Genomic DNA, 59,611 nt, shown 5'->3' on the forward strand with positions numbered 1-59,611 from the left:
GTTGAATTGTTCAAATCAGAAAAAAGATGAAAAGTACACGGCCCTTACTGTTAAGCATAGAGATAAATCTCTGATGTTTTTGGGGGGGTCAAGCTATGTTGGCACAGGGGACATAGTGAAAATTTATGATATATTGGGGGATAACTTGCATTCATCATTCCGAAAGCTCCACATGGAACACTTAGATCTTACAACATCGATCCAAAACACAAGGCCATTTTAAACTTTCAGTGGCTACAGGGAAAAATGTGAATGTTATATCAATACACCATTGTGGGGAGATATTAGATGGGCAATTTATGAAAGACAACCCAAGAATTTACAGTAACCGGAGGCTTTGCAATTCCTTAAAGGGGCAATACACAGTATTATGGGTATGCAAACGTCTGAACCCTATATTTGAATTTGGGGATCCCATTAAAATAATGTAATAATGTAATAAAATGTAAATTAAAAAGTAAAAAAGTTTTGCCTGATCATTCATATTTCCTTTAAAGAATAGTACTCATTCTACAAATTACAGTACTGGTTATGCTTTTATGGGGTAATGGTCCTTGGTATGTGAGATGCTTTCATTAGATCATTGGAGCACAGCTGGCAAACTAGTTGATGCTTCTACAATGTGCATTTCAGACACAGGCTGAGAATCATTTTTTATTCAAATGAATTAATACTAGGATGGGCAGTATGGTGATGCTGTGTGATCTGTCCGCATGAGCACTGCCAAGAATTAGGAAGTTTCACTCTACCTGATGTATCCTCCTAAGAAGAAAATATTAAGAAACCTTCCCTAGAATGGTTACATGACCTTGGAACTCATGACTTAGCCTCTCTTGCTGAAATACAAGCTACTTAAATGCTGCAAGTAATTTGTAAAAATATCTGAAACATTTTAGAAATATTTTTTGACTTGAGCATGATTAGAAACAAAGTGATTAATTATTATCATATTCTTTTTGTTATAAATAGCTGCATTTTATATTACTGGTATCTATATTACTGGTTTCTGCCAGTCCTTGGTCATGTGGCCTGTGGTCGTAACAATGGAAATGTGGAGGCTTCTACGGTTGTATGGGTATTTGTTGTTGAGTTTTTGTACAATAAATTTGAAGATGAAATTTATAGAATAGGATTTAACTGTGCACTTGTTTCCCCTTTGCACTTCAGGGGTCATTTTGCTTAATTGAAGAAGGAGATATATTTAATTTTATTTCTCACTCTTGCAGTCTTTCCTCGTGCTGTTGGTAGAACCCCTCAAACTGCTTCTCTACATTTCATGACCAGACACAGATGTTTAATTTATTTCTTTATGTGTGTTGTACATGAAGCCATTGAGGGACTGTCCTACAAACCAGGACCTGGAAGATTGCTAGATGCTGGAGGAGTGAAGACTAATGTAATTATATAACCATATTCATTATCTCCTAGCTAAAACAAGAAATTACCCCTTGCTTTGCATAGAGGGACTCACTGTAAGGGTGAACTTGTTTAAATTCACCTTCAAGAATTTTTCAGGCACCAGGGAATTATCAAAATGCCATATTGTTCCGCTTAGAATAGAACATTCTAATGATCGTTTCTAGTACATTCCCTGATTTTTTCATATGGAAGTTAAACATATTAGGTTTTTGCCTTACCACTTGGGTTGGCACTTGTACATTTCATTGCTTTATAAGCTGGGGGGTTTCTTTATTTTATTCAATTCTTTATTATCTATTTTTATTTCCATATTTATATATGTTGACATTCACAATTTGCATGAACAACATCAGAAAGTATTTTTATTTAGATGTTTACCTGGCATGGCACAGTATAAAGCTGCAGTGTTACATATTTTGTATAGCTCAATGATTACAGTAAGGGAAAATGCTACTACAGTCACGCAAGACTACTTAATGTAAAATTTGCACTATTTGATAGTTGTACAGCACATTATTTAGTTAGGAAAAAAAGTAATGCCAAAAGTAATGCCAGTAAAGTAATGTTGGTAAATTTTTAGTCCTTAAAATAATCATGCCATGAAAGGATCATGGCTGCCATTGCTGACCTCTTTTAAAACTGCCAGCTTACTGGGATTTGTATTAACTCCTTTGTTGGTGTTTTAGGTAACAGGATATTTTCTATTACTATTATACTATTATACTAATATACTATTTACTTACTGTTTAAGATGTGGCATTGTATTTTTTGCTCTGCCTTTGGCATCCTCCACATACCCACGAGTAAGGCAATTTAAAAAAACAAATCTGATTTTCACTTGCCCATCACTAGATGGTCAGTAGAGTTTTATCTCATACACAAGATTACAGAAGGAAACCAATACTATTTCCTGTACAGGCCAGGAGAAAAAGTAGTGTCCTAAAATGAAAAGGTTTACTCTAAAACATTATTCCTCTAGAAAAATTATAGACAAATGCAATGGCAGCCATCTAAGGGATTGCAGAACATTTGCATACCGTCCTGGCCTGGCTAGCTTTAGCCTGGCTATCTTCCTTCAAGATACCATGTTACCTGTTCATTATTGTTTCCGGCAGAATAGGGTTTAGGGTTACACAGGTATCAAGTCCTGTCCAATTCCCAGGTGAATGTTAGATTGCTGATTGACATCAGTGCTTTTTGTTTTATCATCACCCATCATGATAATGTACAGATGTACCTCAGTTAGAAGTGCGCTGTACATGAAGAAGTCCAATAAAAAATAATTCCACGGGACTGAGGACAACCAACGCTAGAATCATCTGATTCATATTTCCACTGGCATGCTGTTTTGTTGTATACATCTTAAGATTATATGCAGTCAAAGCATATTTCTGAAAATGAGAATCCGAAAAAAAACAAACTGCCTATAGATTCATTATTCCCATTATGCTGACAAAATGTTCAATAAATTAGGTAGTATTTTCTTGTTTTTTAGTGAGATAAGCCTTTAATGTAAAGTTTGCATGTATTCAGCGGTGGACATAACCAACAGCCAGCTCCTGGCACAACTGACTTGGAGCCCTACCCCTGATGAACTGACTTGGGACTCCTCTGGGGGGCCCTGTTGACTGAAGAGGGTTCGGGCCCTTGAGCAGTGGCACACTTTGCACTTATGTCCACCCCCATGTATTTCAGATGTTTGGGTCAAAAAGAGATTCAACAGTGTGATCATTTCAGAATGAACTCAAGGTGGGTCTGCTTATCAAGCTCTCCTGGTCTAAACATGAGTTTCCAGTGATGGCCTCCATAGCCGCTTCACTACATCCTTGGCCTGATGTCACCATGGCTGATTGACAATACCTGTGAAACCTTGTGTAATCTGCCATGACAGTACTGGGGTTGTGTGTAAAGATGTGCCTGCACTTCTCCAGTGACAGCAATGAGTAGAAAAGTATAAATGTTCAGCACAATCAATATTATTTAAGTTGGAGCGCACAATACTGAAAGAGTTGGAGAGTAAAGAAACCTGCAATACCCCTTACTGATTAGTGGGTTAAAATGCAGAATCAAAGGAAGAATCAGTAAGTGCAAATTGCAAACTTTGTATTCAAAAATTTAGCTTCAAATTGTAAAGTGTAAATAAAGCACTCCATTGAAGAACAGATGTTGGGTGAATCCAGTATGATGACATTTTTATATGGGGAATCTTGATTTAAACAATTCTTGTTTGAAAATGGTCAAAAACCAAAGAAAAAAGTAAAGGAAATGTGTAAAATAAAATATTAGTTGGAAAATGGACAAACGTCAGTCAAATTTTAAAGTTTAATGTTATTCTTGATAAATATAAACTAAATAAAAACTTTTCAGAACACATTTGTAGCACACAGCTTCAAGTGTCTGCATGGGAACGCAGCGTGGTTCATGAAAGCAACACATCACCGTTGGCCATGTGGTTGCTTTTCAACCCATTGCAGCCACATGTAAATGTGGTTTCTATCAGTGTAGTTTTGGATCTTGGTAACACAGCAGCAGTGTTCTGTGCACCCAGGAGTTGACCGCTATCTAGTTTTCTACCACAGTAGAAAGGGCCCTGACAGAAATATTATTTTAGCTGTGCTGTTTTCAGAATTTTGTAAGTTATGTGAAGTAGTTTAAGTTCTGCGAAGTATTTATTATGATTACTTTAGGGTAAGCCATGATTTGGGTAAGTAAAGAACAAAGAGCAAAATGACTCTTTCGCATTGGTTATCGCCAATTTTATTCAATTAAATTTACATTTGCTTTAAAAGCACCATGATATCCAAAAAATATTTTGACTGTTGTAATAAAATCTAAAAATAATTTACATATCCCAAGTTAGTATTTTATATCAGATAATGAACTCGTCTGAAGGAACCAATTCTGGAGTTTGCAGCTCCCCAGTCAGAATATCTTCTGTATTCTCCAGGTCTCAAATAGTATTGACGTCCTCTATAGTTGGACTCCTCATAAAACATCCAATGGCCATCAAGGACCTGGCATGAATTGATATCATGATACCGGAATCTCTCATAAACTTGAGGACAGTCTTCATTGAATTCCATCATATGGCCTTGGAAGTCTCCTCTTTCATAGATTTTAACTTTAAATGGACCACGGTGCTATAAAAAGATCATTGAAAATATTAAGAACATGAAAAGTGCTTTTCAACCCACCTGACGGTGATCCTGAGTGTGGCTCAGGGTGAATTTTATATACCAAAAGAGGTAACCCCCGAGCCACACTCGGGGTAGCATAAAACATCCTACCTGCTCCCCTCGATCCAGCGGTGTCCTCTAGCGAATCCCGCCCAGCTTCTGCATCACATCCTCGGCTTGATCGATGTGATGCGTGAAGCGTTGCTACGCTGGGGAGGTGTGGCTTGGTGGGAAATTACATTGCAATCTGCTTTTAAAACATTGATCACAGTGATAAAGTTATGAAAAATAAATCAAAATAATAAGTCCAAAAGTTTATCTATTATTGTACCCTTGTTTGGACAAATTAAAAAAAATATATTATATATTTATATTTATTTATTATATTTTAATTTAGGATTTGTGTTTCAAACTTATCATACCCAGGAGTTATTCCTAAGAATTACAGGCCTAAAATTTTAAACAACAAATTTCCACACAAAACAATGTACCGCTTTTGACATAAAAATCCGGACATAATCAGACCGCCAGGGAGGTTAATCAGACTTCAGAGATCCAGCAAAAATATTTATACTGATGTTTAGTGTATTAAACTACAAAGTGTGTTACCCCCACAAGTTGTGGCACCCCTGTAGCCTCAAACTACAAATCGCTGGAGGAAAGCAGTAAGGGTTTTAAAAAATACACACAAAGAATGCTTACTTTCTTCTCTGGCTTTTTTATTAAATTCCCTAGAGTAACATTTTGGATCATGATCTTTCCCAAGGTTCCTCCTTAAAACCTGGTGATGCCAGCCACGGGAAGCTGCCACATAAGTAGCCCCCAATGTTTTATGATAAAGCAATAGTTATTTAGTAATTCAACTTTTTGTTTGTTACTTATCTATACGATAGTGATACTAATCCCCTTTCAAAGGTGGAGAATGCAAATAAATATATCTATATAAATACCTAATAAATGTAGCCTTTTCCAGTTTATTAGTAACAGAATCTATCTATCTATCTATCTATCTATCTATCTATCTATCTATCTATCCATCCATCCATCTTTCTTTCTCTCTCATACTTACAAGGGGAGCCAATCTGCAAGATTTAATGGAATCATTAAATCCCAACCATTTCTGGAAATCAGGATATTCTCCTTTCCAAAGGTAATACTGGTATCCTCTGTAATTAGGATGTTCATAGAGAATCCAGTTTCCACTGTCCACACGGATAGAGTTGCAGCGGTTAAAATATGTGGTCATATCAGAACAGTCTGTGCTGCATTCATAGCAGCGACCCTGGAAGTTCCTGTCCTCGTAGAAGATGATCTGCAAAGATATAATAAAACATTATGTTACGGCTAGTGGTAAAGCTTTGCTTCCGATAGCAATCAAACAGAATGTTCTTATAAAAGTTAAATTAACTTAAACGTAGCTGAGTGAGTTTTAAATTCTAACACAATGGGCTGATTTTTTAAAGTTCCCCAAGACTGGAGAAGATGAACTATAATGGGAGAACACGTGTGATCTAGCAAACCTGGAATGATTCCTTAAAAATAATTTGCAATTTTTTTTCAATCCTGGACCAGACCCATTCCATATTAGGTTCCCAGGTTCTCTATTGATAGTCTATCATCTCCATTCTTGGAGAGTTTAAATAAATCAGACCCAATGTTTCAAAAGAAAAAGTTGCATTTGGCCTGCTGTGCCTAAAGATCTAATGGATTTCAACAGAACTGCTATGAGTTTGCAGCATAACTCATAGTAAGTCAGTTAGCCTCTTAATTGTGGTTTAGGTTCAGTTTGCTGATCTGAGTTTGATGTGTGTTTCCAATGCGCTTGTAATGCAGGAAAAATACATTCTTGCATATGAGCTCTAATTTTTAAAATCGATGCATGGTTATGATCCTTATGAATTTCATAAATTCATTCATAAAGTAATATATACTATTGTATATATATTATGGTTATAAAAGCATTCTTACCTTTCCCATTGTAAAGTGTAAGAGGGAAATGCAAATGATAACTGCAGTGAAGAACAACATCTAGGTATATATATAGTTCTGCATATTATAGGCCCAGGACTTTTTCTGTCCAGTAGGGAAAATGTATAGCTCTTTTTATTTGTTTTGTTTGTGTATGTGATTTTTTTGAATGTAACAATTGTCAGTCTTTGCTTACATGCAGGTTCATACTAAAGCCTTAGCTAGAGAATAAAGAACAATTGTTTCAATTCTGAATAAACCTATTCTTTTAGAATGTGAATGTGATGTATGCTTGTATAGAAGAAACATGCAGAATAGTACATTAAACATTTCAGCATAATCAGCTAACTACATCCCTTACCAAATATTGTACTTTATTAAAAAACCTTTTTTAAAAAAAAAATATAAGCCTATTGTAAAGCATTCTGTTTCCAGAGCAAACATGCCTGCTTTTGACAGTGTAAAATTATTTGGGTCTAATTTCCAATGACCAATTCTGTCTTCTTTTTCAACACAAATATAAACTCCAGGCCAAAAATGACAAAAACTATTAATATGTAAATAGATTGTTAATATGAATAAAGTCATTACATTCCAAATGGATTTTAGTTGTGGTCACATTATCTTTCTATCCTCAGTAATTCTATCAACAGGTATGTTTACAACCAATGTTATGAACAAAGTAGAAAGGAGTTTTTTTTTTCATTAAACAGAAATGCTTTCTTCTTGTCATAGTTAGAATTACATTTTTGACTGTGCATTTAATTTAAATTCCCTGCATTTTCTAGGTAACCAACCAACAGAAAAGTAAAGAAATAGTGTTCGGGAGCCTTAAGTGAATTGAAATAGCTCAATCTCTAGTGCAGTTTTTCTCAACCCTGGTTTCTCCAGAAGTTACTAGGGATTCTTTGAGCAATGAGTAATTTGTGACTCTCAGGTCAGTTTACTTGACACCAATGATCTTTTTGGCTATCTAAAAGTGAAATTCTTCCCAATAGCAAGCAATGTACTAGTGTACTGTAAACTGTGGGTATAGTTATTATAGTAGGGGTTCCCTGAAAACCTGAAAGTTATTTCAAGGGTTCCCCCATGTTAAAAAATTCATTATTCATTCATTATTCATTATTCATTCATTATTCATGATTTCCTAAAACACAAGGAATAGCGCACATTTTTTTTCAAATATAATTTTTTTATATACTATTTATTTTCCTGTCCATGTGTACCTCGGAAAACAGTTCAGCCCAGCCATGACAAGGACCAAAGTTTAACAATTTAAACCACATGCCTAGTCACATGCCAACATCTAATTGCTAGTTTTGTGTACATTTCTGAGATTTAGCTAGAGAATAAATTTAACTGATGAATCACAATTACCATTTCTAATAAACTTTATAAAGCTCCAATGTAATATGCAGAATTGTACATTATTAGGGGTTTAATATGAAAGAAAAATACAAACAATGGCACGAGACAAAGAGAGAACCCTGCCCATAAGAGCTTACAATTTAAGAGGTAGTGGATAGTAGTACACAAATGAAGAGGAACAGGGGATAATGGTTGACTAGTAAAGGGTTAAAAGACAGATGGAGATAGGTGGGCAAGTATGAAATAGGCAGGTTATAAAGGCTGTGTGGAATCTAGTAGTATGCTTTAATGATTGAGGGTTTTCAGAGAGTGGGAGACCCTCCAGAGAAGTATTGCAGCCAGGCATGGTAGAAGGTTAATATTAGGGAAGCCATTAGGAATGAGCGAGCGAGTTTCTAAAACTTGATCTCGCAGTGAATTCGGCCATTCTCGCTTACCGAAATTGTAAGGAGAATGGCCGGTGTAAATTCGCCGATTGCCACGGCTGCATTCATTGATCAGCTCAGTGTGAAGTCCCCGGCACTGGATGTTAGTTGGGGACAAGTCTCCCCATTCAAAACCTCCAGTGCTCTCTGATTGGCTGAAAAAAGGAAAATTCTGATGACCCTCAAGCATCATGAATGAATGAATGCAGCCCTGGAAATCCACTGCAATCGCACACAGGAGGATTCCCAGGGCTGCATGAATTAATGCAGCCCTGAAAATCCTCCTGTACTGATTTCCTGGAACTTCCGATGAGTCCGCAAAATCGGTTCGATAAAATTTTGCGGACCCATCGGAAGGTCGAGGAAATTTTTGCGAGAATGCCAGAGGTATTCTCGCTCATCCCAAGGAGCCATCGGTAGGTTAATAGAGGAGTGGAGACAGTGTCTAATGATGTATTTGTGTATCAGGTCGGAAATGTAGGTGGGACAAAAACTGTGCAGGGATTTAAAAGCAAAGCATAGTAACTTGAATTTGATTGTGGGATGAAATATAAGGCAGTGTATAGATGAGCAAAGAGGCAGCATATTTCGATTAGGGAAGGATAGAAGATGTGTGTGCAATCATACCTGCTTCCAAATTATATCATTGCAAAACATAGACTGTGCTTCCATGCTCACAACCCTAATTTTGCATAATTAATTTAAGGCTTTATTTTAATGCAGTCTGTCTCTGATTGTACAATCTCTGTCTGCAACATGGTGTACAAACCTTTCCAATACACACTTCCCTGACCAATGTCTTACACAACTGCTTCTCTAACTCCCCAAATAGTCTCTCATTCCTTTTACCATGCTATTTGTTTGCTGTACTCTTTTGAATTATTACCAGTGTAATTTATTTACACAAAGTGTAATATGTTCTATATTTTCTCTGCTTGCCCTAAACCCAGTGTTTCCAGTTTGATAACTTCTTATCTGTGTCCTCCTACACTAACCTTTGTTTTTGTCTATACTGCTAGATCTTCTCCCTCTTCTGCATCTGAACCCAACCCAACCCAAGTCCTCTTCATAACCTCTCTCTTCCAGCTCTGTTACCAAGATTCACATTGGTTCTAAACCCATTAACCCAATTTACTTCATTTCTTATGTGGTCTATGAAATGTTAAATCTGTGTGCAACAAGCAAACTACTGTCCACAACTTTCTTTAAATTCACATTATCACATGAAGAAGGCATACAATTTATTTATATATTTACATTGTATAAATTATAAATTTTATAGACAATATACCTAAATATAAAGGGAGAAAGAGCATACTAATGTTGTTAACAGATTTTGCGTGTATAAAGTTCACTGCATAGGTTTTTTAATATACCATAAATACAACTATAATAAAACACACATTCACTGTAGGCCTTTCATGTGACTGACATTTGTTTAAACTAGGCAGTCTAGGTAAAACATTCACAATGTGAAAAGAGAAAAGCTATTCATTCTGATTACTATGCAAAAAATCAGCATGTGACTGTGTGCTGTATGCAGTACAGAATGTATAAAAAGGACATTTTACTCTTGCTATTTACCACTGTAAACTATTACAGAGACATACGGAAAGGAAATGGGCAAGGTAAGAATGTACAAACCTATTAGAAAGCTAATGGCTGATTACTTTATTGCAATTTACTTAACACAACAGTTATTCTTCAACTAGAGAAATTCTCACAAGCTGTACATTTAACATTTAACAGAATTAGCTTTCCCCACTTTCATATCCATTGAATCACTGGTAATTTTGACAGTGATGGTGTTTTTTTTACAATTATCCAATTATCAGTACACCATTAGAGAAATACCATTGTGATAAATCAGGTCTAAAGTACAAATGGCTGAATCCCTACTCCCCAAATCCTAACACCGGTCTGTAAGCATTATGCAGATTTTCTAGAAGTGGACCATGTAGTTTTGTGGAGTTTATATCATTATATCAACGGTTTAGCCTAGTTTTGACAGGCACGTTAACATTTCTGCCCAGCAGTTGGAGTAGTAAAGTGCTAGAGGGAATAAAACCAGTTAATCTCTTTCCCATAGCAATAGATAAATTATTATCAGATTTAATGAAATTAAGCAAATTCCAATATAATCTATTAAAAAAAATTACAATATTAGGGTCTACCACCCTTAACCTTACCACATGAAGTGTCTTGAACGAAAAAGTCTATAAAGATCCCAATTAAAAAGATACACTGATCCTCAGTCCTGTTAAATTCTTAAATGACAGTGCTTAAAAAAAAGAACACTATTTAAAGGAAAAGCACATTTTGTTGTAAAGATCATCTTCTATGAGGACAGGAACTTTCAGGGTTGCTCCTATGACTGTAACTCTGAATGCCCAGACCTGTCTTCATTCTTCAGGCGCTGCAACTCCATCCAGTCCTCCAACAAGAACTAGGGGTTCAAGGCCCTATATACTGTAAATATATATATATATATATATATAAATATATATATATATATTATTAACTGAATTCCCACAAGATGCAAAATCAGTGAGTTGAAATCTCAATCATTTACCCCCAAAAATCAATTTCACATCAACCATTTAACTTCCTTCTTTGAAAGCACAAAACCTGGTTTTACTGCACAAATGCATAAAATAACATACAATGTTCAAATAAATATCTCAGAAAGTGTAAATTGTAATGCTTATTTGATCTTACAGATCATCTTCTACGAGGACAGGAACTTCCAGGGTCGCTCCTATGAGTGTAACTCTGAATGCCCAGACCTGTCTTCATACTTCAGACGCTGCAATTCCATCCGTGTGGAAAGTGGGAACTGGATCCTGTATGAACATCCCAATTACAGAGGACACCAGTACTTCCTTCACAGGGGAGAATATCCTGACTTCCAGCAATGGATGGGCTACAATGATTCTATTAGATCTTGTCGTCTGAGCCCCCAGGTAAACACATGCATGACGTTTTTAGAACTAATCTCATGTTAAAATATGTGAACTGTTTAGGTGTATTAGGATTGCCATAGCACAAGTCTCTGTATGCATGTAGACATGCTTATATGCTGAAAAAAAATTAAACTATAAAGAGAAATACAAAAACAAATACATTTTTGCTGATATGTGTGTGCGGGAAGACCTCTTATGTCTTGCAGCTAATCCTGGACTCCTACTAACTTTCAAATATCTGATAATAAATGGGCCCATTATGCCCAAAATTAAAACTGCTAGTCTATCATTTAAATCTTGAAAGTAATAGCACCTTTATTTTTTACCTATCGAAAATTCAAGAGAAAATAGACAAAAATGTAAATTAAAGCACAAAACCCATTTAGGGAGTCTTTGAACACTTTTGATTAATTTATCTACTTCCTGCATCCTATTTTTACCTTAACAGCATGAAGGTTCATTCAGAATCAGGATCTATGAGAGAGAAGATTTCAAAGGACAGATGATGGAATTCAGTGAAGATTGTCCCCATGTCTATGAAAAATTCCGTTATCATGACATCCATTCTGCCCATGTCCAAGATGGATACTGGATGTTTTATGAGGAACCCAACTACAGAGGACGTCAGTACTATCTGAGACCTGGAGAGTACAGGAGATTCACTGACTGGGGAGCTAATAATCCCAGAATTGGATCTTTCAGACGTGTACACTACTTTCATTAAAAAAATAGATTCTAGCCTTTTGAATACCAAATAAATTATATTGTATTAAAATAACATAGACCTATCTTGTGTTGATTCATTTTATTAAATATGAGGAAGTGTCGCTTATCTGGAAGAAAATATATTTTTTTTGCAAGATGTATTTGAAATTTTCATATGTCCACTCATATGTCTATTCTACTTTCATACCGTTTTACACCATCAAATACTAATGGGGGAAAAATAAATTCGGAAACTATACATACATGTAAGTCATACATGACATACTAGACATATTACTACTATAATAAGCCATCTCTTCAGCCCTATTTCCACTCCCCCTTCTCTGGACAGCTGCATCTGCTAACACAATAGCTGATCCCTGTGCTTCAATCTATTTTACTGACGGAGCAAGGCCATTGTGTTTGAGTCTACAACACTTAGGGCATTCGTTTTCAATTCTTTGTAGGGAATCCAAAACATTAAAAAGTCTTGTCTTGCCTTTGAAGTTCTTTACACTCTACCTAGTATGAATTTCAGGTTTTCTTTTCTTAGGAAATGCTCCTGTACTTGCAGGAGAGCTATCATCATCCTCCAAATTTGGGCAGATATCTCTAGTTGGGGGAGCTTGATGAAAACAAGAAAAGGCATCCTACTTTTATTAGAAAACATAAGTTTGTATCATATGGTGAAACCAAACCAAACAAGCTATCTGATGTTGCTCAAGGTCCCAAGCTTAGTTATCCCAAGCCCACCAGTTGCTTTTTATCAGTGTCAAGTTTTTGTTGAAGTGATAGATTAGACGGGCATAAGTGCAAATCATGAAATGTTAAAAGATTCAACTTTTTCCAACGTTCAATAGCAAAATCAAGCATAAGGTGCAAATATGTAACAATAAGTATCTGTAATTCAGTGGAAACAATATCTGTCTATGTCTTAAAGACCACTTCAGATCAAACAGAAAAAGCTGCCTTTATTGTGGAGATATCTGGTGAAGCTATCGAGGGATCTAATAATTTAGCCACAAACAAAGTCGCCAGATTCTTCCGTCTACAAAAAAAATTGCTCTATAGTATACCATATTTTGTCAGTAGAATCAGTAAAAAATATTGCAGCGCTGTCAGCACAGATGCCTTATAGTAATCATAGAAATCTGGAAGGCCAGGACTTCCAGTATTCTTGTGTGTTATCATAGCCGCAAACCCAACTCTGGCTTTACCATTGGCCCAAACATATTGCCGGAATATTCCTTGTAGGTACCTCAAACAAGTTTTAGGTATCATCACCAGCGGAGTTCTAAAAAATACAGGATTTTTGGCAAAAGTAACAGTAACGCCACTCTGCCTACCCATTATACTTCTTGTTTGGACATATTAATTAAATCCTCTTTCAACTTTGAACTAAGTTCAAAAATCAAGTCGGTAGGATTTGTCAGTGTTATTCCCAAATAAGGGATCTCATTTGTTGCCCATTGAAAATGAAACCACATCATCTCCATATAAACCTATTTTGTGTTGTACTGAATCTAAAGGAATGGCCCTTATCACCGAATGGCACCCAATGAGCTCTGCCAGTGGCTCCATCGCTAAACAAAAATGATAGGAGACAAAGGGCAACCCTGCCTAATACCAATAGTCACACAAGGAGTGTGACAATATGCCTGACGTCAGGACCCTCGCAGTTTGGTTTGAATATAAGGCTGCAATAGCCCGAAAAGTCTGGCCTTTGAAATCAATATTTGGATAATTCTGTAAACAGATAACCCCAATGTATCCTGTCGAACGCCTTTTCAGCATATAATGCAATGATTCCAAAAAGAATTTTGTGCAATTGGACAAATCTCATGATATTTAACATACGACAAGTGCCATCCAGTGCCTGACACCCCCAAACAAAACCCACTGGTTCAGGTTTAACTAAATTGGATCTCAAGTAGTACTGATGTTCTCTGTAGTTGGGTTTCTCATAGAACATCCAGTATCCATCTTGGACATGGGCAGAATGGATGTCATGATAGCAGAATTTTTCATAGACATGGGGACAATCTTCAGTAAATTCCATCATCTGTCCTTTGAAATCTTCTCTCTCATAGGTCCTAATTCTGAATGAACCTTCATGCTGTTAAGTTAAAAATAGGATGCAGGAAGTAGATAAATTAATCAAAAGTGTTCAAAGACTCCCTAAATGGGTTTTGTGCTTTAATTTACATTTCTGTCTAACTTTTTAAAAGCTAGTCCCTTCTGTTTCTTTTCCACATTAGCTGTAAAAATGTGCGGGAACAACTTATGGGTACATTTAGGACGTTTAGAAGCCAAAAAAATGAGCTTCTTGAGCGCACAAAACATCACATCCATGATGTTTTTCCGTAGGCCATAAAGCAGAGCGCTTATGAGGGCTATTAGGCCCCTTAGTATGTTAATATTTTGACCATATTATGTTAATATTTTAACCATAAAACATCGATGATAAAAGCTAGCAAATCCTGGTATCTATCCAATGGTCTCTGGACAAAAAAAAAAAGGTAATTATGCATACATACAACAATAGCACAAAAAAAGAACAAGAAATTGAAAATATACCTTAAGAAAACAAGAAAAAACTAAAAAATTACCCCGATATGGGGATAGCACTACATGATCAGGGATCATGAGTACTCATGTGGGGAGAAAACAAACGTGCATCCGAAAACAGCTTTATACACAAGATGTAAATGTTATCGCACAATATAAGTAAAGATTATAGTAAAGTGAAAAATTTCAAATATGACCCAGCAATGGATTAAGGAGAGAGGACATAATACACTTATAAAAAAAAAGATAAGTCATTTTAGTGAACGTGTAGAGGTACGATGAGCTTCCTGCCAATCCTGCTGTACCCTCTGTGAGCGTTGTGCAAGAGGCGGAGAATCTGGCGCCTCAAGACCCTATTCACACAGAAGCCAAAAACCTTGCTCTAGAGTGGAAATCACATGACGGGATCCAAATTTAAACTTCAAGAGTCTCACCGGTAAACCCCCAACCATAAGGAATAATGTGTAGATTAAACATCTTGGTCACCGGTCCAAATTTGCTTGAGATAAATCTGCATACACAGTGATGTGGGAGTACGGCTCTGGTAGCGCTTCCATATTTCTGATGGTTTGCAAATATTTCTCCTTAACATGAAAAAAATAGGTTCTAGCAATGACATTTCTAGGAGTTGTTGCAGACAAATGAGCAGGTTCTGGAAGCCTGTGAGCTTTGTCAATCACCAATTCTCTTTGAGGGACGTCAGGTAATACAGTAGAGATCAGTTGCTGTAGATAGTTAGGAAGCTGTGACGGAGAAACAGATTCTAATGATCCACAAAATTTTTCTTCCTAGCCCTGTCCTTCATGTCAGTGGTTTTTCATTTCAATTTATCCACCTCTTCTTTAAGACTGTGGTGAGAGTCAACCAACTCATTATGCGCCATTGTAATTTCACCCATTTTCACTTTAATACGATCCACTACCAAGTATAGAAAGCATAGAGAAGAAATCACTTTGCAACGATTTTCTGAGGGATAGTAACATATCTTTTATATAATAAACCGTATCCACAACAGGAACATCAGTTGCCGGATCAACATCAAAAGGTTGAGCTAGCACTAACTCACATGGGGAACCCTGAAGTAAAGTAGGGTCTCCCGCCTGAGTGGGGTTCTCAGCCAATGACGTATCATCAGCATTAACATCAAGATGTGTCAGCTCACCCAAATCTCGCAGTGGAGTTTCCTCAGAGAGCAGCAAAGATTGCACAACAGGAGACAGAGCTGCCTTCTTAGAGATAGAGTGAGATGCCTCCACGGACCGGACTTCTTTTTTTTCCTTCTAGTCATCTTCACAGGGTGGTCAGGAAGAATTTGAGCTGGGTCAAGTGCTGAAACGATCGTGTAGTGAGTAGCTGTATTGTGTTAGAGCCACATCACGGAGAGAGCACACGCAGAAAGCAGCCATTCCTCCCGGCAGGCACCCCCCCAGTTTTTTATTTTATCTAGTTAACCCCCCTAGTGGTATTCCCGAGTTTGACTAAAAAAAAAAAAACACCTACTTTGTTCCCTTGCTTTCCCCTGGCGTCCAGCTGCTCCCCGCAGGTCCTGGGGACAAGTCCTTCCTCCTCCCTCCCCAGCCAGCGAATGCAACGATGATCTCCGGGGTTTCATGGTGACGTAGGCGCAAGCGTCGGTGCAGGCGGAACGGCAGGAAATTCAAATAATTTTGTATTGGATTTATTAAAAAATTGCTGTATTGGGTCCAATACAAAGAAATATTCATATATCATATATATATAATTATATTATATAAAGTTTATTATTACATTTGGTAAATTTATTAAATATCGGTGAGTTATGCTTAAGAGTTATAGCCTACAATGAAAAATAAATTTCCATGCAAAAAATTTTACCACTTTTTCCATGGGAATTTGGACTGAGTTAGACTGCTAGGGAGGTTAAAGGAGTGTGTAAAATGCCAGTTGAGAGAAATGATGGTGACTGCAAATCTTTGATCTTGTGGGATTGTTCAAAAATCAGCTGAATTGTTACCATAACCTTTGATATATCACCTATCATAGCTCACCAGATTCAAGGGAGAGCAATACTGTATACTAGTCATGAGGGGAAACCAGTTTTATCTTGATTGCACTTTGGAATGACCTTGTGAATTCTACTAGAGCCATTGGACAACACAAGGGGCATCCAATTGCATTCATACAAGATCCAAGATAATGGCAAGGTCCAAGGTGAAAAGGTAACAAGCTTGCTACAGAACAACGAGAATCAGAACCATGGGAAAAATGTATGTGTCCCAATAGGTACATGCCTTGTGCTTTTAAAATTTGAAACATAAAAGAAGACTTAGGGCTCTGAATGACTTCCTTGGTAGCCCTTTAATAATTGTTGTATTCTTTCTAATATAAAAGAAATATCCCCTGTATATATGAGATATTCAAAAATATCCATATTCACCTGAGTGTTGAGGAAAAGTGTTAGGATATTTTATCAGCAGTTGATTTTTGTTTATTTTTCAGTAAAATACGCAATCAGTAGGAATAATATCTCTAAAAATCACTGGAGTGGAGAAACAGGCACATTATTAGGCACATTTTGTTTGTTCCAGGAAAAAGCAACTTGAAAAGATTCACCTCTCAGGGACTGAGAATCCACCAGAACATGTAAACTGTACAATACGAACAAACACTTACCATATCTTTTCGCTGTGAACGATTTCAAGTAACCACCCTCAAATCTTTCCCCAATGTTTTCAGTCCCACATATACTCAAATATAAACCAGATTAAAAAAAAACAAAAAGCATCCAGGATTGTATCTTAGAGTAAGGCTGGCATAAAAAAAGGAGTTTAAAAGGTCTACCTGCTATTCCATATCTTATTCTAGCAACTTGATACATTGCCCAGCGGTGGCAGTGGAGCATAAAAGTGCTTCTGACCCTTCCCTCTTGTACAGATAACACCTAAAGGCCAAATACTTATCTCTAGTAAGTCCTTCTATAAGTCATTTCAGGACCTGCCACAATTTGCATCTGACAGTGAAGCACTTGTGCTACTTTGATCCTTTACCATTCTACAGGAAAAAAACAGAACTTTTACAGGGAAATTGTTTAGGAAGTTAAAGTCACTTGACATGATCAGAATTACCCCTGTGTAGTTTTGAAATTACCAGTAATCAAAATAATGTTTATATTAGGGATTATCATTTTTGGTGCTTTTGTTTTATTTGTTTGCCCTTTTGTTTGGTAAGAATGGTATTTTACAGTTATTCCATCAATTTATAGATAATAAAAGAAGAAAGAATTTTATTTTAATATTTTTCCAAACTAATATTATAAGATTTAAAGAATGCTTAAGAAACACATCAAGGCATGCCTCATTATTCAGAAGTGTATCTGTTATGATCTGTAGTACTTTACATAACTCAATTGTTTGTTAAGCATTTGTTATGCATATAATAGTTACGTTTATATCTGCCACATAACTCCCTGCTGATTGGCCTCTTCATTTGGTAGGTAATCATGTACGTAAGGTCTCCTGAGCTCTAAAAAATCTCTCTGGTAAATCCAATGTGCATATAAAAATAAGAATCTGTTACTAATATTTTTAAAATCCTTAGCTTTATATGAAATGAGGCAAATGCAATTCAGAGTATCTGTATACAAATGGTAAATTACAAAAAAGAGTTTATGTATTTTTTCACAATTTTTTTTTCTTTTAAACATTTGATTCTGGTAATCATGTATCAGGTTAGGTGATAAAGAAAAAAATTACGGTAGCTAATGAGGTAATAAAGTAGATTAAATTGGATTAAATTATGATAAAAAACAGAAATGGAAAATCAAGAAGAAAATCAAGTATTCATATATTGAATGATGATCATGGTTGAAAAAAACAATAAAGCAACTCAGCTGGAGACTTTACAATTTGTGGCTATTTGAGAAAAGAACAACAGGTAGAAGGGTTCCAGGGATTTTTAATTTATTTTAGACTATGGAATATATCTGTAAAATTGTGACTGTAGCAGATAGGTGTGTATAGATAAAAAATAAATGTATATATAATGTCATGCAGATAACATAAACCCATATGTCTTTGTAATAATAATAAAACAACTTTTGTTACATTAAACAAAACCTATATATTTAAATATATCTAAACGAAGCACAGCCAATTTACAAAAAATGTACAGAAAGCACAAAAAATACAAAGGCAGCAAGCAAAAAAGAGGATTAGTTACCTAAAGGGAACAATAGAAAAGAGCTATTTATTTACATTTCTATAGCCAACGCAAAAAGCATCAGCACGACATTCTGCATGCAGCATCAGCAAAACCACTTGTTTATAAAGACTGTTCCACTCTGACCACACAACAGCTCCAGCTACTGCACTAAACCTACTGCCAAAATGGTTAAGGTAAATTTCACTTAAATTAATAGCATAAATAAACAGGTTTATGTTCATTTTTGCCAGCTATGATATTGAATGTTTATTGCTTTTCTATCATACAATCTTGTGCATTCAAATTTTATTTGTCAACAGATCATCTTTTACGAGGACAAGAACTTTCAGGGTCGCTCCTATGAGTGCAACTCTGATTCCTCTGACTTGTCTTCATACTTCAGTCGTTGCAACTCCATCCGAGTGGAGAATGGTAATTGGATCTTGTATGAAAATCCTAGCTACAGAGGACACCAGTACTTCTTGAGGAAAGGAGAATATCCTGACTTCCAGCAATGGCTTGGATACAATGACTCCATCAGATCCTGCCGTCTGACCCCACAGGTAGAGTTAACAACCATCATGTATGAGACAGTGCTGTTGTTTTCAGATAAGAGTGTAAGTAGTGTATGCATAGTATGTCCATAAGTTTTTGATTTTTAATTAAAACAGCATCGTGGACCCTTCAGACTCAGTGTGTATGAAAAAGAGGACTTTAAAGGACAGATGATGGAATTTACTGAAGATTGTCCCCATGTTTATGAGCAGTTCCGCTACAATGACATCAATTCTTGCCATGTCCATGATGGATACTGGATGTTCTATGAGGAGCCCAACTACAGAGGACGTCAATACTACCTGAGACCTGGAGAGTACAGGAGATACAGCGACTGGGGAGCTTCTAGCCCCAGAATCGGTTCCTTTAGAAGAGTGCAGTATCTGTATTAAAATCATTTTTTTCCAAAATAAATAAATCTAATATTTTAAATCTCTATTCTTTTGTTGTTATTTTAGTTACACAAATTACAAATGATGTGATATAGAAAAAATAACTAAAGCAGAGTATCATAGGTCAAGATAAAGATAAAATGCTGAAAAAATTTTCAATCAACACGGTATACCACCTAGTCACGTAAACTTCTGAGATATCAATCTGTCTATTTAGCAAGCATACATGATTGTGAATGAGGTTTAACTGCTTTGGTTGAAATAAAAGCAATAGCAGGCAGAAGGGGCAACAGCAAGCAAACCACAAAGATGGAATGGTTTTACCCGAATGTCTTTTACTATTTCTCTCTTTAAATACTTCCTGATTTGTCATTTGTCTTGCATTTTGTTGGTGCACTTTCAAGTCACTACTAGTAATGCACAGTGGCATGAAGCAGTACCAGCAGCCCCCTCAGTTTGCACAGGTAGATCTAGGTCTAGGTCCTCCAGGATGGCACATCCATATGTACTGTCACAAGAAGGTTTGCCATGTCTCCTAACACACTCTAAAGAGTATATAGAATATCCAGAGGAAATGAGCCTTTACACAAGGAAAAATGGGCAAGTCCGATGAAGGGCAACAAACGCTCTACAAGAGGACTTCCAGTGGGCTTCTACTGTGCATATTTCTGGCAACTGTCAGACTTCTTGAGGGTGGCATGTGGGCTGGAGCTAATGGTACTACAAATGCAGGTAATTACTGGGATGAAATGCTCAGACCTACTGTCAGATCGCAGTGAATTTCTCCTGGTGCAGGACAATACTTGGCCTCTTGTTACCAGAGTGTGTAGGCTGTTCCTGGATAATGAAGTCATGGATACCATTGACTGTCCCATTTTCCTCAGGCCTGATCCCAAAAAAAACCCAATTGGTCAATATGTATCAAAGCAGATCACTGCAATCTATTATCTGTGTTCTCTCATTATTTTTACCAGTTCAAACACAGCTAAAGGGGATATTAGAGTAGATTAGTTCCTGGCTTCAAACCTCCCCTGCCATTGGCTGCTAGGACTTTATAGTCATTCTGCTTATAGTCATTAGCTGCATGTTGTAGTGTTTAGATTGGCTGACCTTCTTCTGGTGTGTTTATCTCTTGAATGAAGTAGCAAATCTCTTGTCACTGAACAGTTTACCTCCTTACACAGGGTATTCGACAAACTAAACTTTATCGTGGAGCTAACTCTTAACTTCATCATACCTACACACAGGTGACCACCATGCCTTGGCGGAAGTCAATTTGGCAGCAATCAAAACACGAGACCAAAACTGCAATTGCCCAGCTTTGCTCTTCAAGACCTCCAAGCAGGAGGGCTTCCCAAAGTTCAACTGTGAGGAAGTGTTGGAAACCCAGTAAGTTATTGATATATATGTAAATCACTGCCCCAAAGTGTTGGACCTTCGGGATGTCAGCCATATATGCATCAATGTGCTTGCAGTATTGAAGACTCTGAAGTATAGCGGGAATGGAAAGGAAATAACAATGGGGATTCTTCCCTCTCATTTATCCACCATATTCAGAACATTTCCAGGTCTTGTCATATCAAAAATCCACCCCTACCTGTCCCCAGGGAGACCACCAAACTTATTTAATGTACAATGCTGCGTAATAATAATAATAATAATAATAAAAAAAACCATGTTAGATCACACATCAGCCCATTGCTCATCTGTGGTTGTCCAACCTAAATTCAGGTCCCATGCTTGAGCATAAGCTGGTCTAGTCCCATGTAGGAGAGTAAAGAAGAATATTTAGAGGAAATAAGACTCTTTGTATGCAGCTATTCCTGGCAAGCTCTGTCAAAATTAGTATGTTTCAATATCTTCGGTTTATTACAAATTAACAAATCCACATATTGTCTTAGCTGCAAGTAAGGAAACAAATCTGCAATAGAAGCCTGTTAAAAATCAGTGTTAAAAGGTGATCAGCCCCGTCAACATCAGGAGTGAGTGAACTATAGAGTCCACCAATGAAACTTCCTTGAATCCTGAATGCCAAGGGGGGAGATGACAACCAATAGTTATTGCCAGCAGCACATACTGAGACATTAGATGAAAGAAATAGTTAACCAAGTCCCAAATTTTCAATGAACGCTGCAAAGACAATGAAAGCTCCCGCAGTCGTAGTGTAGAGAGTAGCCAAAGAAGAGAGGATACTGCAATGAGATGACAGTCTAAATACACCCAGAGGGGCATTTCAGACATTGCAGGTAATTTTGCCAAGGTGGGCTTGATAGTACTTGATAATATGTGAGACCGACAACCCTTTATGAGGCTTCTGCTAAAACATAGTAGTGCGCTAAACTATTGTTTTCTTCCATCCTCAAAACAATGGCCTTTTTCATGCCTACTATACTAATGCCATTAATTTTTATGCTGTACATTATTCTGATAACAGAAAGAACAGAAAATGAATATTTAATTATTTTTTAAGAAAACTGCATCTAGAATAGTACCCTTCAGCAGTGAATCTGTTCCATGAAAAATTCCCCTTACAATCTTTTCAGCATGAACTGTTAAGTACAGATTGACAGCACTGAAAGTATATTAAAGGTTAGAGTCTTGTTATATTTAATTTTACAGTATTATCTCTTAGTAAAACCATTGTATTGCCTTAAGAATATTTTTTCCTGTTAAAGTTTTAACAATGAAGAAAGGAACAGCGACTGTTCACAGAGGGTCAGAGGTTCCTACAGTGACTGCTCTCCTAGTGTCATTGTAGTCGACAATGATCATGAAGCTATAGGAAGATTAAATTTGCCCTATATCCTTTTAGTAGTATTTTTACAAGTACTACCAGAAATTAAAACCTAAAAATACTGGCGTGACTGGTGCCATGCCTAATCTTCTATCACTGCAAACAATTGCCAAGCCTTGAGAATGGACGGATCCAAGAGCATTAGTATTGAAGATGTCAACCTGCTACAATATCCCTAGGAAGAGTAGTGCTGCACTGTTAAAAATCATCCTAAATTAACACTGTTATTGGCTTATTCATTTACATATAGGAGGTCCTGTGCTCTGAGAAGCAGATCTAGTAATTGTTAAACTGGGTGCACTAACCATGTAGAGTTCTTTGTCTGCAGCCCACCTTTGCCATTCTATCATTGAAGCAGCCAGATAGTTTGAGTTTTACACAAGAATAAATTTGTTATTCCCCATATGATAATAAATGGACTAAGTAATTTGTCCCACAGACTCAATTCTAGGTGTTAGGGAGGGTGTGACTTGTTTTTTCATACCAATTAATAATGTTTTTTTTTTTAACCAAAGCATGGATGGTAGCACAATTAATGATTACTTAGGTTAAAACACAATTAAAAAACAACAAATATTTCTACATATCAAACACAGTTGTAAGGCTTAGTCTTTACAGACTGTTTCCCAAGTGTTTAACCTGAGGCTTTTAAAGCCCTTGTTTGAAATCCCTATACATTACAATGAGTTCATCTACACCAGGGCGTTTCCTTGAGGTATGTTTATGACATTTATTAAAAAGCTTTGTTAATGCTGGAAAACACCCAAAAATGCCGGAAAACACGGGTTGATTTCAATGGGACGTTTTCCTGTGGTTTCCTACGTTATTGAGCACTTAATATGCAAATTAGTTTAAAACACTCTAAACGGTATAAAAATGCAAGAAAAGGGAAAAACCGTGGGAAAACGCGGCATAGGCGTTTCCAGCATTTAAAAGGCAAGCTTTAAAATCACTAAAAAAAATGCATAAAATGCATATAAACGCAACAGAAACGTTTACACGTGTTTTTAAAAAATGTCCATGGAGACCTAGCCTAAAGTAAGTAATTCAGAATATATGTGTGGGAAAGTGTTCTAATAAAAATATGGGTGCTGCCTTTTTTGCTCCCCAACTGAAATATCTTTCTCAGCTCTCTACTTACTGGTTTACTGACCTAAAACAAGCATGAGACAAATAAAAGTAAAACTTCTCAGTATTATGCTTGTTCTTGGTGGGTGATTTAGTAACTCAGCTGCATAATATTACGGGCTTTCAGTATGATAGCCAAGCAACTAGCATTTTCTGAACTAGAGATACGCAAGCGCAGCCTCTCTTTTTCTCAATACAAAGTTTGTCCTGTACGGAAGTGCATACTAAAGCTGACATACCTATCAACATAATGTGATGGTGGATAGCATACACATCTACATGTGCATATATATTTCAACCTACCACATTTAAATATCCTACAAAAGAGCAGTGGAATACACAAAGGATCTATAGATTTTCCATAGCTATCTATACATTTACTATAGCTTAGAAAAAGCTGCCAGCACAGCTGACTTACTGCAGATGTCAGCAAGGCCAGATATATAAAAGGGCTTCCACACCGGCACTGTTGCAGGTCACAGCTTTGGAAACAAACCACCCAACAAGATGGTTAAGGTATGTCATACATTTTGCAAAATCACACTAATAATATAGAGGATAGCTATATCAGACTGGAAATATATGCGTTTTACAATATATATTTATTAATGCAATAAAATATTCTATTTACAGATCATCTTTTATGAGGACAAGAACTTCCAGGGTCGCTCTTATGAGTGCAATTCTGATTCCCCTGACTTGTCTTCATACTTCAGTCGTTGCAACTCTATCCGAGTGGAGAATGGAAATTGGATCCTGTATGAGTTTCCTAACTACAAAGGACACCAGTACTTCCTGAGAAGAGGGGAATACCCTGACTTCCAGCAATGGATGGGCTACAATGACTGTATTAAGTCCTGTCAATTGACTCCTCAGGTAAGCCAATTATCATCTAAATCAATAATATTTTTTATATTTAAATTTTACAACATTAAACATGCAGATTACAAATTATGAGCAGAATTTTTTGGCCCTTTTATGTGGTTTCTTTTGTTTTTGTATAGCGTATAGTAGAAAATAAAAAAGCTATAGGCCGTAACATTAACTATAACATAACTATTTCTTGACACATAGTTAAGCTTTAACAAATAAACCCTTTCAGTTTTGTTGTGTGATTTTTTTGTAAAGTCTAGAAACTTTACAGGTCTTTTAAACTTCTTTATAACCATTTAGCACAAAAAGGTTAACCAAAAACTAACACTCACTAATGCTTTTTAAAACATGGCATTCATTTGTTGTTTTTGCATTTTGGGACACAGCACCGTGGACCATTCAGGCTTAGAGTGTATGAAAGGGAAGATTTTAAAGGACAGATGATGGAGTTCACTGAAGACTGCCAAAACGTCTTTGAGCAGTTCCGCTATAAAGACATCCATTCCTGCCATGTCCAAGATGGATACTGGATGTTCTATGAGGAGCCCAACTACAGAGGACGTCAATACTACCTGAGACCTGGAGAGTACAGGAGATACAGCGACTGGGGGGCAAACAGCCCTAGAACTGGATCCTTCAGACGAGTCCAATACCTGTATTAAAAAAATCATAAGCCTTGTAATAAAATAAACTTGTCTAAACAATACTTTTATATTGTTCTTATTATGATTTTAAACGCAAGAAATAACTTTTAGTATTATCTCTGAAAAGAACAAGAGTATTTATGGGTACATATAAACTTCAGTCTCCCTGGAAAAGAATACCTAAACACCTACATTACTCTAACATTAAACAACTAAACTTTACAGAACATGTCCATTTAAATGTGGTAAACTAAAAAACTGTAGTCTTTAGTTATTTCATGGATACAAAAAAAATACTACACAGACATATCAAAATTAGGCTACTTTCAGACACATTGAAATTAGTTTTTCAAATGCTAAAGAGCTGCAGGCACATTTTTTAGTTGTTTTTCCAGTTACACTGTTGCTCACATATAAAGTTTTATACTGCCAAAGTAAGCTGTGATAGAAGTTACATGCTTATGTTACGCTTACAAAGGCTTAGTGAGCAAAACAATAAACTCAAAAGGATGCACTGACAATGGCACAGTAATTTGGTAGAAGTAAAGCTAAGCTAATCTTTTTTAGCGTTATTATCTCAAATTTATTAAATGACTGATTTCGTACAAATCCTGCCAGCATACTCACTGCCTGTTAAAAAAAAAAACACACAGATTTCATTGTGGCACACATTCACTCTAGTGTTATTTTGATAAGCTTATGCAATGATACATTTTGCAATGATACATTTTACATTTTTACGTGCAGTACTGTATACCTTTTTCCCAAGTATCTTTTATTGGTAATGGGAGATACCACTGTGTAAAGTCTTTTCTACCATATATCTTCATCCCTTAAACTCTGTAGTGGCCATTCAAGGTGTGAAATGCTGTGCATCCTCCACCCTCTTATCCCGCCTGTAACCTTTTACCGCCTGCTGTACCACAAAATCCTTGGTACAATCTGCAAACTCTGCAGTCTAAACCAAAAAGCCAACTCTGCCATCTTCCTATTCAATGACACACAAGACACGCCTTTTTTAAAATTACAAGCCACCCATGTCCCAGCACTCATCGACCATCGAATCTTACCTTTGAGCCAACCTTAACATCACCTACCCCCAAAATACATTTCCAAAGCCCCGAGTCCCCACAGCATTAGTTTTCATCACCATCAGATTCACACTATCCAACAGCCCTTACAACCACAGTGTCAGCCCATTAAAGAAACCCTAAAATATTTTTCATCAACCCAATGAAATGGGGTGGCATCGACACTCCAGAAGTGGCAGCCACCAACCTTCTTATCTGCATCACTCTACATGCAAAAGTAAGTTTTCCTAGCAACGATTGCAACTCCCCCAACCCAATCTTCTTCCTCCTACACAAATCGTTGACCACAACCCGCATGGCCTGCAGCTTGTCCTGCAGCAGCTGGCTCTCCATTTCCACCAAAACTAGCATGACTTGTCCCCCACTAAAGGCACCCCCAAACAATGTTTCACATACTGCAGGGTAGCCAACAGGACCATAGCCAACACTGAATTATCTGGCAGCCCAATGAACAGGAAGAAATCCAAATATTGAATGTCCAAACCCACCCGAGCAACTGATCTAATCACCCACTCCAAAAAGGTGCTACATTTTTTCAACAGCACGCAGGAGATGGAGCACCCCATAGCGAGGCAGCGATCCACAAAATAGGACCCCTCCCACATGCACCCCAAAAAAATGATGGCTCTCTGCATGTATGGGCTGCTCATAAAACGCAGCCCTAATGTACGCCTTTGCCTCCCTATATCACCATACCCCACTAATGGCCACGATGAAAGATGTGTAGACCACTGCACACAAGGTTGGATCAATACCACTGTTCACTGAACCTGCTGGGGGAAATGATTAATGATGGATCAGCTGAAACTTACCTGCCTCCTTCTTAGACACTGGGCCCAAATGAGACACAACCAATCCGTCCAATGGCAGGTAGTAAAACAGGCCACTCATCCTTCCCAGCCATACCTCCTTATGCATCTTCTCACTGACCACCCCCAGATTGCAAAAGTTTCTCAAGCGGTATCCCCACTTATGCCCGCAACTTGCCAAAACATTGCACAAACCCATGTCCCTGCCGCAACCCAAACACTCGTGTTTGATTCTACACCTGCTGCCAAATTTGCATATTCCCTCATCAAAGAGCCAGCATACCCCTTTTTTCTTTCCAACCGGCGATCCTCCTGCCTGTTGACCATAGGCCCTCCCTCCCCTCAAAAAAAAAACTCTGCTATTGATGGATTTACATCAATTACATGGAGTACTACAAATCCTAAGATCAGGTATTGTTGCCATATTTATTTGACAAAGCAATGTCTATGGGATCGTTCCTTAGTGAAATGCTGAAAGCTGTTATAGTAACAATCCTGAAACCTGCTTTGTTAAAAGACGTTAGGTTGGCTAAATTTACCTCTAATTACTCTGCACTGTGCTGGAGAAAATGTGTAAGCTTAGGTACATATATCTATGGATCCTGCAGCCACCAACTGGGACTCCTGCGCCACCTCCAGAGCCTGGGCCACCTCTTCTTCTTCTTTTGAAGCAGAAAGCTCCCCTCGGAACCAGCGAGCTTCCCAGCACATGGCCGCCATCGCTTCTGTGCAATGCTGACCAATGTAACTTCTTTCCTTTCATCCTAGAGGAAGCCGCCATCTTGCCAGGCCTCCTGAGCCCAGAAGGGAAGGGTTTCAAAATATAAACACATATGTTCTTTAAAAAAAAGTAGTTTACACTGATGTGGACATGAAAGGTTCACTTTGAAAAGTGTTTGTTACTGGTCTTCTGAATTGTAGCTTATGCTGTATGCTTTTATCAATTGGAATTACAACACAAAATATTATTGACTATATGTAAAGGTGAAAAAAATATTGCTTATTATTACATTTTTTGAATTTTGGCATTTTAATATATTATATGTTGGTTTATCTCTTGTTCATTAAGCACCTTGTTCAATCACACAACTTTCCTCGCTCTCTTTCTGCAAAAAAAAAATAATAAAATAGAATTTTCTGACCTCTAGATTGTGAAAAAAAATAGAAATTAGATTGGCAACCCTGCCCTGTACAAACCTATTCAAATTCCCTGGATTACTTCGAGAAACTAGGTAAAGCTAGAGTTAGACGCCTACAAAATGTTACCTTTCTATTAGATGCCTACAAAATGTTACCTTTCTATTAGACGCCTACAAAATGTTACCTTTTTAGTGCACACTAAGCTAAACTTTAATGAGAAGTGTGAATATCGTTTAACTAATAGGAACTAAACATTTGATCCAACAAATATTGTCCTAAATATGATATACAAATGAACCTATAGAAACAAAAGAACTAGCTAAAGATCTATACATTTACTAAAAAGTTGTCAGCACAACTGACTTACTGCAGACATCAGCAAGACCAGATATATAAAAGAGCTTTCCACACAGTCACTGCTGCAGGTCACAGCTTTAGAAATAAACCTCCCAACAAGATGGTTAAGGTATCTCAAATCTTTTACAGTTTTATATACCAGTAGAAAGTTTTCTGTTTTGCATATTATTTTTCTAAGTGAAATGTAAAAATCTTCTATTTACAGATTGTCTTCTACGAGGAAAAGAACTTCCAGGGTCGCTCCTACGAGTGCAACTCTGATTCCTCTGACTTGTCTTCATACTTCAACTGTTGCAACTCCATCCGTGTGTAGAATGGTAACTGGATCTTGTATGAACATCCCAACTACAGAGGAAACCAGTACTTCCTTAGAAGAGGAGAATATCCGGACTTCCAGCAATGGATGGGCTACAATGACTCTATTAGATCCTGCCGCCTGACCCCTCAGGTAAGGAAAATATCTAATTCAATAATAATCACCTGTGTATTTTATAATGCCAATTTTAAAATAATAAATCTGTATACATGGATATTAGACATGAGCTGATTATCTAGTTTATCTAATTGATGATCTAATTGATTTTGTAGGTAAATTACTCCAAAATTTGCTATGGATCATTATCTATTTGTTTTCCCTTTGTTTATTGGGTGAGGGCCTTTTTGTGTATATTTAGGGTAGCCAGTTATTTTGTGTTTTTTTTGCTTGTGTTTTTTTTCAATGTCTTGACCACTTGATCAATCTTTGTGTGCTGTTGTTTTGTGCACTGTTGCCAAAAACAGTTTGGCAAGAAAAGTTTTGCCCTAAAACTTATGAACATTAACAGATAACAGTAAAACATTCATTTTTTGTTTTTTGGGACACAGCATCGTGGACCATTCAGGCTTAGACTGTATGAAAGGGAAGACTTTAAAGGACAGATGATGGAATTCACTGAAGATTGCCCACATGTCTTTGAGCAGTTCCGCTATAAAGACATCTAATCCTGTCATGTCCAAGATGGATACTGGATATTCTACGAGGAACCCAACTACAGAGGACGCCAGTACTATCTGAGACCTGGAGAGTACAGGAGATACAGCGATTGGGGGGCATCCAGCCCAAGAATTGGTTCCTTCAGACCTGTTCAATACCTGCATTAAAAGTATTATTAAAAATGTATCTTTTATCATGAAAATGTAACAAAACCTTTATAAACAAATCTTTTCTGTTGTTTTTATTATTATTTTTTACACAGTAAATTTACCCTTGGATATTACATCTTAAGCTACATACACACGTGCAATAAATCATCAAAGATCCTTTCCAATGACTAAGGCCTGCACGATGCATGAACGAGTGCTGTACATACAGCACTGTTCTTCTCTATGGAGAGGGGAAGGGGAGAACAACAGAGAAGCACTCTGCTGCGCGCTCTCCCCTTCTCTTCCATTAGGTCCGTCCGTCGTCCATCGTCCGTGGATCCACCAGGACAGTCGTTCAGACAATGGACGATGGGCGCTGTACACACGCCAGATTTTCGTCCAATATCGTCCCTGAGCTGATTATCAGACGAGAACCATTGGACGTGTTTATGCAGCCTAAAGTAATAAGGGTATTTATGAGTGTCATGAGTATCTATGAAGTGTACTCTTCAGTATTTTTGGAAACATTCCTAGGTCGTAGGTTATAGAATCAGTCAAAAAATACCCTAAACGTTAAACTCAATCTGATAGCAGAACAAACCTACCCATTATGATACATACAATGTCCTTTTGGCAATAGATTTTAAAGCAACTATGTCTATTGTATAAACTGTATATATACGACAAAAAAAATATCCAACTGCAATTAGGATGATTCAGAAAAATAATACAACCAGTTGAATATGACTTGCTACAATCCAGTTTGTGGCCTGGATACATAAACATTTAACTATGTCAGCATGATCATGTAAATTACTAAATTTTGCATGCCTTATAAAACAAAAATGCTATAAAAATTATTATATTTTCCTGAAACACTAATACCAGAAACCAGCAATTTAGATATTAGAGGTTTACCTAGAAATATTACATCGACACAATCAGCCTGTCCCACATTCTCTTCAATAGTGATTCTTTTCCCCAAGAAATCCAGCCCTGTTTAGCAGCATGGATTGTTAACTGTAAATTTCCATAATTAAAAAGTATGTTAAACTAGTATTTGTAAAAGTAAACTAGTAAAAGTATTTTAAAACTAGTATTTGCCAAAACCACTGTTTGAAAATAGCTTCCTGCAATGGTAAGGAACTGCTCTCTCCTAATAAGTGGATGTCAATTTTAAGACACCTAAAAAACCCTACCAGGTTTAGCACTATTCCAAAAAACCTTCTTAGAATGTTAGTGCACAGGATTTTCACCGTATGAGAAAGCTGGGTTGATGACATATGTGGATCGCCTGCAGAAGGTTGCAAAGCTGGCTTACTGATTTATCTACACAAAAGATTTCCTGGACTGGTGCTTTCCCTTGTAAACGACCAAGGGAGACAGATTGTAAACTTGGAGCTTGAATCGCCCAATAAGATATTAGCTCTAAATAAAAATTTTGCTCCAAACATACTCTCTGACATTTTTTCAGGAACTGCCCAGATGGCTAGCAATAGACCAGGTAATCTATAAGGTAGTGGGTGGAGATTTTATTTGTGTATGATTGGGATGATAGATCTCCATGCCACAGCTCTTTGCAATGTATCCTGGCACTACCACTAGCTCACCCCCACAGCCACTATTTTAAGTGATTTCATCTTGTTAGCATATTTACATGATGTTTGGTGCCAGAGATATTTTCTACTATTTCTTCCCATGTTCATGCCTCGGAGACACGTTTAGGTTACCTTTTTTGCTCCGATTTACTGTTACCTTTTACCGATTACTCTAAAATTTGCACCATAGTCCTCTCAGACCATATCCCTACTATTAATATACTTATATAGGAAATCATCTTAAGATGTGGCTCCATGTCGTGAAGATTTCCCACCTATCCATCTAATGAACTAGAATTTCACTTAACTAATAAATCTTCTTGGAGAGATAATACGACTACTAACTACAGAACATAAGATAACCATACTCTGCCCTGGGAAGCAGAGATAGCTTATCCAGGAGGCCACATAATCCCCTTTTTATTAGTTTTGTAGAAAGCAGACTCGTGACAAGTATTTTCAAGCTTTGAGCTCTGCACAACTATGATTAACTGATAACTCAACCCTTCAAATAAAACTTTCTGGTCTGAAGCTAAATAACAAGTGGATTAATGGTTGGAGAGGTATTAACAGTGCAGATTTAGGTATAGGTAGGGTAAGATGTCAGCAAATCTTGGAACATCTAAATCTGGACCTACTTGCTCTTCTCTACTCATCTCCAGTGGTGATCCTACCTCATACCCAGCACAAATTAATAAATATTTTGTAGAATTTTTACAGCATTTATACGCAAAGGAAAGGACTGACATGCCAGCTGCAATACAATACTTAGGGAGTATACAGTTAGAGATGCAGAATCACAGAATATTACCTGAGATCTTGAAAGCAGATTATTACCTGAGATCTTGAACACTATTACTACCCAAACTAATGGTAAAGCTGCAGGGCCAAATCGCTGAATATAATTACTGCTTTGTCTAGCCTATCCACTACCTTGTGGGAAACAGGTCAATTCTTCCCTATTAGGTGTAAATCAATATTTTACCAAAAAAATAAAAAATAAGGATCTGAGATTACCTGCATTTTACTGCTCGATATCTAATGTAAATGCTAATATTCTTTAAAAAATGATGGCAAATAGACTAGCCATTTCTGTCTGTGTTTCATCTTCCCAGTACAAGTTGGATTTGTTAAAGGCAGATCTGCTGAGGGCAACATTTGTGGAGTGTTAGCTGTGCTAGAGTACACAAATCTACATCCTTATAAAGTTTTGGTTATAATTGGAATTGAGGCTAAAAAGGAATCTGAAAACGGTAATATACAGTGACTACAGACTGACTACTTTGGATTAGGCTTCAAGGTCCATATGCCAGATATAAACAATCTTTATTATGGATTTTTTTTTCTAACCTTTTTCTGTACAAAAAAGGGACCAGACAGGAGTGCCCATTGTCACCTCTTGTTTTTAATTTAGTGTTGGACCCCTAGGTAGAATCATTAAAGCCTCTTTAAACCTTCATGGTAACTATCTTGACAAAAAAAATGTGATTAGCATTCTTTGCTGATAACATCTTAATATTCACTTCCGACCCATCCAGTCAGAGAAACACTCAGCGGCTGACTGCCGGCACCTCACCTGCTTTATTCCACGATGACCACTGATCCAATCATCATATATACCTTTCCTCCCCTCTACTGGAATAAGTTGGCGTGGAAGTCCTGCAGATGCTTCTATCACACTTTATCACTGTGATTACATAAGTTTTTCAAGTTAGACTCAGAATCTAAGTTCTCCGCTCAAGAACCAATGGGCCCAACGCGTCCGGACCTTGAAACTCTATGTTGATACTATACTTGAAATGTAAAACTGTATATATGTAATCACAAAATCATGGACCATATTTTTGGAAGATGATGCCCTTACTGGTTTAAAGGATGTTACATTAACTTCATGCAGGATACTCGGTTGAAACCATGATACCATATTGGGAGTCCAGAGGCTCTTTGATGCTGTAGGCAAATCGCATATGCCGTAGATAAATCTTGGGTAGAAACCTGTGAATTCTACCCTGCACAAATCTATACAAATTTCACCCAGAATTTTGACATTAGAAATAGTGATGCCTTCAAAATGCAACCTTTTCAAACACCATATGATAAACTTTATTTGAAAATGTTGAGTATCGATTTTCTTAATATAGTATAGCTATAATATATATAAATGTAGCAAAAAAAAAAAAAAAAAGACTAGAGGGATACACAAAGGATCTATAGATTTCCCCTAGCTAAAAGATCTATACATTTACTGTAGCTTAGAGTGAGCTGTCAGCACTGCTGACTTACTGCAGACATCAGCAAGACTAGATATATAAAAGAGCTTTCACATGCTCACTGCTGCAGGTCACAGCTTTAGAAATAAATTTCCTGACAAAATGGTAAAGGTATGTAATAGATATTTTATATTGACACTACAAAATATACATACAAAATTATGTCTTTACATATAATTTTTCCTTGTAAAAAATATTTTTTTAAAAATGCATTTTCAGATTATCTTTTACGAGGACAAGAACTTTCAGGGTCGCTCCTATGAGTGCAACTCTGAATCCTCTGACTTGTCTACTTACTTCAATCGTTGTAACTCTATCCGAGTGGAGAATGGAAACTGGATCCTGTATGAACATCCCAACTACAGAGGACACCAGTACTTCCTGAGAAGAGGAGAATATCCTGACTTCCAGCAATGGATGGGATACAATGACTCCATCAGATCCTGCCGCTTGACCCCTCAGGTAAGGGAAATATTGTCTTTGTATATTTCATAATAGCTATTTTAGAATAATACATATGCATAAATGTACAAGTTATAATCTAGTTGAAATTTATTTTGCAGCTCATTTATGACAAAATTTGCTTAGACAGATATCTAATATTGTCCTTTCTTTAGAGGGTGTAGGATTTTTTTTCTGTATATTAAAGGTGTAATTTAGTGTTCTTTTCAGTTTTTTTTATCTGTTTTCCATGTTTGGTCGTTATTTATGTACTATTGTTTTTCATTTTTTTATTGTGAAAAAAACACTACAATGATTTTGTGAATAAAAGAACAATGAGCCATTTTATGGCGTCAGAACAAGTTTTGAATAGTTTAATGTACCTTTTGCATTATCAGGAGCCATTTAATGCCCATGGCAACCTTAAAATCCTAAAAGACAGAATAACTCACCAATCTCTAAATGACACATGATTTTTCAATAAAACATAGCTTTAGCATTAATTAACAATTGTAACACATTCATTTGTTGTTTTTGGGACACAGCACCGTGGACCATTCAGGGTTAGGGTGTATGAAAGGGAAGACTTTAAAGGACAGATGATGGAGTTTACTGAAGACTGCCCACATGTCTTTGAGCAGTTCCGTTATAAAGACATCCAATCCTGTCATGTCCAAGATGGATACTGGATGTTCTATGAGGAGCCCAACTACAGGGGACGTCAGTACTACCTGAGACCTGCAGAATACAGAAGATACAGCGACTGGGGGGCATCCAGCCCAAGAATTGGTTCTTTTAGAAGAGTTCAATACCTGTATTAAAAAAAAAACACTTTAGGTAGACATCTGTGATTTAAATGTAATAAACCAAGTTAAACAAAATTTTTGCATTGTTTTTATTATGCTTTACACAGAAAAACAGCACCTAATATTATCCCTGAAAGTAACCAAAGTACATATGAGTGTGTGTAAGCTTTAGTGTCTCCAGAAAAAAAGTATCCGAGGCCCTGAACTGGAAACACCAAATGTGGTCACCATGTGTTGGATGTTGGATCATTTGAATCCCATTTGAAAGTAGGAGAGACTAAACAGTTGGAATTAGGTTTAAAGGCAAAAGAGGACAGCCTGGTGGGTGCCAGTATGCACTGAGAAAGGGCTAAAAATGCCATTTACCATTACAGGTATTCCCCGGGTTAAGAACATACAACATACGGACGCCTCCTAGATATGAATGGGGCTTCCCTGCTCACTGTGTGCAGGACAGAGGCTTGAAGGGAGGAGGGGGCAGTTTGCATGACTTGCAGAAGAAATCTTTTGCTAAACACAGCTGAGGTTGTGGGTGATCTTAAGGACTGAGCTATTTCTGTAACCTCTTGTAACTCTTTAATGACCAAGACAAACTCTGCAGTTTTTTCTTTTTGCATATCAAAGCACAACTTGCTTTAGAAGTTATTGAATGTCTAGGCTCCATAAAGTTTTTTTTTTTTGCTTTGTGAATAACTCTCAAAGAGGATTTTATACAGTAACTTACACCGTGGTGCCCAATAATATGTTAAGACAAACCTCTGTCCTAATTGCATTTAATAAATAATGTACCTGTTCCGACTTACATACAAATCCAACTTAAGAACAAACCTACAGTCCCTATCTCGTATGTAACCTGGGGACTACCTGTACAGTGGTTTTGAATTTGGAATAAAGGGCACCTGTCTAATAAATAGGCTTATTAGGTAGTAAGTCTATATGTTTGTAGGTGGAATGGAGTCCAAGTCCACCTGGTCAAAGATCTTCTAAGCATGAGTAAGGAAAAAAAAGGCAGGATGTCCTAAAATTGACCAACATGACTGAGATTGATCACCCTAGTCATAAGTCACTAGTCACTTGATCTACAGTAAATGGACAAGCTAAGGTAAATATAGGATCAGCATAAAAGAAATCATTTTCACAAATCACAATATTTAAATAGGGTAAGGTACTGCTTGGAGTCTGCCTTCTTTTGGAATTTAGGTTTTAGGAGTCATTATGCTATCTATCGGAATGTCACACACTGCAAAAAGTACATTACATGTGTGTAGAATATATTTAGTAATTTATATTACTTATGTTTTGGTAAGGAACTTGGAAGTATACTTTGATAAGGAACTCCTTGCAGCAAGACAGATATATTCTATATCTCACTGTGTGAGTGGCAAAGTACCAGCGAGGTATTAGCTGGGATGTAGGACTGAACACAATTAAAAAGAAAAGTAATTTATAATAATATTTTTATTTTGGATTAAAATTAACCTGATAAAAAACATGGGAACTGACACTTTTTCCCTCTTACTAAACAATGTTGGTTGAGTGCCTGCTACTGGCTTCTTTACTTTCTAAGGTAAAGAATTAAACTAAGCATGGGCTAATTCAAATCAAAAGTTCTGATCTGCGTTCTGATCTACTTGTTCTCAACCAGTAACTCAAATAATGTTAATGCCTATGGATTCGCATGACAGACAGGTAACCAGCATTTTCAAAGATAAGTAAGGGCAGCCTCTCTATTTATCTCAATGTTTTATTTAACAGAGTCCTGTACAGAAGAGCAGACATAGGCTATCTTTCACAATCCTTTCAAACGACAAGCGACTGCACAATGCATGATGAAGTGCTGTACATACAGCACCGTTCTGCTCTATTGAGAGGGGAGGGTGAGAATGACGGAGCGGCACCCCTCTGCGCTTCCCTTCTCTTCCCTTTGCTTCCATTACAATCATTCATCGTCCATATTCTGTGGATCCGCCAAGACGGTTGTACGGACGATGGACAACGAGCACTGTACACATGCAAGATTCGTGTTCGATATCAGCCCCAAGCCGAATAACGAACGAGAACCATTGCACATGTGTACGTAACCTAAGGATGACATATCTGTAGGACATGTAATAAGAGTAGCTGATAACATACTCCACATATATTGCCAGCCAGACCTGGAAGACCAAATATTTGAAGGATGATGTCCTCATGTTATCATCTTGGTGGCCAGGGGTGCTTTGATACATAGTATTCCATAGATAGATCTTCGGTTGAAAACTAAAAAAATACACCCTGTATTGGGGTTGTCCCCAAGCTGACATACCGTTCTACCCATGTACTAGGCTTCTGACTTGGAAATTAAATATATAGTATATTAATATATAGCATAGTGTTATTTCAATATACATTACATATCCCTACCACAGTACAGTACAATCTGTATGCTTTTATCAGTTAGAATTGCCATTTGAAACAGAACTGATGGTATGTAAAGAGAATTGTGAGATTATGAGATTATGAGATTAATGTTTAATATTATTAGATTTCTTTACAATTTTGTTCCAATTTCATATATGTATGTTGGGTATATAACATATTAAATTTATTATACCTGCTCAAACACAGAATGAAGATACAAAGAATTCAAATAGGACTGTTATCCCCTGATCTACACATAGTCAAGGGACTAAACCATGACTGCTCCAGTGTATATTACAGTTGTTCATTCTTTTGTGCACCGGGCTAGACTCACCTCTTGAGCATTTCTTTTTTCGGACATGAACCAGAACAAGCCAATCTCTCAAGCATTAAACTTACTTCACTCCCTGTCTGCATTTTCTGAGCTAATGATCTAGATGAAAATAATTTTGCAGCAAAATTAGACCAAAATTTCCTTTAGATACGTATCCAATTTCTTTCTTTCTTTTAGAGGGTGTGGACAATTGTTTTGTATGTTTAGGGTAGTTTAATTTGGTGTTCTTTTGACTTTTTTCTTTGCATATTTGTTTATTTTTTTGTGTAATTTTTTTGTGTATTTTTTTTTTTGTGTTATTGTTTGTGTTATTGTTTTTTATTTCTTATTTATTTCTTAACTCCTAAAACAATAAGCCATTTTTGGACGCAAGAATAGGTATAGGGTAGTCTAAAGCAGCGGTCGCCAACCGGTGGTCCGCAAGAAAATTTTGGTGGTCCGCGGCTCCGGCCAGAGCCACAGACCACATCCCCTGTGCAAATCCCTGGTTCAGGGAAGTGGAGGGGGCTGTGTTTCACAACACAACCCGCCCACTCTCCCATCGCAGGCTCAGATCTTCGCATCGCAGGGTTATGACGTTATGACATCACTATGTGGGAGGTTCCTCCTCTTTTATTGACAACCGGCTCTCCGTGCATGCACGGTCAGGAGCCAGTAATTTTAATCGTCCGCGGGAGATCTAACGACTTACTCCTACCAAAATGAGACATGCTTTTCATGGCTTTAGAATTAACAAACAACTGTAACACATGAGGTTGTTGTTTATTGGGACACAGGCTTAGAGTATATTAGGGAAGGCTTTTAAGAACAGATGATGGAGTTTACTGAGGACTGCCCACATGTCTTTGAACAGTTCCACTATAATGACTTCTATCCCTGCCATGTCCAAGATGGATACTGGATGTTCTATGAAGAGCCCAACTACAGAGGACGTCAGTACTACCTGAGACCTGGAGAGTACAGGAGATACAGTGACTGGGGGGCATCCAGTCCAAGAATTGGTTCCTTCAGACGAGTTCAATACCTGCTTTAAAAGTATGAATTAAAATGTAAACTTCTTCAAATAAAATATAAAAAAAGCTTTCTAAACAATAATTTTACATTGTTTATCGTATATTGTTGAACACAGGAAATTAATCTTTAATATTTTATTCAGTAACAAGAGGATTTATAAATGTGTATTATCTTCAGTGCCTCTGGTAAATAAGTATTTTCTACGTGGAGAGTATAGGAGATACAATGACTGGGGGGCATCCAACCCAAAAGTAGAATTTAAGACACAATCCTCTGTAATCAAAATGTAATAAACCTTTACGAACAAAAATTTTCATTGTGTTTGTTATGCTCTCCAACACAAGAAAGTAATCTTCATTCTTGCGAAAACAGTGTATTTATGGGTGTTGTGATTATTTATGTATGAGGTGTAAGCTTCAGTGTTATGGGGGAAAAAATCCTAGGAATTAGCCAAAAATACGTCAAATGCTAAACTAAATCTGATAAAAAAACAAATACATCTAAGATATTGCCTTGCAAATATTTGGAGTTCTAGATATATGTACGCTACTTTTAAGCAACTAAGCTTATTGTATACACTCCAATAGTGCAAGCATTACTGAAAAGTAATTAGAATCATTCAGAAAATAATACATGACTAGCTCAATGGGACTAACTACAAACTGATTTTCCATAACCTAGATACAAATGTCAAAAGGTTAAAAAGACTTTTTTTTGTTGGTCTTTCAGTTAGACTTCCGCTCACATGCTGAAGCTTTGTCTTATAAAAGTGAGTTGTAGTAAAAGCTAAAAACTGTGTCAGCACCTGCTTATGTTATACTTTCAAAGGCTTGTGAGGCACAGCGGTAACCACAAAAGGGTGCTTTGAAAACTGCATTCTAGTTTTATAGACATAAAGCTTAGCTTTTTTTAATGTCAAAACTAGTACTTCTGTGAAAAAAAAAATCCTGCCATGATTAATATGTTACTGTAAATCATCATCCTGTAAATGACTGCATTTATCATGCCTACAAAGAAATGTTATCAATATTAATACATTATTCGGGAACACTAGTAATAGAAACCAGTTATTAATTTAGATATTAGACAAGGATATCTGGACAAATCACATATGACAGAATTGGGCTATTTTACATACCCCTCAGGGGTGAATCTGTTCCACCAGAAATCCAGCCCTGCAATCAATCTAGCAGAATTGATTGTTATCTGTAGATTGTCAGAATTGGAAATGTTTAAGAAGGCTACACTTTTTTTTCTCCTTAATTGCAACAACATTGTTACTCATAAAGTATATGGGTAAAGCCAGACATCCCCAGCCACTGATTGGCTGTCTGGAGACTTTCAATTTACAAATAAGTGCACATTTATCCACACCGACTACCAGAGGTTGGACTAAGTCGTCACCCTTCAAGTCTAAGTCAAGTCCCAAGTCACTGACACCATGTCCCAAGTCTCAAGTCTCCAAGAATTCTTCCAAGTCGAGTCCCAAGTAAAGTCACTTCATTTATCCCCATTTGTCCCCATATAGAAACAGCTTTGATCCTGTTCTTGAGCACAGGATCGCATTCTAGGTTCACAAAATTCTCCTTTGACAGCTGAAGGGAGGAAGGCAGTGAGACTTCTGTTACACAGCCCCCCCCCCCCCCCCTCCTTCAGCTGTCAGAGGAGAAAACTTAGAATGCAGGAAGACGGGGAGGAAGGCGATGTTATGTTACAGAAGACTCACTACCTTTCTCCCCACTTTTCTTGCATTCTAAGTTTTCTCCTCTGACAGCTGAAGAGGGGGCTGTGTAACATAAGTCTGACTGCCTTCCTTCCTTCTTGCTTCAGCTGTCATCAGAGAAAGCAAATTGCAAGTCGAATTGCAAGTCGCTGGAGAAAACCCCCGAGTCAAGTTGCAAGTTGTTCATTAGGCGACTTAAGTCAGACTCAAGTCCAAGTCTCACAACTCAAGTTCCATCCTCTGTCAACTACTTGCATCTTGTCCTGCTAACTAGATCACTTCTGCAATTTATTTTCCAGAGCATAAGGTATGTCCCCTGATTATACTCCCTAACTTTTGATCAGTAAGTGAATAGACCAACAGCCTAACTTTACCTTTCAATTAACCAAACCCTAAACCCCACCAGTAACCCTTAACTCTATACATTCTTAACACCTGACAATAATGCTTACCCACCCTTACTCCCTTATTCCCTGACTTTCCTTATTGAATCTTAAATCTTAACATCATTGTAAAAAAATACAAAAAGACTTTTCGATTAGTGTAGGAAAAGTTGGAAACTCTATCATGTGTCTATTTTTTTCCTTGTCCCCACTGGGGAGATTTACTCCCTCTGTTCTGCAGACCATTGTCAATTGTATTGAGAGTGATCCTGAGTTAACACCTTTCACATGGTCCAATTGTCCAAGGGGATTTCCTCTCAGTTTACCCCATACCAAGAAACCTAAGCAAATCCAGAATAGACAGCAATCAAAAGCTGGAGGGAATTTTGAACTATTTCAACCAAAAAATTAAACTATATAATACGAAAAAAAATCTTGGCTTTAGATAAACTTTGACCTAAACCATGGCTTAATCCTCCTCATACCCTTTAAACCAACTCTAACCAGCTTCATTGCAGCCTGGCGGCTCTATTTACAGTAGAGCACATTGTTTTGATGACACATTCAGCTTTTTCATAGGTGCTTCCAAGTCTCTTCTGCTTCCTTAACCCTAAGATAAACCCCGTAAGGTGGTTATACAGAATATCAACAGTTTCTTCAATGAAAGTATGGGGATTCCTGGAAGAGGAATTCAAGGTTTATCTCCACAGCTGGAGTGTTCCTAACCTAAATTTTAAGTTGTATGCTAAGATTTTTTTTTACTTTTTAGAACTCTGAAAGTTTCTTCTAAACTGAGGAAAATAATTGCTTCCGTCGGCTACTATTGTGGTGTTTCTGTAGAAGTAATGGGAAGGGCAAAAAAAGAGTTATAAATATTGGTCTGTCCAGCCAATCAATTAAGTTTTTTTAATGGTTTGAGATAAGGGAATTTGATAAATTTTTGGAGCAACCATCTAGAATGGTCTTTGGTTTTGGGCTCCGCACAGTGAAATGCCTATTGTAATACGGGCCTTGCTCAGCCATCAGGGCTCAGCCAGCCTAGACCCTGCCTTCTAAAGACCTGAAGTCTGAGTGTAATTTTCTATAAGTTGCTTGCTTGGTTGGTATATCCAGGAAGGATTGAGCAAGAAATGGGCTAAGAAGAAGCTGCACTTCTATATTTGTATATAAACCATAATTGGAGGTTGATGCCCCTAACCGTATTAAAACTGTACCATGTTGGGGTCCACAGATGTGATGAGTTCAGAATGTTACCTTAGTATGAACTAGACATTTTATCCAACAAATACTGTCTTAATAGGAATATAAATGAACAGCACAGCACACTGCAAAACAAAAAAGCAAAGACAAAATAGAGCAAAGGATTACACAAAGGATCCATGGATTTTCCATAGCTGAAAGATCTATACATTTTCTATAGGCCAGAAAAAGCCATCAGCACAGCTGACTTACTGCAGACATCAGCAAGACTCTATGGAAGCTCTATATAATAGAGCTTCCATACATTCACAGCTGCAGGTCACAGTTTCAGAAACAAACCTCCCGACAAAATGGTGAAGGTATGTAATAGCTAAATCTATAGTCTATTTTCACACCATAAAATATAGATGACAGTTTTATCTAATGGTAGAAGGTAATGTTTTTTGAAAATTTTTCCTATTGCTGAAAATATAAAAATATTCTTTTTACAGATCATCTTTTACGAGGACAAGAACTTCCAGGGTCGCTCCTATGAGTGTAACTCTGAATCCTCTGACTTGTCTTCATACTTCAGTCGTTGTAACTCTATCCGAGTGGAGAATGGAAACTGGATCCTTTATGAGTTTCCCAACTACAGAGGACACCAGTACTTCCTGAGAAGAGGAGAATATCCTGACTTCCAGCAATGGATGGGATACAATGACTCTATCAGATCCTGCCGCTTGACCCCTCAGGTAACGGAAATCATCTAATTCAATATCCTTTTTGTATAAATCATAATTCTAATTTTACATAATTAAATATGCATTCAAAGATTTTAGGTATGAGCAGAATGGTTTAGTTGAAATTCATTTTGCCACTAAATATGCCAAAATTGATTTGAAAACTCTATTTTTCTCAATTTTTGTCAATTGAGAATGTATAGGGTATTTCAGAATAGTTTCAATTGTCTTTTGTAATTCTCAAATTCATTGAAAACTTAGGAAAGGCAAATATTTTATTAAATTAATATATATAAATATTCGGATGTGGCATAATTCAAAACTTATGGGTAACCATACGTACAAATATTCATTGCAAACTTAAAAAACCTAAAAATACTTTTTATTTTGATTTTTTTTATTGATATATGGCTTTAGCATTAACAAATGACTAATGCATTGTTTCTTTTTGGTTTTTTTTTTGGGACACAGCACCGTGGACCTTTCAGGCTTAGAGTGTATGAAAGAGAAGACTTTAAAGGACAGATGATGGAGTTTACGGAAGATTGCCCACATGTCTTTGAGCAGTTCCGCTATAATGACATCTATTCCTGCCATGTCCAAGATGGATACTGGATGTTCTATGAAGAGCCCAACTACAGAGGACGTCAGTACTACCTGAGACCTGGAGAGTACAGGAGATACAGCGACTGGGGGGCATCCAGTCCAAGAATTGGTTCCTTCAGACGAGTTCAATACTTGCTTTAAAAGTATGAATTAAAATGTAAACTTCTTCAAATAAAATATAAGAAAAGCTTTCTAAACAATAATTTTACATTGTTTATGGTATGTTGTTGAACACAGGAAATTAATCTTTAATATTTTATTTAGTAACAAGAGGATTTATAAATGTGTATTATCTTCAATGCCTCTGGTAAATAAATATCTTCTATGCTGATGTTTAGAGAATTAGAACTAAAATATATATACATCACATTCTAAACTCAAACTGATGGCAGAACAAATGCACCCAACACTGAGTTGCCTTGCAAACTGCCTTGAAATCTAGATATATGTAAAGAACCCATTACAGTGACAATATTATCCATAAAACCTTTACAAACAGCTATTTTTTTTTAGAAAAGACACTTAGCAGCTAAGCTCTAATAGTAAAAGCATGATAGAAACAGTAATAATAGTGACAAAACACAGATATATCAATAAAGGTCATTATAGTTAGGTGATACCTAGGGCTGGTTTAAGATCTTGTGGGTTCAGGGCAAACATCTCATGAGTGGGCATCAGAATTTTTGCCCACTCTCAATAATATGTCCCCCTGTTACAAATACAAAAAGACATCAACCAATTGATTGAAAAATAAATGGCTGTGACAAACTACCAGCATGGTACAACAGAATATCAGATTGCTTCATTATTACAGGAAATCATTAAGCCAATTATACCAACAAGGACTACAGGAAATACTAGTCCTTCAGACAGTGTGGGGCCTGACGCGTCCTGGGGACACATGGTTGCTCAGTAATTGAGCAGTCATTCTAAAAGTGGACTGGTGCCCTTATATTAGTTCCATAGTCAGCTTCAAACTCTGGGAATTGGTCACTTCTACAATAGCCTATCAGACTATGCTACAGACATAAAAATATTCTGTAAGAGAGTGCACATGCACAGCGCTCAGTAACGGCAGCTGCCTAAACTAGCTCAGCTCCGCCCAAGAGACAGCCGCCCACCACAGCATTCCCAGCAGCACAGAAAGCGTGCTGCTAGACAGGGGAGAGCAGCACCACTACAGCGTGTCACATCAAAGATGGTGCCTGGCAGCCCTGAGGACAGCATGGCTTCAGGACCCCAGCACAGTGAGTCAGAAACATCCATGAAGGGCTCTCCTGCCATTTCTCCCTCACCAGTGCAAGAACAGCTTGGCTCTCCTGAGGTCCCCTAACTCATAGATAGAATGCAAAAAATGTTACAAAAGGCGCAGTTCAAAAAGCTGATGGATCACTTCTCCCAAGACATCGAGCAGTTATACCATCACACTACACAGTTAGATGGGCGCCTGCATGATACCACAACTGTCCTGGAGGATCATGAGGAGGACATAGATTCTCTGAAATCAGAAATACGAGCTCTCCACAATAAACTGAAAGACATAGATAACAGGGCACACCGCACTAACATAAGGATCAGGGGACTCCCAGAATTAATAGTGGACCTAAACTGCATTGTCACTGCGTTACTACAGGAATTAGCGCCAGAAATTCCTATAGATTGGTCGGTTGGAGCTAGATCGCATCCGAAGAACCCTCACCAAGCACCAACCTAATGGCCCGGCTAGTGGCCCAAACCACCAGAAGGGGGTCCTGATCAGATTTAGAAGGCCACTGCCCTTTACTTGCGATCAGGAAATTAGGTACCCGGAGGGTCGGTACATTATATTGGTGGGGCAATCTGGTGATGTACAGGTAACGGTTGTCTCCTATTACGTACCCAATACTAAGCAGCTTTCCTTTTTCTGTTGATTGCTGTGGGAAGTACAATTACACCAAAAGGGCACTCTTACTGTGTGGTGACTCAAACCTAATAATTCACCCAACCTTAGACAGAGAAAGGAAACAGGTTCGAACCCCACCGAACTCCTTATCACATAGTTTGGTCTCTAGTCCATTCACTGAATTGCTGCAGCACCATAACCTTGTGGACAGCTGGAGGGAGTTGCATCGTTTGCAAGGAGACTACACACATTTCTCCTATTCTCACAATGTCTGGACTAGGATAGACCTATTTTATTTCATCCCTCCTGCTCCCACAGGTTCTGGACTGTAGAATCGCACCAATTTCTTGGTCCAATAATGACGCAATGGTCTTATTCCTTTCATCCCTGTACGACCAACCGAGAGTGAATGGGTGGTCATTGAATGATTCTTTATTAGGGGACCCAAAGGTGGGTGCCCTTGTGCTGCAACATTTACATGACTATTTCTTCTGTAATTACACTGAGATACACTTACGCCTGAGATTGGGGCTGCAAGGCTCTGGAACGCCCATAAGGCGGTCATCAGAGGCAAATTATTACAAATAGTCTCGCATAAAAAGCATAATTAGGTCACTGAATTTGAGGCGAAGTATAATTCCTTGGTTTACCAGGTTAAGCCCCCCTTCAGTGGTCCTTAAGAGATAACTGGAGGCAACAAGTACTGAGTTGGAGTTATACCTTAAAAACAAGGCTGAGAAGCAGCTCCGATGGGTTGGTAACAAATTTTATTCCAGGGGTAAAAGAGCAAGTACCCTTTTGGCTAACAGATTGCGCCTTTAGGCCAGACTACATAAACCTTATAGGCTTAACATCCCCGGCCACGATACAACTAGCCACCCTTCCAAAATTTTCGATGAGTTTCAGAAGCGCCTCCGCTCTCTTTATACTGCCCAGGAAATAAGTAATAATGGCAGATTGAAATCTTTTATGGCATTTATACCCCTCCCCCTTGTGCCAGAGATATTGCATACAACTTTGGAGGCAGGCATCTCTGTTGAGGAAGTACAATGGGCCATACAGAACTTGAAACCGAACTAAGCCAATTTGGCAATTTGTTAGCACCACATCTGGCCAGTTTGTTCAATCACACCAATTTGGCTAACTATAGGCCTATCCCATTGTTGAACTTAGATGTAAAACTATTGGCCGCTATACTGGCCCGGCACCTGAACTCTGGTATATTATCTTTAACTGGCAAAGATCAAGTAGGCTTTATGCCGCAGGCCTGGTATAATGTTCGACACATAATGCATCTAGTTAATCAAGCCCATAAGAAAGGGGTATCTGCAATGCTGTTATCTCTGGACATCAGGAAAGCCTTTGATACTGTCTCTTGGGCCCATCTACAGCAACTTTTTCACACATGGGGGTTCGGCCATCATTTTTGCACTTGGGTTGGGGCCTTATACAATAACCTCAAGGCATTTGTACAGTACGCTGGATACCGCTCAGATTACTTCCCGATACAGCGAGGCACCAGGCAAGGCTGTCCCCTGTCGCCATTGCTATTTGCTCTGGCCATATAGCCCCTAGCTATTTTGATTTCTGTGTGTCCTGATATTTGGGGCTTGGAGGTAGCAGGAAATCAGGTATCAGTATCTGGTCTGGACAGTTAACCATGAGAAGTCTAAAGCCCTAAATATATCTCTGCCTGCCCGCCTCAAGACCCTTTTTCAAACTATGTTCCCCTACCAATGGGAAGACTATAATCTTCCATACCTAGGAATCCAGCTGACGACATCATATGGGGAAATGTTTGCAGCACATTATGCAAGTATACTGAGATCAGTAACCACTATGCTGGAGACATGAAAAAAGTGCCAAATCTCTTGGTTCGGGAGAATAGCAGCCCTCAAAATGACAGCATTGCCGAAACTACTTTATTTATTCCAGGTGCTGCCCTTGAATGTCCCACACTCTTTGCTCAGGACCACCCGGCAAGTATTTCTTAAATTTTTATGGGGAAACAGTAGGCCCAAAGTGGCTGAAAGGATCTTGTATTACCCAAAAACACATGTGGGTTTGGCGGTCCCCAATTTTTGCAGCTACTACCAAGCAGCCCAACTAGCCCCTTTGACAGACTACCACGCTGCCAAGCAAGCACCTTTGTGGGTCTCTATAGAGGCGTCTTTAATATCACCTATGGCAATTGACACATTACTTTGGACTCACCCACGTTGGCGTAAACATATCAAGGACCCTATTATTAAGCACTCCCTTTTGGTATGGGATTCTGTCAAGTATTCGGATAACTTGATGTCCCCCCACATGCTGCTCACAACTCTCACACTTAACCCTACCTTTCCACCAGGGTATGACAATCCCAAGCATTTTGTGTGATGGGTCACAAAAGGGTTCAGTAAAATTAAAGACCTGGTGATGATTAATGGAATAGGATTTTTTGACTCTATTAGAGGGAAGCACGAAGCCAAATTCACCAAGTTTTTTCAATACTTACAATTGAAACACTACATCCAGGGAACCCTGAAATATGCAAAAACCCTTACGAGCATCACTCAGTTTGAGCGAATCTGTATTAGAGACCCTTCGCATAAGGGTATTCTTTCCTTGGTTTACTGTTCTTTGCTTAAGGTGAATTATTCACACCTGTTACCGTATATCTATCAATAGGAGATGGCACCCCTTATGTACCGTTTCATGAAGCTATTTACAAGCTTCTACTCCAATACATGGTCCCCACCAGATGGTGGTAATGCCCTAGAATTAAGAGATTTTCGACGGGTGTTTACCAAATTATTTATACACTCTTGGCCAGAGATATCAGTAAAGATCAATTTGAGGCACGTTTGATGCTGCGCCCCAGGGGTTTCGACATGTCATTTGTATTCACAGCTGCAAAGCAGACACTGGCCAAGTCATGGTGGTCTGGCATGCCTTCTGTGGCACAGGTGAAGAGGAAAGTAATGTGGTATCTGGTCAATGACATTACGGTAGCTAGACTCAGCTAGAACAGGGATGAAGGATGCATTTCCTCTTTGCCAGTGCGCACATGGGAGAAATAAAGTCCGAATGTACGGGATTCGGTCCTTCCCCTCCCTTTCTTTCCCTTATATGTATGTCTCGTCAGGTTGTTATTGTTGATTGCTAAGTGTCTTTCACTGGGGCAGGTTAGATGTTCCATTGTTAGCCGGATTGCGTATTACTGGGTTCTATGTGGGGGCCCATTTGTTCAAATTTGCCATACATCTATCATACTGAGCTTACAGATAATATGTGACTGGTACCACCCCCTGATGTTGGGGCCCTTTTGGCTCTATTGTATTGGAAGATGTTTTGTTATGTATGTGTACTGTTAATGTTATTTGAATGTGTCACCTTGGTATTGTTCTTCTTTACTGAAAATTTAATAAAAATTTACTGAAAGAAAAAAAAATCTGTAAAGCCACTCTAATGGGCACACCAGGGTACTTCCTACTGGTTCAAAAAGTTAAACCCTCTCTAAGTTGTACTTTACCATTACATAGGTGATGAAGAAGCCATACACATACAAACTGTCAAGACAGTTTTATTATCCAAAATGAAAATGAAAATATGAGTCTGTCAATATATTAACTTAGAAAAACAAACTGAGATACCATCTCAACATGTTTATTATAATTACAGGCTTAATGACAGTAGAACACAGGCACTTTAATTCACACTTTTTTGTGTGTGTAGATGCTTTTGGTAAAGCGCAAGAAAATGCACTCTAGGAGGTTTCTAGCACAAGTGACATAAAAGACTGTTTTGGTGAAAAAAATGTTTCCTTTACTCCTGATGCAGGTAAGTAATAGAACAAAAAAGAAGATAGAAGGGGTTTTGTGTGGCAAACAAATACAATTTTATCCAACACGTATAGTGATTACAATCAAAAATGAATATTGACAGCAATCCTGTGAATATAATAAAATTAAACAACATGAGAACTTAATGAGTAGTACCCATCCGACTTCATTATTATAGTCATAATGTGTGGGGTATAGAACCTATACTAGACATCTTGTTCCTGCTCAAAGTCACAGATTGCATTTAAGTAGGTGGAAAAAACTGAAGACGGTTCTTTGTGTAACCCTTGCAAAAGCAGTGTCAACTCCCGATGTGTTTTGCCATTACAGGTTTCCTCAGGGGATGTGTAGAGTAAGCTAGATCACATAATATTATAGTTATAAAATGTAAGTGAAGAACCGAATCCTCATTAAAAGTATGGTGGACAGATATTATTCTGGGTAAGCATATTATGTATATTTACGTATATACACATGTATGAGATTTGGATTATCAAAAAAAAAATTAAAGTGTAAAAATAAGGGGTGAAGAATACTAATAATTAAACAATTAGGATGTACTGGAAAATTATACGTAATTGTCAAATTAAATTGTTAACTTTTAGGTTATTTGGATGGAGTAACAACTTGTTAAAGTAGAGTTACCCCTGATGGTTTCTTTCTTTGTTTACACTGCACAGCTCATGTGCCATGCACTCCAAAGCCCGGCTCTTTTCTTGGCACTGCCAAGAACAGAAGTCAGAGACAATGTTAGTGCTAAGCATGCACAGGAGTTACTTCATCAGGCAGCCCGATGGCTAAAGAGGTTCTCTGTGGACCTGGAACAGTGTGCAGCAGAAATGGTGAATGCACATGGAAGCTAGAAAAAAGGTTCAATACCATTCTTAGGAACACAGTGAATCACAATACTTAGTGAATTTGCAAATGTGCATTGAAGAGCACTATACAGTATTTGCACTATAGACCAGCAGTTTGAGACAAAATTATGACCAAACTGAAAATCTTTTATTCCCCTTACAACTCTTTTCTCTTCTTTTTTTCAAATGCAATTTCCGTTCCTAACACTCTCACAAAGTAAATATAGTAAGTCAACCCTAAGCTCTATTTCTCTGTCTGGAGATAGGACTTGCAAAATTGTAGGTTTTTAAAAAATAATTTCTATCCTTTTGCACAATTGTGCAAAAGAAAGTTGACTATGAGCACACAAAGAGGGGGGAAAGGGCGAGACCAGTAGAATGACCTGGCCCCTTGAGGTTAAGATGAGCTTCAAGCACTAACAGAGAGAGAGAATTTAGGGAATTCTGCTCTCCTCCTAAACTTCAGAAGAGGGAAGGAAATCCCACATTTTACGTGGAGAGCAGTAAAATTAGAAGAACTGTTTAAGACAGCATGTCATAGATGGAAAGCGCCATGGGAAGCCAAGTGATTTCTAAATCTATAATGTACCCCTTTTGACTAGGACTTTCTCTTTTTATTATTTCTCACTATGATAATGTTCTAGGGCTCATTATAAACCATAATATTTATATAATTCCTTTGTCTATGTTAAAAGGTATTTGTTCTGTTTAAATTAGAGAAAGAAAGACAGAGATAGAGAGCAAGAAAAACTATTCATCTGCCACTTCTCAACCTACATAATTTTAAGATCTGAGTCCTTTTGGAAATAAATGTATTGTTGTTATAAAATAAAGAATCACTGTCCCCATCTAACAAAAACCTATGCCCCCACTGTGCTGGACAGCTCCCAGTGTCTTAAGCAGGACCTCTGCACCCAGCATCCATACTAGCTCCAAAGTATCACAACAGAACAGTCACATATGGAGTACAGCTTACGCAATTTCTTACTGCACAGGTTCTGCTGAATTTTGCTGCCCTACAGTGGGTGTCCTCCCCTGATCCAAGGCCTTCAAACATCCAGGACTCTGTCTGGATCAGAATCCATGGCTGCTTCTGTGTCTGGCAGTAGCTCTACCCACTAAGCTACCTGAAGTGCTGGATAGCTTCCTGCCTGATTTCACACTCAGCCTTCCCTGATACCCTGTATTGTGATGAACCCTGAACTCCCTGTTCCTCCCCCTGACTTCCTATTTAAGCCCTGTCCTGAATTTCCTTTTTGTCAGATATTTGTGCTCCTGCCAGTGCCTTGCCTTTTACTCCTACTATCTCGTGTACTGGCCTCTGGGCCCTCTCCCAGGTTGTGACGGTGTGTCTGTCCTCTCTGTCAGACAAGTAACCTTTCTCACTTCACTTCCAGACACTAGCCTGGCTCACGGAACTCATTAGAACAAGGCTCTTAGTCACAAACCGGCTCACTAAAAATGGTGGTGCCCACAAACATACTACCAGACAGAGGTTCAGGGGAGCTCCATTTACTCACAATTTACCAGAATGCACTAAACATTTATTTTAGTAAAATTGAGCTAACCCACTTTAGGAGATACCCAGTGATACATTTCACTCCAGCTATTAATAAAATAATGTACATGATGACAATTCTTCACTCTATCCTATTGATTATTTTTTATTTCCTTAACAAATTCAAACAGGCATACATCTATTTGAACAGTTCATGCAGGTAAAGGTGATGTACCTAAATAAACAAAGGAACACAGAATGCACAACATGGATTTTAAATGCCCACCACAGACCTTTATTTGACAACCATTTAAACTTTCACAATAATAATTAACATTATAACATATTCTAACTATACAAATACAGTCTCATATGAAAAAGGGGGATGGGGGTCTTTGGCATCCACTACCCTATAGTGGATTGACTAAAATTCAAACTTTGTCACCAGCCTTAAGGACAGCTCGAACTTCTGATTTTTGTTTTACCATGGGATCAAGCTCCCAGTAAGCATTGAAACCAAAAGGAGGAACACAATACCTACTAATATGCCCCTCACATTTTGTATAGCTACCTGTACAATACTAGACACCCACCCCCATCCCCAAACTGCCTAGCTGCTGAGTAGGGATGAGCGAGAATGCATGCTAAGTACAGCTCGGTGATCATGAGAACTGAACTGCAGATGAACTCTCAATGGAGAACCTCCGTTGAGAGTTCATCTGCAGTTTCACTGGAGGTTTATTCATCTCTAGTGCCCCTGGATCTCAGTGGATTCTCAGGGCTGCATTCGTTCATGAAAGCCAATCAGAGAGCACTAGAGGTTTTGAATGTAGAGACATGTCCCCATTTACCTCTAGAGCCGGGGATTGCACACTGAATTGATCAATGAATGCAGCCGTCGCATGCATTCATTGATCAGCACAGCCTGTGATTATTTATTTATTTTTTTAATTTTTTTTTAAATTAAAATTCAAGTTTGATGTGTACATTATTAGTTGTTGCATGTGCTAAGGAGAAATAAATATGTAAAATAAATGTTAAGTTCTTTTTGCAACAAACTTTGAAACAAACCTTATAAACAGCCTGAAAAAAAACTCAATGTAAAAAGGGGCTTACAAATATTTACCATTTTTAGTACCATAATATCCTGACACCAAATACATGCAATGCTTTATATTTTTACAAAACTTTGTCAGTTTGAAACAAATGTTTTCACCTATGACCTTTGAAGCATCTGCAAATATACAGCAGTAGAAATAGTCAATGAAAGTGAGAAGTGTGCAAAAAAAGACAAAGACCTATACATTGTCTATAGCGAACAGAAAGCAGTCAGGATTAGTGACTCTCTGCAACATCAGCAAACAGAATTATATAAAAGAGATTCCACTGCAATGCTAAAACAGCTCTCAGTTCACAGCTCGTAGCTACTGGGTCACTTCTCCAGTCAAAATGGTTAAGGTATGCTTCTTTCTATTTGTAAAACAGAATCCAGACTTTGATTTTTTACTAAAGTTTTCTGTACATAGATATAGTGCATAGTGCATATAGTGCATTTTAAACATTTTTTAAAGCATCATCTGAAACAGTTAGCATTGTAAAACTGAAATGACAGACATTCTATGTGCAAGGTATAAGCAGAAATTCTTGTATATGCAACACATCCATGAGTCCTCAATATTATTTCTTTTTTCAATGTCTTTCCATAGATCATCTTTTACGAGGACAAGAACTTCCAGGGTCGCTCCTATGAGTGCAACTCTGATTCCTCTGACTTGTCTTCATACTTCAATCATTGTAACTCCATCCGAGTGGAGAATGGCAACTGGATCCTGTATGAACATCCTAACTACAGGGGCCACCAGTATTTCTTGAGGAAAGGAGAATATCCTGACTTCCAGCAATGGTTAGGATACAATGACTCCATCAGATCCTGCCGTCTGACTCCACAGGTATATTTTACTTTTTATAATAAACTAGCAAATATTTTAAATGTTGCCCAACTCTTATAACAGTTGTTAGTTCAATTGACTTTCCAGTTCTGACCTATTGGTAGAAAAACACGAAATAATGCAATACCTTTTATTTAATACAGCATCGTGGACCCTTCAGGTTAAGTGTCTATGAAAAAGAGGACTTTAAAGGACAGATGATGGAGTTTACTGAAGATTGTCCCCATGTTTTTGAGCAGTTCCGCTACAATGACATCCACTCCTGCAATGTGCATGATGGATACTGGATGTTCTATGAGGAGCCCAACTACAGAGGACGTCAATACTATCTGAGACCTGGAGAGTACAGGAGATACAGTGACTGGGGAGCTTCTAACTCAAGAATTGGTTCTTTTAGACGCGTCCAGTATCAGTTTTAAACAAAAAAACAATGATAAACAAACAAAACCACCTAAACTTTAAATAAAGCATTACTTTAATGTAAACTTTAAATTGTATTTTGTATCATTCTGTTAGATTAAGAACATGAAAAAGGTAACAATGATTTGGTCCATGCTCTTGATGAAGCCGGCTCCATTTTTAAAATTTTTCCAATTTCCAAAAAATAAATATACAGGTTCTTCATTTATAGCAACACAAAAAACAAATTTTCTAAAAAAATGAATGTCTCTTTACAACAATTTACTAGTCTGGGTGTACAGAAGAAAAAACTTTTAAAAACTGAGCAAAATTATTTACCAGTATCAAGGTCTTCTTTACTACCTCCTAGTTTTGGTAAATTCCAAAAGGTATAACAATTTTTTTTATCACACCTGTACAAAGCAATCACCTGGCAAAGGTAATATAGGGATATTCCCCAAAAATCTGATTGATAAACCATTTTTTCTGAGTGGCTGGTAAAATGACTCTAGGGATGCTGAGAATTGCTGGAAATGCTGAAAATTGAGGTAGGCTAGAACTGTTTATTTGTACAACTGTTGTTAAAAAGCAAAACTCACATTTACCTTTTAGGCATACAGTTGTACTGCAGCATGTATGCATCCTAAATGCCATAACAAGTAAAAAGAAGACAAACCATGATAAGAAATAGGATCAAATAAATGCACCATGACCAACCACATGTTTATTATATATAAAGAAACAATCCATTGGACTGACAAATTGGACGAGTACACGATTGGACTTCTGCTCTTGGCCATTTTACAACATAACACACAAGGAAGAGAATTATACTTTCTTTATAAATATTATTTTGGTTAATATACAAAGATAAAATAAATTTTTATATGGATATCTCCACTCATAATAGTCGACATATACAGTAAGGGAAAGAAGTATTTGATCCCCTGCTGATTTTGTACATTTGCCTTCTGACAAAGAATTGACCAGTCTATAATAGTAATGGTAGGTTTATTGTAGGTGTGAGAGACAGAATAACAACAAAAGAACCATCAAAAACTCTGTGCTCAAAAGTCAGAGCTTGATGTGCATTGTAATGAGTGAAATAAGTATTTGATCCCTATTGACCAGTCTCTCGACTGGCTAGGCCACTCCAGGACCTTCATGTGCTTCTTCTTGAGCCACTCCTTTGTTGCCTTGGCTGTGTGTTTTGGGTCATTGTCATGCTGGAATACCCATCCATGACCCATTTTCAATGCCCTGGCTGAGGGGAGGAGGTGCTCACCGAAGATGTGACGGTACATGGCCCGGCCCATTGTCTCTTCAATGCAGTGAAGGTGTCCTGTCCCCTTAGCAGAACCCCCCCCCCAAAGCATAATATGTCCACCTCCATGTTTGACGGTGGGGATGGTGTTCTTGGGGTCATAGGCAGTATTTCTCCTTCTTCAAACACGGTGAGTTGATTTGATGCCAAAAGAGCTCAATTTTGGTCTTATCTGAACACAACACTTTCACCCAGTTCTCCTCGCGATCATTCAGATGTTCATTGGCAAACTGCAGATGGGCCTGTACATGTGCCCCTCCATGGACCCTGCAAGATTTCAGTCCTTCATGACGCAGTGTGTTACCAATTGTTTTCTTGGTGACTATGGTCCCAGCTGCCCTGGGATCCTTGACAAGTTCCCCCGTGCAGCTCTGGGCAACTCCACAAGGGGAGATCTTGCATGGAGCCCCAGACCAAGGGAGATTGACAGTTATTTTGTGTTTCTTCCATTTGCGAATTATCACGCTAACTGTTGACACCTTCTCACCAGCCTAGTGTAGGTCTACAATCTTGTCCCTGACATCCTTAGACAGCTCTTTGGTCTTGGTCATGGTGGCTAGTTTGGAATCTGATTGATTATTTGCTTCTGTGGACAGGTGTCTTTTATACAGGTACTGTAACAAGCTTGGGTTAGGAGCACTTCCTTACAGAGGGGGCTCCTAATCTAAGCTTGTTACCTGCATACAGTGAAGTCACCAGGGAGCCTGAAATCCTGTTGGTTGATAGGGGATCAAATACCTATTTCACTCATTACAATGCATATCAAGCTCTGACTTTTGAGCACTGGGTTCCAGTGTTGTTATTCTGTCTCTCAAAGCTACAATAAACCTACTATTACAATTATAGACTGGTCATTTCTTTGTCAGACAAAATCATCAGGCAATCAAATACTTCTTTCCCTCACTGTAGGTAGACAATAATATATTTATATAATTCTCAACTAGTGTTGTCCTAGTAATTACTAATTCCAATCTAAATTGTGTCCTAAACAGCCATACCAGCTCTACTGGTGTTGCTGTCACTAATGCACATAATTGTAATGTAAATATGTTTGATATTCTATGTATGATTAGCAAAATTATCTTTGTTTCTTGAAAAAAATATATTTTAATGGAGTGCATTTTTCACTGTTGTGTGTTGGAGAAAATCTGAAAATTCCAAAATAATTTTATTTTATCTACAAACTGCTTTTGAAGCAATATTTTAGTGGGATGATTAGCCTGAATTTTTTCTATACTAAGCAAAAATAAATATAGTGATGCAAGAAACTATCTAGCAAGGGCGTCTACATGTTGTAACTTCTTCTCATCATGAGATACGATCCTATGAGTAAGACACATAAATAAATAAAAAATAAAAACCAAGACACAAATAATTTTTTATTACATCATGCAACAGATTTCACATTTACTGAAAACACGAAACCATAATTCAAAACATGAACTAAATAGAGAAATAGAGAAATACAGTGTTTAAAGCATGTTAGAAAAATACATGCCAATATGTGTACAAACGTTTTTTTTGAATGATACCCAAAGCTCTAAACCAATGTTTCTCAACCAGGGTTACTCCAGAGGTTTGTAGTGGTTCCTCAAGCATATGGGCAGTCTGTGACAAATGATCTATCTATAAGGGAGATATTCCTCCCAATGCCCAGCAATGTGAACGGTATTCTACCCACTGACCACTAGTTTGATGTACTGGGTTGAGAATCACTGATGTACTGGTTGAGAACCACTACTCAATGTAAAACATTGTAGTGCACAAAAAACCACTGTGCTTCAGTTAGTTTTAGCAATAACAGTCTTTTTCATCAAGTGGTATAAGAGACACATTGCCCGGCTGAAACTGACCTGTGTTTACTGAAGCTGTACCTATTATTACAGTTGCAAAATCTCAATGAAATAAAGAAAAATGAAGAACTAAGAGCAGATAAAGCAGTTTCAAAATTGCTGAGTGGCAGTACAATTTTTATTCTCTACAAAGCTTTTAATAAACTGAAATGGCTGCTATGGATCCTCCCCTACACACACCTTTCAAGGTGCGGGGTTTGACTTACTAATATGCCTCTTAGTTTTAAACTCCTAAAGTGTTTAAATCAGAATTTGTCATGATTATTTTTTCAAAACTGTACAGGTTTTTCTGTAAAACTGAACCTCCTCACTACAGTGGACAATGGTTATTTAGCCTGGTACTTAGCAGTATTTTTAAAGGGTAACTTCACTATTCAACCACATAAAATCTCACATTTGCAAAAAACGGAACAGGTATCTATATAATGCCCAAGTATCTGTCACTGAAGTTGGGTCTCACTCTGACACTTCAGGTCTGAATGGATTATTACAAATTGGATAATGAGCTCAACATATGTTATTTTTACTGACTGAAAGAGCCCCATTGCCCAGAAACCCAGTCATACCTAATCTCATGTTAAAGAGACCCTGTCTTAGTGAAAAACAAAAAACAATGCTGCTAGAGTAGTGTTGATGTTCACTTGTGAACTCCAATAGAACACAGAATGTACAAGAAGCAGTTTGGTGCAGTCAAATTTTAGTAGGAAGTATCGTGTCTCATGTCAGGAATGTTTTGGAGAATGCTAATCTTTCTAATATGTGCATTGGGCTTAAAGAGGTTCTAGACCTTCTTCATGCTATCCACATGGAAAAACAAAGATTTGGGCTACGCTTTTAAGTATAAAACATTGGCATCTTTATGTAACCATCTGGTTGTAAATAGACGTGCCTATATCATTCTGTGATGTCAGATTACAAAATAACAAAATCAGAAAACATGATTTATGATACACTATAACTATATGTAAAAATGTTTTTTTATATAATTTAACACATTTCATGTTTTTGAAGGCAAGGATTCTTACTTCTTTTAGAGCTTTATAACTATTATTTCAACTGGACATATAATTTTTTCTAAATATATTCCCAAAATAATAAAATACATTATTTTTTCTGTTTTGGTATATAATTATAGTTACCTATGACAACAGAGAAAAAATATCCCTATAACATGAATAAGCCCGGGATTTTCCAGATAAACTTTTTAGGGGTAGGTGTTGAACACGCAACATCCTAAATGGCATGACTAAAGATCACACAAAACATGAACGTATTTTCTGAGAAGCTACACAACGTTCTATTATCTGCTTAAGCTTTGTTTAACAAAGCACAACCCCCGTTGTAAGCAATTCTAAACAATAGTAACTAATACAGTAAAGTCTCACAAACAATAAAGGATAAAAGTTCTATACCTTTTTTTAAACTGACGGAAAACAGATTCATTTTGCAGACATCATCATCAGTAACAGTTTAAAAGGACCCCACCATCAGCACTATGACATTAGCAAGGCTGCAACAGAGCAGAAAGCAAAATGGTCAAGGTATAGTATTACAGATATTTTAACGTTATACTGTTTTAAAGCTGAACTCCAGGTTTCCCCCACACTGCAAGGATAACACATGTATGGAGTACCCACAAAAAGAAAAGTCTCTCCTTGTCTCCTGCTCCCTTGGCATCTGGCATAGTCCTCCCTTTTAGACATTTCAGGTTGTGGATGAGCCGTCATGTACAGTGCATGACTACTGGTCCTGCCTTGTAGAGGATGATGCCAGAATGCCTGGGACTAACAATGTGTAAAAATTAGAAACAGCTTACTGATATCTGTCACAAGAGCAAAAAAAAAACTCATCCTAGACTTAAACAAGCATTGTACTCTTGTGTTTTTTTCCCCTTTGTTCTTAAAGTTAGGCTTTAAGGGACTGAAAATTTACGTAAAATATGTGAAATTTTTAATTAGTGTTACACATACATTTCATATGATTGAATACTCTCAAAACAAACATTTATACCAACCTTTCTTTTTCTAGATCACATTTTACGAGGACCGAAATTTCCAGGGTCGCTCCTATGAGTGTAACACTGACTGCTCTGATCTGTCTTCATACTTCAGTCGTTGTAATTCTATTCGTGTAGAAAATGGAAACTGGATCTTGTATGAGTTTCCCAACTACAGAGGACACCAGTACTTCCTGAAGAGAGGAGAATATCCTGACTTCCAGCAATGGCTGGGTTACAATGATTCAATCAGATCCTGCCGTCTGACTCCACAGGTATGAGTAATAACCAAGTTTCTAGTATTACCATACAATATCCAATAATTTTGGTAAAAAAGAAGCCTTCTCCCACACCATTTAACAGTATTTAGTGTGAAGGCCGTTATGACCAATTTGTACCACTACTCTTCCACCCTCTTAAAAAAGTGCACCTTCAGTAATGACCTTCTAATATACATGGTTGTGGCCTCTCCTCCTAACCTCTGAAAGAGAACAAGAGTCAATAAATCAGCAGTAATTTCCTGAAGCCATGTATGGTTGTTAAAACCCCTTTATTCTTGTTTCCTATTTGTAACTTCACATAACGACAACCTGTGATAGCAGCCACCGTTTCTATTGGTCTTGCTAATCATGACAGTTTTATTCTTATCTTCACAAAATAGGACTTCCAAATTCCACCCTGCTTTGTTACACATTTATTAATGTTATACTATGTTAATTTCATACTAAAAAATATTACACACAATTTTTTTCCAGTTTAGTTACTTTTAAAATATAAGGCTAATAGTCATGCCTAATAGCTATATTTCATATGTTACCTTGTACATAAAATCCAATTTTTTTTTGGGGGGGGG

General features: G+C 37.5%; 9 protein-coding genes across 10 annotated transcripts in view; 8 read left to right on the forward strand and 1 right to left on the reverse strand.

The window, feature by feature from the left end:
- Positions 1–4,160: 4,160 nt before the first annotated feature.
- On the reverse strand, positions 4,161–6,638 carry LOC140335755 (gamma-crystallin-3-like). Its single transcript, XM_072418670.1, has 3 exons — positions 6,564–6,638; positions 5,665–5,907; positions 4,161–4,559 (listed from the first exon to the last, which is right to left on the reverse strand). Exons 1-3 carry the CDS (start codon positions 6,621–6,623, stop codon positions 4,284–4,286), a joined length of 579 nt encoding a protein of 192 aa, XP_072274771.1. The 5' UTR covers positions 6,624–6,638; the 3' UTR covers positions 4,161–4,283.
- A 3,303-nt stretch (positions 6,639–9,941) lies between these two features.
- On the forward strand, positions 9,942–12,097 carry LOC140335756 (gamma-crystallin-3-like). Its single transcript, XM_072418671.1, has 3 exons — positions 9,942–9,984; positions 11,077–11,319; positions 11,768–12,097. Exons 1-3 carry the CDS (start codon positions 9,976–9,978, stop codon positions 12,041–12,043), a joined length of 528 nt encoding a protein of 175 aa, XP_072274772.1. The 5' UTR covers positions 9,942–9,975; the 3' UTR covers positions 12,044–12,097.
- Positions 12,098–18,862: 6,765 nt separating this feature from the next.
- LOC140335761 (gamma-crystallin-3-like) lies at positions 18,863–19,762 on the forward strand. Its single transcript, XM_072418676.1, has 3 exons — positions 18,863–18,965; positions 19,092–19,334; positions 19,443–19,762. Exons 1-3 carry the CDS (start codon positions 18,957–18,959, stop codon positions 19,716–19,718), a joined length of 528 nt encoding a protein of 175 aa, XP_072274777.1. The 5' UTR covers positions 18,863–18,956; the 3' UTR covers positions 19,719–19,762.
- A 4,355-nt stretch (positions 19,763–24,117) lies between these two features.
- LOC140334575 (gamma-crystallin-3-like) lies at positions 24,118–25,219 on the forward strand. The gene is made up of 3 exons (XM_072416828.1): positions 24,118–24,156; positions 24,274–24,516; positions 24,900–25,219. Exons 1-3 carry the CDS (start codon positions 24,148–24,150, stop codon positions 25,173–25,175), a joined length of 528 nt encoding a protein of 175 aa, XP_072272929.1. The 5' UTR covers positions 24,118–24,147; the 3' UTR covers positions 25,176–25,219.
- Positions 25,220–28,654: 3,435 nt separating this feature from the next.
- Positions 28,655–29,729, forward strand: LOC140336075 (gamma-crystallin 1-like). Its single transcript, XM_072419128.1, is given in 3 exon segments — positions 28,655–28,663; positions 28,760–29,002; positions 29,419–29,729. Coding segments are annotated over 3 exon segments (528 nt in total). The 3' UTR covers positions 29,695–29,729.
- Positions 29,730–33,604: 3,875 nt separating this feature from the next.
- On the forward strand, positions 33,605–34,860 carry LOC140334576 (gamma-crystallin 1-like). 2 transcript variants are annotated; one of them, XM_072416831.1, is made up of 3 exons: positions 33,605–33,655; positions 33,764–34,006; positions 34,531–34,860. In XM_072416831.1, exons 1-3 carry the CDS (start codon positions 33,647–33,649, stop codon positions 34,804–34,806), a joined length of 528 nt encoding a protein of 175 aa, XP_072272932.1. In that variant the 5' UTR covers positions 33,605–33,646; the 3' UTR covers positions 34,807–34,860. The 2 variants fall into 2 exon arrangements, with proteins under 2 accessions (XP_072272932.1, XP_072272931.1); XM_072416830.1 differs by lacking the exon at positions 33,605–33,655 and having other exon boundaries at positions 33,752–34,006.
- A 7,335-nt stretch (positions 34,861–42,195) lies between these two features.
- LOC140336076 (gamma-crystallin 1-like) lies at positions 42,196–43,314 on the forward strand. The gene is made up of 3 exons (XM_072419129.1): positions 42,196–42,204; positions 42,298–42,579; positions 43,039–43,314. The coding sequence occupies exons 1-3, from the start codon at positions 42,196–42,198 to the stop codon at positions 43,312–43,314; spliced, it is 567 nt and encodes a 188-aa protein (XP_072275230.1).
- Positions 43,315–52,578: 9,264 nt separating this feature from the next.
- Positions 52,579–53,671, forward strand: LOC140335757 (gamma-crystallin-3-like). Its single transcript, XM_072418672.1, has 3 exons — positions 52,579–52,695; positions 52,944–53,186; positions 53,330–53,671. The coding sequence occupies exons 1-3, from the start codon at positions 52,687–52,689 to the stop codon at positions 53,603–53,605; spliced, it is 528 nt and encodes a 175-aa protein (XP_072274773.1). The 5' UTR covers positions 52,579–52,686; the 3' UTR covers positions 53,606–53,671.
- A 4,534-nt stretch (positions 53,672–58,205) lies between these two features.
- Positions 58,206–59,611, forward strand: part of LOC140335760 (gamma-crystallin 1) — a 31,303-nt gene continuing 29,897 nt past the window's right edge. Inside the window, exons 1-2 of the mRNA XM_072418675.1 lie at positions 58,206–58,303; positions 58,791–59,033. Of these exons, the coding sequence (XP_072274776.1) occupies positions 58,295–58,303; positions 58,791–59,033 (252 nt within the window). The 5' untranslated portion in view covers positions 58,206–58,294. The remainder of the gene's footprint in view (positions 58,304–58,790; positions 59,034–59,611) is intronic.

This window comes from Pyxicephalus adspersus, chromosome 7 (assembly GCF_032062135.1).
Source record: "Pyxicephalus adspersus chromosome 7, UCB_Pads_2.0, whole genome shotgun sequence".
NCBI lineage: Eukaryota > Metazoa > Chordata > Amphibia > Anura > Pyxicephalidae > Pyxicephalus > Pyxicephalus adspersus.

Bases quoted from the DNA above. Each gene is read 5' to 3' on its own strand.
- LOC140334575 (XM_072416828.1), top strand. The intron at 24,517-24,899 runs GTAAGCCAATTA...TTTGGGACACAG, and splicing joins CCTGTCAATTGACTCCTCAG to CACCGTGGACCATTCAGGCT.
- LOC140335761 (XM_072418676.1), top strand. The intron at 19,335-19,442 runs GTAGAGTTAACA...TAATTAAAACAG, and splicing joins CCTGCCGTCTGACCCCACAG to CATCGTGGACCCTTCAGACT.
- LOC140334576 (XM_072416830.1), top strand. From the start codon at position 33,752: ATGCATTTTCAGATTATCTTTTACGAGGACAAGAACTTTCAGGGTCGC. The intron at 34,007-34,530 runs GTAAGGGAAATA...TTTGGGACACAG, and splicing joins CCTGCCGCTTGACCCCTCAG to CACCGTGGACCATTCAGGGT.
- LOC140335755 (XM_072418670.1), bottom strand. From the start codon at position 6,623: ATGTTGTTCTTCACTGCAGTTATCATTTGCATTTCCCTCTTACACTTT. The intron at 5,908-6,563 runs GTAAGAATGCTT...ATATCTTTGCAG, and splicing joins TACACTTTACAATGGGAAAG to ATCATCTTCTACGAGGACAG. The intron at 4,560-5,664 runs GTAAGTATGAGA...ATCTTTTTATAG, and splicing joins CTTGCAGATTGGCTCCCCTT to CACCGTGGTCCATTTAAAGT.
- LOC140335756 (XM_072418671.1), top strand. The intron at 11,320-11,767 runs GTAAACACATGC...TTACCTTAACAG, and splicing joins CTTGTCGTCTGAGCCCCCAG to CATGAAGGTTCATTCAGAAT.
- LOC140335757 (XM_072418672.1), top strand. The intron at 53,187-53,329 runs GTATATTTTACT...TATTTAATACAG, and splicing joins CCTGCCGTCTGACTCCACAG to CATCGTGGACCCTTCAGGTT.
- LOC140336076 (XM_072419129.1), top strand. The intron at 42,580-43,038 runs GTAACGGAAATC...TTTGGGACACAG, and splicing joins CCTGCCGCTTGACCCCTCAG to CACCGTGGACCTTTCAGGCT.